The 72089-nt window shown below is 35.0% G+C and overlaps 2 protein-coding genes across 2 annotated transcripts; one reads left to right on the top strand and one right to left on the bottom strand.

Moving 5' to 3' along the window:
* Positions 1-26955: 26955 nt before the first annotated feature.
* On the bottom strand, positions 26956-31070 carry LOC141392363 (uncharacterized). The gene is made up of 3 exons (XM_073965312.1): positions 29556-31070; positions 28300-28728; positions 26956-27045 (listed from the first exon to the last, which is right to left on the bottom strand). Exons 1-3 carry the CDS (start codon positions 31068-31070, stop codon positions 26956-26958), a joined length of 2034 nt encoding a protein of 677 aa, XP_073821413.1.
* A 6159-nt stretch (positions 31071-37229) lies between these two features.
* Positions 37230-65875, top strand: LOC141393036 (uncharacterized). Its single transcript, XM_073965980.1, has 7 exons — positions 37230-37582; positions 63439-63606; positions 63680-64055; positions 64300-64541; positions 64599-64763; positions 64825-65304; positions 65367-65875. The coding sequence occupies exons 1-7, from the start codon at positions 37327-37329 to the stop codon at positions 65801-65803; spliced, it is 2124 nt and encodes a 707-aa protein (XP_073822081.1). The 5' UTR covers positions 37230-37326; the 3' UTR covers positions 65804-65875.
* The last annotated feature ends 6214 nt before the right edge of the window (positions 65876-72089 follow it).

The raw sequence follows: 72089 nt of genomic DNA, 5'->3' as shown, positions 1-72089 counted from the left end.
ATGACGAACAAATTTTCTTGTTTCTACCTCCTATTCTTATTTTACCTATTTTATTCATTACAACCCAATGAACGCGGTCAAAACGAAAACAGGTTTATAACGATCTAAAATGTTGATCCGCCAGAAGATCTTTATAAACATTGAGATGTTTAAAATATTTAAATCTTTATAAATATTATATGTTTAAAAGGACCAAATAAATCGTGTAAACATTCTTCAAAACATAAAGTCAATTTTCGAGGTACATAAAGGTATACATACATACATATGTACATATTCACTTAGAAAATCTCCCAAAAATAGTAATAATACTACGATATATTGGTCCATTAAGTATTTGAGTTGACTATCTATTTCTCGGAGCGGATCGATCTTTCTAGTACCTTTTCCTAAAAGGAACTAGTTCTTTTGTATAGTTCTATAGGTCCAACTAGTTCCGAGACCGATGTATTTCAATGAATCTTTCTCTTTCGTCGTTCTTTTTATTTCCTTCGTTCCAAATAGTTCCGAGACCGATATAGTTCAATGCATCGTTCTTTTTATTTCCTTCGTTCTAAATAGTTGAGAGACCGTAATAGTTCAACGAATCTTTCTCTTTCATCGTTTCTTTTTTGTTTTCATCGTTTGGTGGATTAATTGACATAAAAATAAATAAATTGTAGCGATGTATCGTGCATATGATTTACGTTTATTTAACGATGTGGCTGCATCTGAATAATGAACAAAACGAACAAGAAAGATCGAAGTGAGTGTCGAATGAAAGGAACTGTATGAACTAATGAAACAGTATGAATTCTAGAGCTGGATATAGTTCCAAAAGTTCCTTGTACGTAATAGTTCCTTGGAACTAGTTCGTTCCAGAACTACACAATTTTATTAATTGTACCGATCTTAATAACGCGAAAAGATAAAACAATTAAATAAATAATCTTATTTTCCATCGATTAAAAATATACCTTACAGCCCAAGAACACAAAATCTTTTCATATAAGAGCAGGACGTTTGCATATAGAAAAGCAGGAGGTCTTCTTATAGAAGAGAAGGAGGACTTCTTATACAAGAGCAGGAGGTCTGCTCATAGTAGAGCAGGGCGTCTTCTCGTAGAAGAGAAGGACGTTTGCATATAGAAGGGCAGGAGGTCTTCTTATATAAGAGCAGGAGGTCTGCTCATAGAAGAGAAGGACGTCTTCTCATAGAAGAGCAGGAGACCTTCTTATAAAAAAACCAGATGGTCTTCTCATGGAAGAGCAGGACCCTTCTTATAGAAAAGCATAAGATTTTCTCATTGAAGACCAAGATGTCTACTTATAGAAGACATGAAGGTTTTTCATAGAATATCTGGAGGTCTACTATTAGAAGATTTGGGGGTCTTCACATGGAAGGTCTTCTTATAGAATATCTGGAGGTCTTCTTTTAGAACATTTAAAGCCTCTTATAGGAGACCTAGGGTCTTCTTATAGAAAACCTAGGGTCTTCTTATAGAAAAGCTAGGGTCTTCTTATAGAAAACCTAGGGTCTTCTTATGGAAGATTTGAGGCCTTCTTATAGAAAAACTGGAGGACTTCTTATAGAAGACCTGAATGTCATAATATAGCAGATCTGAAGGACTTCTTATAGAACACCTGAATGTCATCCTATAGAAGGGCTGGAGGTCAGTTTGTAGAAGACGTGGGGCCATCTTATATAATATCTGGAGGAGTTATTTTAGAAAATCTGCAAGAATCGTTATACATCATCTGGAGGTTTTCCTATGGTGGCTATGGACGTTTCCTTATAGAAGACCCGGAAGCCTTCGTATAGAAGACCTGGAGGTCTACTTATACAAGATCTGGAGGTCTTCTTATAGAAGATCCAGGGGTTTTACAATAGAAGATCTGGGAGTCAAACAAAGTGAAACATTTCCGTTGGGAAAAATCTATGCCATATGGCATAGTATGAAATATAAAAAATCTGGCAGCTCCATTGAACTATATTTCGGATCTTTTTTTCGTTTTAATTATTAAGGCAATGATTATCTACTAAATTAAATACAAAAAGTTAACAAAAAAAATATTTTTGTTAATAAAATATATAAAATTATAAGATGGTATTTTCGTGCAAATTTTAAATCGAACGAGGAGCGCTTGCTCTTTGAGACATAACAATGTATAGGGTCCACCAATCAAAAATTTTTGTCGAATCATTTTTAGATAACACTTCAGGGAAACATACAAAATTATTAAAAAAAGAGTGCCCAAAAGTATTTTGCCTTAAAACGGGCTTAAAAAACTGCCATATGGCATAGAATCACCGAAAGGGTTAATGTAATAAAATAGAAACAAGTAAGAAAGTATCAGTCGGCTTTGCCGACAGAGATATACCCTCAGCCTGTGTATATTGAAACAAATTTTCCCAAAATACGTTTAAAAATTTTGGGCGTTTGAAACGACAAAAATGTTGATTAGGATTAAATATCAAAAGTTTTGCGGAGGAGATACTAAAAGGAATGGATCGACATTGACCGTTATGGAAGTGGATCTCCAGCCACAACATATGGTGCCATAGCGGGTTTTTACACTCTTCGGGCTGTTTGCTCAAGAAGTATGGACTTGCCCCTAAAAAACTTTTATCATCGTAATTGAGGCAGCGAATACAAGTTGCTTCAATAAAAATCAAAGTGAATCGATATCAGGTCTTAAAGTGAACTTATCCGAAATTTTGTGTGGGAGTTACCGGATGGAGTGGACAAATATAGTCCAAATTCGAACCTGATCTATACCTATTAGATATATTAGGATGTGTAAAGTATGGACCAATTCGGCCACTCCCTTTAAGAGTTACCGTATGAACAAAATTTCCGAACATTTTTGAACTTTTGTGGGGGAGGTACCTGAAGGAGTGGACCGATATGGCTTATCTTCAAACTTAAACTATGTTTGGACAAAATATTACTAAGGCCAAATTTTGGACCGAATCGGCAGATCCGTTCTAGAGTTATCTTACGCTCCAACCAACACACGTGGTGTCATAGGGGTTTTTTGCAACTTTCAGGCTATTTTCTCAGGAAGTATGGACTTGCCCCTAATGAAACTTGTACCGCCGTATAGGGGGCCGTGAATACAAGTTGCTAAAACAAAAATCAAAGCAATTCGAGAGATGGCCCTAAATGAACTTTTCCGAAATTTTGTGTGGGAGGTACCAGAAGGAGTGGACTGATTGAGTCCATATTGAAACCTTATTTAAGTCTGGTACAAGTTTCACATAACATATGTTTGGGTCCTGCAAACAAATATATGTTTGGGTGCAAACAAATTATATGTTTGGGTGATACAAACCCAAAAGCCACACAAAAAAAAAAACAAACACATGCACTAGTGGGCGCTTTCTTCTCACTTGCTCTCAACAACCGCTCACTGGCTATTTCTAACATGTAAACACATTTATGAATGGGGGTGTTTTTATTGAAAAAAGCAAAGCAACATAACACACTTAAATAAAAGAAAAACTGAATGAAATAAATTATAAAAGTCGCACTTTAAAAAAAAAATTATATAGAAACATCGTTGAACGCTTCTTCTTAGTTGTAAAATAAAACACATTTTCTTCAAAGTTGAAATCATCAGCGGGAAATCGGCATCTGGAATCAAATGATTATATCTTTATATATAAAAGGAAATGATGTTAGTTACTACGCTTATAACTGAAGAACCGCTGAACTGATTTTGACAATTCGCAACAATTCGGAATGGTATTATGGCAGAAAAGGATAAAACCTTAAAAAATCGCGAAAATCTGCAAAAATTTTGCAAAAATATTTTTGAAAAAATTCAAATTTCCGAAACATTTCTATCGAGTTTCGCGTTTGGCGTATACCGTGACACTATTTTGGACAGTTGTACGCCTCTGTTTTGTGAAGTTGTGTAGAAATATTGTATTCAAAATCATATCGATCTTTATATATTTTCAAGCGTCTTTTTAGGAAATTAACAGCGAACAAATGGTTAAAAGGGGAGTGTTTAGTTTAGAGTTTGTAAAGATTAGTAGTGGTTTCGGTCAGATTCCGATTGAAGAGATGGAGATGATAACGCCGAAAGTGGTTTCCACAGCTTTTAGGAAAAAAGTACAAAATCCACACAATTTGAGTTATTTGAAAAATCGAGAGCTCGGAGGTAATTTCATTGGAAGTGAGGTTGCGGCAGATATGTATACTAGAGTGGTTTTTGAACTCAAAGGAAGTTTTTTTGTCAAATTTTTTTTGCTGCATCACCCCCCAAAGTGTTTAGTTTTGTAAGATTTTAAGATTTCCAAAGTTTGAGCACAATTGGAATATGTTAACACGTGCCACTGCACAGTGGTGGCACTTACATGGGAAGGTGTGACACAAATACTTCTAGATGATATCGACACCTCCAAATAATAGTATGCTAAGTTGAAAAAGTGAGTTTTACAGGAGAAGCTCTCAAAGTGTGGAAATTTTTTTGAACCTCGGTACTATGCTAAGTCAATATTTGTTTATAACTTCTGTTCGGATTGACCGATCATTGCCAAAATTTGACAGAATTTAAGTTAAAGGACGTTCGACACTTCCAAATAATAGTTTGATAATTCTGAACAGTGAGTTTTGCAGGGCAAGCTCTAAAAGTTTGGACATTTCTTTGACCTTCAGTACTATGCTAAGTAAATATTTGTTTATAACTTCTGTTCGGATTGTCCGATTATTACCAAAATTTGACAGAATTTAAGTTAAAGGACGTTAAATATAAAAATGTAAAGAACTTGAAAACATGCTAAGTCGACTTAGCATACTATTGTTTGGAGGCGTCGATATATCGAACTGAAATGTTTATCAATTGGTCCTTGGGAGCTAAAAACACTCTAACAAAAATATTGGAGTCCTAAGTCCAAAATTTCGCGTGGTTCCCATGTAACGAATCGCTGTAAGCCGGTACTAGGAGTTGTTATTGCATACTAAACCTCCACGCTAGAAACTGTCAATATTGGTCCATGATTTGCTATACCCCCATACATTATTTCTATCTCGATTTAATATATTTTACAGATATTTAACATATTCTAAACGGATTAGGATTTAATAGTGAACTCAGAGTTTAGAACAGGATTTTATAAATAAATGTGACATTGGCCCACTTTTAGCCACAGCCTCCATAGGGTTACCATATATTTTTCTGTAGAATTGCCTGTAATAACGTATTTTTGGTTCTCAGTGCGCGGAAAATTTCCACGTTTTGACGTGTTGCAACATTAGGGTGTCCCAAACAAGAAAAAATAGTTATCAAAGTGTATACCCCCAAAACCTTTTATTTTTCAATCGCGAGTTTTCAGTGCGGCTACAAGTTACCATGATAAAAGAAATCACTAATAGCACAAAAACATTATATTGAACATAAATGTAAGAAAGGATAATAAAAATAATTTTGAAAATTCAAAAATATGAATTCAGCAACTAAACAAGTAAGAAAAGTCTATAGTCGGACGGAGCCGACCATGGGATACCCTATACCACTATCCCTGGACAATCGCTCTCCACGGAACTTCTTTTCAATGATTGTGAAAATTTAATTATCAAATATCAGAGATGTAATGTATAGTACTTATGACCGAAACCAAGAAGTTATCTAGCATGACAAAGACATTTTTGTAGCAGGAAAGGAAAATTTAGTTCACACAAACTAAAATGTAATGAAACCCACTTATGTAATACAACTACTTCCGTTGTTTAACCGATTCGTTATTGAAATTTTTACCAATTTCACACAAAAGTTTCAGTCCATTTAACCCGTTAAGTATTATCTGATCTTCACGTTGGTTTGTACGCTTCTTCTTCATCATAAACTCAAACTTTGTTTAAAATTTTGCGGGTTATTATTTTGACCTACAGAGCCGCTACAAAATTGGTTAAAATTTTGTTTTTGGTCCATTTCATTCCCTGAACATTTTACGATCATCAGCAAAAACTAATCATTTCTATTCTGGCCCGAACCCAACCTCCTTAAAAAATTCGTTACAATCGGTCCATAATTGCGGCCTTAAGCTTGTTTACAATTTTTAATGGACGAACACACATCGCTAAATCGCTTTATCTCGTCGAGATATGAATTTCGGCATACCAAATAAGGGGTCTAGGACGAAAATTGCGTGCTGTTACATAAACTCTTGTAGAGACAATAAGTAGCATGGGATAAAAATGTGGTTCTCTACACAGAACCCATTATATATTAGGCAGTAGGCCCGTTATCTAGCAAACACTTTTTTGCAATTTACATCAGAGGAAAGGTCAGTAGTTTTTTCCATATGTAGGCTACTTTACGAAATATATATGTCCTCAAGGAATTAAAATATGGACCAAAAATAAAATTTTTATATTTTTTATACAAAAGTAATGGTCCATTTCACCCGCTAAAGAATATCAAATCATCATTCAAAATTGTAGGCATCTTTTTCGACCTATACTCTTACCCGGTGCAAAATTTCGTGACTATTGATGTATAATTGCGACTTCTAGCGAGTTTGTTATTACACTACAAACAAATAACGGAATATATTAGGCTGTAACTCTGTTATCTGATAATTCACACCAACATAATTGGCATCAATTGAAAGGTCAAGCGTTCCACTTTCAAGTATATCTCACTTGTCCGGAATGTCACTTCCAGGAATTAAGATATAAGCTATATATTAAAAATTTTCACAATTTTCACACAAAAGTTTTGGTCCATTTAACCCTCTAAACATTATCCGATCGCCATCTCTAATTGCAAGCTTCTTCTTTGTGATATACTCTTACCTTATTTAAAATTACGCGTTGATCGGACTATTATTAAGACCTACAGAGCCGCTAGAAAATTGGATAAATATTATGTTTTTGGTCCATTTCAACCGCTAAATATTTAACGATTATCACCAATAAGAATAGGGATCTATTCTGATCTGAACCCGACCTCCATACAAAATTTCGTGACGATCGGTCCATAATTGCGGCCTGGAGCGTGTTTACAATTTATAATGGACAGACGGACGGACGGACGGACACACATCTCAAAATCGCTTTATCTCGTCGAGATATGAAGATTAGTATACCACATTGGGGGTCTCCGACGAATATTTCGCGGTGTTACATGAATTTTTACCAAAACAAACTTATAATACCCTTTTCCACATTGTGGTATAGGGTATAAAAAGGGAGTTAAACTTTTGGTCATAACTGCCAAAACCGCAAATTCCTGCAAAAGGTCTAGACAGTTTTGAAATCTAGAGGCGCTAGGCGAAGTTTTGGAAAGTGACTAAAACTTTAAGGACATCCATACATCTATATTAAATAATTCAATTTTTACCAATATTAAACCAAAATATTTGGCAACCCTTGCAATTTACAGGAAATTTCATAACTAGAAAAATGAAGCTTAGGCAATTTACTAAAAGATTCAACTTAAGTTTAGGCGTTAAAAATAGTCATTTGTTTCATAAATTCGCTTAGAATATAACTATTTTTTCTCATTTTTAAATAAATTTTTTCTTCAAAATTAGTCATAATTGTGAGACTTTTTCTCATTAAGAACCGCGAAAAATTGAAAAAATAAGTTGAGTTTCAAAAAATTTGGAACGTTTTGAAGCGATTTGCATCTTTAAATTTTTAACTGGGGCCTCAAAGTTTCGATAATAATTTGTATGGGACCAAAGGTGATTTTTCACGAAATTGCTCTAAGGGCCACATTTATTGTCCAATCGAAGAGAAAATTGTACCAGTTCATTTCTGTGGCTAAACAAGTAATCCTACAAAAAATTGTGAAATATCAAAATCTTACCCGATTTACATAAATATTTGTAGGATTTATTTTCTAGCCACAGCAATGAAGTGGTAAAATTTTCTCAGTAAATAAGAACAGTAAATAAGAACATCTTCGAAAGATCAACTTCCTATTTATGTCGTATAAAATTTGAGCAGTACCAGATATATATTGATACTGTCTACGTCCTGTTATGATACCAACAAATTATGTCCCCACTGAAAAGGAGTATGAGTGCAATCAGATTAGTTTCCATAAAGCTGGTAGGCAATTACAAACGGCTAAATACGTACATATGTATGTGTATCGAAAAAGTATGATATTCAAAATTTGAAAGAAAAAAGCAAGAAATCAGAGGTACTGGAAAGCATTATGTGACAATGCTGCGAGTCAGAAGTTTTTATCTTTGGCACCAAATCCGTAATGTAACATGAACTCGAAATTAAATACAGGGTGACCAAGTAGTCGCATGAGAATAGTCACGTGTTAGTGTGACAAGACTTCAAGCTTCCGGAACACACAAAGAACGACAGCTGATAGAATAGCTCTGCTGTATTGTGCAGTCAAGTGAATAAACAATTACCAGAGCCATAGCATCTAATTCCGAACTTTCAATGCAAGTAAAATTCAGAATATCGATTTAAACAGAGAAAAGCAGACGAAGGTGGTTACTTGATAACGATCGGATACCTCTGCTCAAAATAGATTATGAGCACTATTAAAACAACAAATCCCGCCGCCAAAAAAAAAAAATTATTTCACGTCCATTACTTATTGCTACTTACATGATATGTTTTTTACATATGCGTTGTCACTGTTACACATATACACAAAGTGACAACACATATGTAAAAAGCAGATCGTGTAAAGTAGCCATTAGTAAAGAAGCACTAAAATTGTCTATATCATAATAAATTATCAAATGGTAAGTATTCATCAAATAATTTAAATTGAAGGAAGTATTACAAATTATCATTGACTCAATCCGAAATTTAAGATAAACAACATCAATTTAGTTCTTCGCCTTCTTTCGATTATAGAAAATCTTTGAATTATAAATTTTAAATGGCACAATATAAGACCATGCTTATTGAATTTAACTAATTCGCTTATGCGCCATTGGAATTCAAATATTCGGCATTAAATTAAAATCCCTACCATCGTATTCCTTGCTTCGTACTCAATTGCTTGAGTAAAATATCACGTTCAGTGGTGAAAACAAGGACTTCAGAAAACCATCGATTGAATATGAACGAATAGGGGCGTTATGATATTACATTGCTTCAACTGTGTTAACGAATATTTTTATGTTCATCGCAAAATGTGTTATTTGCTTAAAAAATTACATATCTTAGTCCCGATTTACAGTTGCATAATTTAGCCACCAAGTTCAGTACCAACAGGCTGCGAGACGAAGTTCGCCGGGTCCCCTAGTAATGTAATAAATAGGCACATCCATATTTCAAATATACATACATATGTATGTATGTATGTATATATGTATGTACATACGTATATGAAAAATGTATTGATGGAATTACCAATATTAAATGCGATTACTTCCTTGCCCAATAAAATATTTCCATTAACCTTTTTGACTCAATTCTAAAATGTATTGGACATTTAATTTACTAAAAAGCACAATTTCTTTAAGAAAATACAAAACACTAATTTATTCACTCACTTTACCGTCTTAACCCAGCGTTGTTCTCTAGAACACTGATGAAAAAGACCAACATAATTAATACCATTTTTTTCTTTTCCTCTTCGCTTGCTACGTTGGTTAACAAAAACAAAGCACGAAACACACGTGTTTTACGCATTACACCATGCACACAGCTCTTTATTAGCTTTGTTCCCGCACTTTTTAATAGTAAAATTCGTAAAAGAGAGAAAGAGTGCAGAATTGTTGTCACATAAAAGTTTTTTCAAACAGTTCGGGAACGCAAAAATGGAAAATACGTCAAAAAAGCTGAAACAAATGTCAAAGTCGGCGTAACAGCCAATCAGACGCCGGTATTCATGTTACTATTTTTTACATTTTTTTAAAAGTTTTTAAAGAGAGCGTCATTCAGCGCCATTTTTGTTTAAAGAGAAGTGAACATTTTACAACTTTTTTGTGTACGGGAACGGGTTTTCGTGTAAAATGTGTAAAAGTCGTAAAAATTGTAAAAACTTTTTAGTTCTGGAACACAGCTATTATAAACCAGCATTCCGCAGCTGCGAGAGCCCTGTTGTTACTCTCTTTGACGAAAATCCTCTCCATATGTTCTAACATAAAAAATATGTTGGTACCCAAACATATTAAATTGAGATATGTTACAAAATATTGCAAACATATATTTTTTGCAATCAGTCCCAAACAAATATTTGTTGGATCCAAACTTATTTCTAACATATATTTTTCTGCGTGTATATATGTTGTCCGCCGATTTGAGGTATTCAAAGCACCAAACACGCTTTATCTATTTAGTTTTGATGAAATTTGGAATATGTGACGTAATTTGGTCTAAAATAAGTTTGCAAATTACACTGTGACACAAAATGCAACTCATACCTACATGACAAAAAATCTAACGAAATTTGATCGCGCCATAACTCAGAAGTTTGACCTACGGCATAACTGTCTTTCCGCGTTCGTAATATTATCTTCATCGACTTTCATCGCCAAAAAGAATTGTTCGCCCCCCAGCCTTTGATCTCCATATTTGCGCGTACTGATATTTTTCCTTAAAAACGGTTTAAGAAAACGGTTTTTTTTGGAAAAAATAAAAAACGTCATCGCACGATATCTCAGAAACTTGACCTGTGGCGAAAATTTCCTTTTGGGTTCTTAGTATATTCATCAAGGGCTTTCATCTCCAAAAGAAATTTTCCACCCCCCAAAAATGCTGCTGCACAGTGTTATTTATTTCTGCCCGATTTCATCTATTTGATGAACTGTACACTCCATGTCCGTCCAATATTGATTAGAAAAAATTTTGCCAATTTTTGTTTAACGGTTCAGATTTAGATACAGCTCCCATATATATTTTCCATTGATTTCATATATTTGACGCAACAAACACAAAATTGCACAGATGAAATTTGGAAAATGCGACGAAATTTGATCTAGAATAAATGCCTAATTATATTGAAATCGTGATGGGTATCATTTCATTTCTTTACTGATATTTAATTAGTAAATGTTCCTTAATTGTTTCTAAAGTATTTACTACAGCAAAAAATAAGAGAACATGCTTCTGAGTAGAGAATTTGTCGCATCTAAGCAAATTCGAAAGAATGTAATGTTAGACAGGTTTATAGAAAACTCTGCTGTCACTTATCTCCTCCACTTTATTCCTTGTTGTAGCAGCATCAAACCTATGTTGAAGCATAGGTTTGATGCTGGGTTGGCAACCGCTGGCCGAAACGCTATGGTTTCGGGTCAATCTGATACGTAAGAACCCGCTGCCCTGGAATTGCCATATTTCATATTGTTCGTGGGACCCTCCGTTTCGTCTAGAAAGTTATAGGTTTGGAAGGAGTACTATTCCAAGCTTTTGGAAACCCGTAAATATGGTATTGGTTGTGTTGAGGAAATCACACAAAAAGTATGGACAAAAAGTCTTCTTCCCTTTGTATTTAAATAACAAACAAAAGAAGAATTAACAAATAAAAAGAACATCTCCGTAGAGTCAGAGGCAACTTCTGGCTACGAAAATCGTTGACCACGCCTTTTTTCTTGATATCCTAGAATAAAATGAAGTCATTGGATCCCCAGTCAAGGTTGTGCGCCGGATGATCCATTAATTCCACGTTTTGTCCGGTCAAACAGGCGCTGGTTTGAATCGATGTGTGAGAGCCCACATTGTCATGATGCGGAATGATTTGTTTTCTCTTGTTCGTTTTTCGAATTTCTCAGGAGACTTCAGGCAAACAAATTATAGTGTACCACTCAGAATTAACCGTCCTATATTTCTCAAGCCGTTTAGTCGCCACACGGTCAGCTTTTCTGAAGAAACAGGCAACCTGGCAACCTTTTGCTTTGAAGTGCTTCTTACATGTTTGATTCGGCTTTCGAAGACCCAAACGGCCGATTCCTGCTTTGTTTTAGCCTCCAAAGCATAGATGCTAGATTCGTCGTCTGTAACGATCTTATAAACATCGTTTGAAGCACCGCGATCGATTTTATGCACAATTTCTTTGAATCAATTCACAGGAGTCTTTTTTGAGCGATTGTCCAATTTTGCTGGATCTAACGAGAAAAATCCATTTTTGCGGCCATGTGTTTATGCAATATCAAATGTTAGTTGGTGGATGAAATACCCAAGGATGCCTCTATCTCACGATACTTAACATCTCGCATTATCCGTTCATGCACGGCATATTTTTTCTGGCACAACGACCGATTATGGTCGACCTCCACGAACTTTATTTTTTTTTTTGCGAGTGCCGACCACGGTTGAATTCATTAAACCAGTTTTTCATAGTCCTTTATCGACATACAAAGATTTAATGTGATCGATACACTCTTGCGGAGATTATCCAAGTCGAAAGTTGTGAAAAAATTAATGGACGAAAATGTTGACAAGTAAATTGCATTTTTGGCAAAGTGATTTTTCCATGTCACTGTATACAACACACAACATGGTCGTACGACAGACTGTCCTGATTGAATCTAGGCTAAAAATTATAAAACTTTCCAAAAAATGTTCAAATGGCGCCTGACAATACGCAGTGTTGTCTAGGCCAGGTGCAGCCCTCGCAAACAATGGAAGTTGGAAACTACAACCTTGAGGTAGTGAACGCTTCAATCAACTTCCAAAACGTCATCTTCATCTCTGTGATAGAAAGAAGAATGTAAATTACTAAAATATAAATTGACCAAAACTAGATAAGCTTTTGACAGACAAGGTCGCTGATTTGTATTGACTTTTTCATAATAACCATTGTAGGATCAGTAGTAAAACATTTAGGTTCCCTCCTTCTCGTAGCCACGTGGTTTTTAAATAAATGCCACAGATAGTTCTCACAATTTCTACAAAAAATATACATAACATATAATTTATTTTCAAAGAATATATTATTATTTATTATTTTCACCTGGTTTTTATTCAACTAGCAGTTGCTGCAGTTTGTAAAATTTCGTTTCTCACATTCATTCTTCAATCAATCAATTATTCATTCAAACATACAGAGAAGTACAGACATACATATACATAAGTGGTGGTGGTTGGTTATACTTGATTATATCGTATCGTGTACTATGTTAATTATGGCTGACTTTTACGAAACGAATTTCCCACTGGCCCATGATGTTTTGTTGGGTTCGAACCCAAGTCCTGCCCAATAATGGAGTCATGTGCAACGATGGTCACGTGTCAGGGTAAAGCCTTTAAAAGCATTCTTCGTCTTTTATGATTGTGACTTATCTACACAAGGAGTAGTGTGCACTTTATTGGATCCAAACGGTAGCGGATGAATATCATAGGAACAGTAAGCGACAGCACAGGATTTGCCAATAAGATGTTGTCAATATTGACTGATTATCTATGAGCCAGTAGGCACACACACATACACACCCCCATAAACACCTAAATGTAAGAACTAGTGATAAATGCTGCTGCGTACACTATATTGCAAGGGAAGAAACGAATGATGACTATGCGACGACTCTACAAAGCAACCGACAATGGCATTAACAAAACAAAGTAATCCTCATCAGCGTCATAAGCATCATTATTGGCGTTATCCTTGTTGTTGCCCGCCCTAATGAAAGCGGAAGAATAAACATTGCAACCGCTGTGATTTTGAGAAATTGTATTGATGTCGGCAGGATGGTGCTATAAATTTTTCAATTCGATTCTTGCAGCAACGTTAGCAGACAGTTGGATGAATTGTGTACTATGAGTGAGCAGGGCTGATTTTGGCCATGAGTTAATACCGATGCTGTTTTCGTTATATTTCAATGTTTAGGAAATTGCAATTTCTCAACGAAATTAACTGTCAGGAAATCGGAAGGCATATAGTGATATATTAGTTAGATATGTGTATTATAGGGAAAGACATTAACATTTGTCGCTCAACAGATTGTCGACTGCAAACAAATATATGTTTAAACCTATGCCACATGCAAAAGAATAGAACAGCGTCGTGCACTGATGTAGCCTGGAGGCGGTATATGTTAAGATCAAATCCGTTTCAGACATGATGGGGTCGCGTTAAGCTAATAAAGGAGTTCAAAACTGGCCTATACCGGTCCTCCACAAAATTTTAAAAATATCCCACACAATTCTAATTTATATGCAACTTAAGACTCGTAGTGGAATTCTATATCTTTTTTCGGAGATACCCACAAAACTAGTTTAATATTATACAAAATTATGGAATTTGAATAACTGTAAAATTGAATTTTTTTTCAATTACAGAAATTTTAAGTAAATAAACATTTATATTTAAGGATAATTATCAGTAATTCTGTCATAACTAGTAGCAGAATCTCACTACAGATCTCGGATAGGCGCTAGAATTTGGACTGCAGTTACTACCTGTGGTCCCCATTACAGTGAAATAATTTGTATATCGGGGAAGTCCATATTTCCTGAATGCTTAAAAAAACCTAACTCAAATGGGTTCATGCAATATAAATCTAGAATCGTTTGCTACGCTTGTAGTCCCGGGCGCATTTTTAATCACATTTGTTTAGTTCTAAACTTCTTCAGTGATCAGAATACTGCTATTATCAGCAATGAAAATGCTGTTGCAATTTTTTAATTCATAGTTTGAAAAATATAGAAAAACTCACTTGTTAAAAATTTGCAACGAATGAAGATAACCACCTTTGTGGTTATGATATCATAACAATGTTATAATATGCATTTTTAAGTGATGCAATTTTAATGGGCAGTAAACTGCTATAGACTACAATTGTGAGTCCAAATCATTTGAATATTTTGGTTTCTTAAACAATTTTTATACAGTTTGTCTAGTCTTTAATGTTATGAATGCTGTTTAGTCCATACCCAGCAAACACAATGTCGGACGTCCGACGCGTCTGCTCAAAGTCGGAAGTTTTTTCCGAGTCGTCTGACCGACTTCGGTCCGAACTCTGTCCGACTAGTCTGACGAACTTTTTCCTGTCCTCTCTCTCCCTCTCTGAAGGAAATTTTTCTATTTTCTCTTGTGCTGCTTTGGCAAAATTAAGTGTAAATAAGCAGAGAGAAAAGAATTGTACATGTTTCGCTCGCACATTGTAAATGTGTAATTGTTGATGTGCCGACATTGATGCAGTACGAACATGGCCCAATTAAAGGTCCTCCGGCAAACTCAGATGATTTCGATTTGAGCTGTCAAAATTCATATTTGTCATTTGAATTCGCTGTGAGGTATTGAAATGTCTAACTGTATAGAAACAGGTAGATGTATCTAAAAAAAAGAAAACAAATAAACTTAATGTTGTACACGTAAAATGTCAACATTTGTTGTGTTTGTATGAGAATTTAATTTACAATAACTTATTTTAGCAGTTCAAGTTCGATCAGCTGGTATTTTCTGTTTCGTCAAACAAAAATAACTACGGTAACAACTTTTTCTCGGAAAATGTTTTGTATGTATCTACCTGAATTGACAGAGAAGAAATTCGCCTCAAAAAATTTTTCGCCTTAGTTTATGAATTTTGACATTTAAAAATCTTCGTTTTTCTTTGAATTCGCTTGATGTGGGACCTATTATTGGGCCATGAGTACGAAGAAAAATTGAATGCTCGGGTTTTAATTTCTGTATCGGAGAACAAATTTGGTTTATTTTTGTTATGCGTGTTGATGCATGATAGTGTTTAAATGTTATTCATAGTGACCGGTTGCATACATATTTTTTTATTTTTGTGAAGATAATGAAAGTAAAGATTTTCCTCGTCAAACTTCAACACTGTGTTTTATATTTGTATATGGCCAAAGTTAAGTTTCTCAACCCTTTTATGTATATGAACATTTTTTGCATGTGAAGACATGTATTTCCACAGATCGTGTTGACGAATTTGTTGTTCTCCACAGTTTGTTTTTCGCATTTAAGACAGCATAAGATGATATTAAAACCTTTAATATGTTTATAGTAGATAAACTTTTATACGATTTGGATATTTCTTAACTAAAACACTTTCGAATTTCATAAGATTTTATTTCCGAATTCGGACCGATAGCTGTCCGAAAGTCGGTAAATAAATCAGAAATTTTGGTTTGCTGGGTATTTACATTACACGCAGAGAAAAAATATTTTTCGCTTTTGTTGGAACAAAAATATATGTTTTGGTTCCAAAAATGTATTTGTTTTGTTCAAACATTGTAATCCAAATCCAAAAATACCATCTTTTGTTCCAAACATAGAAAACAAAAACAACTTTCGAATTTCCGCAATATTGTTAAAATCGTTAACAATACCGATTGTAGGAACTATCATAATCTAATTTTGTTTACAAAAAGTATTGTCAATACAGAAAACCAGCCCAGAAATTTTTGATTTGAGTGCATATACTTCTCATATACACTTTTCGCATAACTTGGATATAAATGTCGCGTATAATATTGCAATCATTGATGAACACAATACATGGTTTGCTGCATTGGCTGACAACAAAGACAAACAAAAAGCCACAAGAACCCACCACAACATAAGGAATAATTAAACACCATAACAAACATGAAAAGGAAAGAAGAATGAAACAAAACAGAAACAAATAAAAACAAGAGTCTCACAAGTACATACACACAAAAACAAAGGTAAAGGCAGCATATCCCAGCAAACCAAATGTCGGATGTCCGACATATCGGAACAATTTCGGATGCAAAATCGTTTAGATTTCGTATCGATTTCTATACGATTTTTCGTAGGGGATTTCGTTCAGATTTCGTTCCGATTTCGGAGAAAATCATTAGATATCTTTGAAATTATAATCTTCCAATAAAAAAACATAACAAAGAAAATTGATCAATAAAAAAGAGGCATCAGAGAAAAATTTTTTCCTTCAATAATCATACGAAATTATTCCAAAATCGTTCAGAAATCTTTACGAAAGTTCGGAAGGCACCTCCGATTTTCATACGACATTATTCCGAAATCGTTCAGAAATCTGTACGAAAATTCGGAGGAAAAAATTCGCATTCCGAATTTCCCAAGGATTTTCTTCCGATTTCGATGCGAATTCTGACCGAAATCGATCCGATTTCGCTCCGACATTTCGTTCCGAAATTATGTCAACCACTTCATACAACTTTCGTTAAGATATCGTTACGATTTCGGATCAGATATCGGACGTAACGTCCGAATTTTGTTCCGATTTCGTTACGATATCGGTACGATTGGTTTGCTGGGGTCATACAAACACACCACAACTCACCAAAATTGTTTTTTCAACACGGCATCGAATAGCGAGAGAAGAGAAACAAATTTTCGAAGAAAAGAGAGAAATATTGTTCAGTTGACACAAACTATTTTTGGATTTACAATACTACATGAGGAATCCAACAATATGTTAACAATACATATTTTGCTCTTGGAATATTGTTGGATCAAACATATTTTTTTCTCTGCGTGTAGGCGGCTTTCTTTGTCAGTTGTTGGTGAGAGATGGTGTTAAAAGGTAAAAAGTTACGATATACCTCCCTTCTCTCTCCACCACATTTACAATTACCGCAAGGAAAATTGCTAACTATAAATAAGTAGTGCGATTCTGTAACTACACCATTTTCACATGTAATTCGAATAATTTCAATTGTAATTCGAAACATTTCACTTGTAATTTGAGAATTCCAATTGAATTTCGAATTATTTTATTTGTAATTTGAGAATTCCAATTGAATTTCGAATTATTTCATTTGTAATTTGAGAAATCCATTTGATATTTGAATTTTTTCATTTGTAATTTGAATTTTTTCATTTGTAATTCGAATTATTCCATTTGTAATTTGAATTTTCTTCATTTGAAATTCCAAATGAAAAAAATTGATTTACAAATAGAAAATTTCAAATGGAAAAATTCGAATTACAAATAAAATAATTCGAATTACAAATGAAACAATTCAAATTACAAATGAAATAATTCGAATATCAAATGGAATTCTCAAATTACAAATGAAATAATTCGAAATTGAATTGGAATTCTCAAATTACAAGTGAAATGTTTCGAATTTCAAATGAAATAATCAAATTACAACTGAAATTCTTCGAATTACATGTGAAAATGGTGTAGTTAACGACGAATATTCGGTCAACAACAAACAAATGTGGAAACTTTTAAAATTAATATAAAAAAATTGTGAAATTGTCACATTTATAAAGGAAATAGTAAAAACAACTACGAAAATAGTACATAGGTTCTGGAATGGGCCATATATTTATTCTTATAAATAAACAAGTGAGCAAAGACAATAGTCGGGATGGGGCCGACCATGTGATACCCTACACCACTACCCCTGTGCATAATCTTTTCACTGGTAAACATTTCTTTTAGGGAATATAATCCGACTACCACCAAAAATAATATGCCTCTTTCTCTCTGGGATCCCCATAAGCAACCGAAATTTCGTGACCATCCGATCAAAATTACGACCTGTAGCTTGATTGCAAAAAATGGAAGAATTGGATGCATTACCGTCTATTGTGGTATCTCCCTTGTTTGACCACTTTCGCCAACCTGCTTTACACCAATGTAAAGGTAATATTTTCTTCTTCCATTACCGTTGGAATACCACTACTAGAAGCCGATATATTCACAAAGAATAAAACTTTGAATTTGTCTCCAAATGAGTTTTTCCCCATTCCGACCCCTAAATATTATCCGACTATCACCAAAATCAATAGGCTTCTTCCTCTGTGGGGCCCCCATCAACCCACATAATTTCGTCACTATCCGATCAAAATTCCAACTTATTATTACTGAATTTTGCAATATCTCGGTTTGCTCACTTACGCCACCATACTTTGCATCAATATAAACGAGATCTTTTCTTCTTCCATTGACGGGCATTCCTTTGGGAATACTCCAACCAGAAGCGGAGATATTCGCATAAGAAAAAAAAAAACGTTGACTTTCCACCACATAAGCTTTTCGCTTATTCCGACTCCTGAATATTATCCGACCATCACCAAACTAAATAGGCTTCTTCCACTGTGGGACCCGCATCCACTCCCAAAAAATTCGTGACGATCCGATCACAATTGCGCCCTGTAGCGTGATTACAAAAAAATCGCAAAATGGGATGCATTATCGACTACTGCCATATCTCTGCTATTTGACCACCTACGACAACCTACTTTACATCGTTGTAAAGGTAATATTTTCTACTTTCCTTGACTAGTTTTGCTTTTGATATACTTCTTAAAGAAACAGAGATATTGGCTTGGAAATAAAATGTTGACTTTTCTCCAAATAATTGTTTGCCCATTCCGACCCCTAAATATTATCCGACCATCACCAAAATCAACAGGCTTCTTCATTTGTGAGACCCCCATTAACCCTCAAATTCGTGACGATCCGATCAAAATTGCGACCTGTAGCGTGATTTCCAAAAAAATAGAAAAATGGAATGTATTACCGACTATTGCGATATCTCCGCCATTTGGTTACCTACGCCGACCTAGTTTGCATCATTGTAAAGACGGGATCTTCTACTTTCATAGTGAGGCTTTGCTTTTGGAAAGTTTACAACTAAAGATGTGATATTCGTCAATATAATTAAAATCGCAAAAATTAAAATTGGGGTTTTATTTGCTACTATTGTGATATCTTCGTTGTTTGATCACTTAAGAGCACCTACCACCGTGGTGCAATGGTATGCACGCCCGCCTTGCACGCAGAAGGTCGGTGGTTCGATTCCCCGGCCAGGCAACACCAAACATTTTTCAACGGTGGCAAAATACCCCTCAGTAATGTTGGCGACATTTCCTGAGTATTTCAGCCTTGAAAAACTTCTCTATAAGTGGTGTCTTAGGACACGTCGTTCGGACTCGGCGATAAACAGTAGGTCCCATATCATTGAGCTAAATATGAATCGGGGTGCACTCATTGATATGAGAGAAGTCTCCCTTGTCCCGTATGGGATGTTATACGGTACTATTTAGATATTACAAAAGAAATTTTTCAGTTAGGCTTTGATATTCACGAAAAAGACCTCGATGACTGTCAGTTTTGCTTGTCAATGTGTACTATACTTAAATATTATCCGACTATAACCAAAATCAATAGGCTTCTTCCCCTCCGGGACCCCCATTAACATGTAAAATTTCGTGACGATCCGATCAAAATTGCGACCTGTAGCGTGATTACAAAGTTTAGATGGACAGACGGACGGACGGACACGCATAGCCAGATCGACTCAGCTCGTCGAGACATTCATTCATGGTATATATAAGTACTAGCAAAATGCCCGCTACTTCGTATGCGGAAAGGGAATAATGTACAAATAAACAATATTTCATATGAAAAAGGTGGACTCTGAAAATTTTCATGTACTAATACCTATTTTAAGTGATATTTAATTTCTTTTAATTATTGTTCATATATAGTTCGAATTTCCAAAAAAAAAAAAAAAAAAAAACATTTTAAATTCCAGTCCATGTTTTATTAGAACGGTACGGGTATTTTGAAGATTTTATTCACATTTTCCAACCGAAGTATCTGTAATTTCGGCATTTGTGATATCAACATGTAGAAAACCTTTATTCAAAAAATGTTATTTAATGCGCTCGCTTTGTTTGACATGGCCCCTATATAACAGTTATTTTTTACACATTTTAATTTACCTCGTTTTTCTAGTCGCATAGATATACGTTTTCAAATGTACTTTCTAAAACGTCCAGAATAAAAATAGAAACAATTTTGTTCAAATGATACGTTTGACTGTTTGATTTCAGTGTAAAATATGGAAACAACCTTCGCGTTAACATGAAAGCATTAGCACACTATTCGATACATTGCATACATTTTAAATGCGGATTTTTAAAGACATTCTCAATACCAGTGCTTCAATATTTAGTAGTATTTAATACTTCTAGTACACTTATTGTACTAACACCTCTAACAGTGAAACTGACAACTTCTCCTTAGCCCAATACAATATAAAATTCCAGCATCACCCAACACCAAATTTGGTACAATTTTGTATTTTTTGTATTTCCAATACCAACTCAATAATTCAGTCCTTAGCGACCTCCATACCTAATTTCAGAATTTGTATGCATTTCAAAAACTCCTTATCTGAACACCAACAAACAAACAAATTTAGTACTTTTAATAGGGAAACGTTTTAAAAATAACATCGCGATATCCCAAATTATATCCCAATCGCGATACTTATTTACAATTTCATCTGAACAATTTTAACCAAATTTTGTGGCGTTTAATAATTTTCGTTCACTTATCTCAACCCTACACACCAACAGCGACTATAATACCAAATTTCAGAATTCCACCGTTATTCGTATGTCATTTAATTCTTTTCGTACGAAAGTTCGAATTTCAATAACTATCTCAATCCTCCACTCCAAATTGTACCATATTGTAACCATATCCAAATGGTACCAAATTTAGTATCATTCGAAAATTCGTACTTATGTGTACAAAAAGTATTTTGTACACATAAGAACGAATTTCCGAAATCTGTCTCAATCCTCCACGCAAAAGTAATCATAATTCCAAATTTCACGATACTTTTCGTACACATAAGTACGAATTTCCAAAACTACCTCAATCCTGTAATCCAACAGTAATTATTATTACAAATTCTAGGTTCCCACCTCTATCCGTTCCAAATTGTACCAATATTATTACCATTTAATACTTTTCGTACACAATTTTCGAAACCTATTTCCATAACTCAATCCTACCCTACAACTGTAATCGTAATTCCAAATTTCCGGTTTCCAGCTCTATCCGTTCACCCAAATCCAAGTACGAATTTCCAAAACTACCACAATCCTATACTCCAACAGTAATCACTACTCCAAATTTTAAGATTCCGCCTCTATCCATTTATCCAAATCTAAATTGTACCAAATTTAGTACCATTTAGTACTTTTCGTACACATAAGTACGAATTTCCAAAGCTACCTCAATAATCCACATTTCAGGTTTGCAGCTCTATCTGTTTACCCAACTTCAAGTTGTACCAAATTTAGTACCATTTAGTACTTTTCGTGGACATAAGTACGAATTTACAAAATTACACCCATATCTCATTCTTACACTTTAACAATAATCATAGTCCCAACTTTCTGGTTTCCAGCTCTATCCGTTCACCCAAATCTAAATTGTACTACATTTAGTACCGTTTAGAACTTTTCGTGCACAACCTTTATTTCTATACCAAATTCCAGGATTCTAGCTATATCAGTGGAAAATATACAACTAGTACTAAATTTAGTAACTTTTAGTACACTTATAGGTCGAATTTGCAAAAACCCTTTGGTACATCTTTCTAACTCTCCATCAGTGACCCACATTCCAAATTTCAAAATTCCCGCTCTATCCGTTCACTCAAATACAAATTGTACTAAATTTAGTACCATTTAGAACTTTTCGTACACATGAGTACTAATTTCCAAAACCATTTCCTTTTATAAACACCACTTTCCAACCTTGATTTCCATACCAAATTCCAAGTATCTAGCTAAATCCCTTCAAAATATACAATTTGTACAAAATTTAGTACTTTTCGTACTCTTAGAGGTCGAGTTTCCAAAAACCCTTTGGTATATCTTTCTAACTCTCAATCAGTTACACTCATTCCAAATTTCAGAATTCTAGCTCTTCCCGTTTGCCTAATACAAAGGGTACCATATTTAGTACCTTTTAGTACTTTTCGTACTCTTCTAGGTTAAATTTCCAAAAACCCGGCCTTATCTCACCCCTACACACCGACAGCAACCCACAGTCAAAATTTCAAGTTTCTAGCTTCAGCGGTTTCGTCTGGGCGATGATATACATGTCACTCACTCACTCACTCACTCACTTATCACTACCCTGCCAGCATTTGGAAGTGACTCACTCACTCCCTCGCCTAGGAAGTTACTCCGGAGACACGCCAAGGAAGATCGTTGTTGAATTACACAAAAAATTTCTATTGCTTTCTTGTGATTACCTTTTATCGCGTATGGCGACACTTCGGAGTGGCTTCTGAGCGACTTCTAAGGCGATTGTTTACATTTATTTCATGATCCAGCACATTGAACAAATATAGAATGAGTATTAAATGAGACGGTGGTGTAGTGGTAAGCATACTCGCTTTGCACTCTGAAGGTCCAGGTTCGTTTCCCAAGTCAGGCAGCATAACATCACATTTTTAAAATGACAAAATTAATGTAGGTGGAAATTCCAAAGAATAATTTCTCTAAAAGAGCGTACTTAAAAACAAATAAAAAATAAGTAAAGTGAAAAAAATAAAAACCGCCAATCCTCCTAATAAAAAACAATAGTAAAAGAAAAATAAAAAAAATATTTTTTTTTTAATTCCAAGAACTATCGCGGAAACGATCTTCCAGAAGTGTCCCTGGAGTGACTTCCAAGACGACACGCCGGCGTGGTTCATTTCTTCACAACGGAGGGTACTCCAGGGTGCCTTCCGCGACTATCGCCGCGACTGTTTCCATCGCCCTGGACGACACGCCTAAGTCACTTCCGCGATAGCTTTTGCTTGTAGGGTATGCTCTTTTATATATATAGATAGGTCTACGACCATTATTTCGATGCGTTACAAACTTTTTGGCCAAAACCAAGTTATAATACCCTCCCCACATAGTGGTGTAGGGTATAATGACGAATATCACAGCTTTGGTTGGGGACCTTCCAAAAGCAAAGTCTGACTATGAAAGTAGAACATCCCATCTTTGCAATCACGCACAGTAGGTGGCCAAATAACGGAGATATCGCAATAGTCGGTAACACATCCCATTTTTCTATTTTTTTGTAATCACGCTACAGGTCGCATATTTTGATCGGATCGTCACGAATGACGAATGCGGGTCCCACAGTGGAAGAAGCCTATTTAGTTTGGTGATGTTCGGATAATATTCAGGGGCGGAATTTGAAAAAAAAAAACTTATTTGGAGAAAAGGCCAACGTTTTATTTCAAAGCAAATATCTCTTTTCTGTAAGAGGTACAGTCAAAAATCAATTATCCGTAAGCCTCCATTACACGGGAAAAACTCAGAATTTTATGTTTTTTTTACACCCATTTACCATGAAAATCTGTATGACCATGGGCTTATAATTCATTCGCCAAATTTTAATGGACAAAAAAATGTACAAATGAATTATTTGAGAACAGTTTCAATCTTTGAAACATCACATAAATTCATAATTGTATATGTTTGATTAAAAATATATTATCCGGGAAAATCGATTATCCGTAATGCTTACGGTTCCGACCATTACGGATAATCGAGGTCCGACTGTATATCGAAAGCAAAACCTGACAAGGAAAGTAGAAAATATCACCTTTACAACGATGTGAAGTAGGTTGTCATAGGTGGTCAAACAACAAAGATATCGCAATAGTTGGTGATGCATCCCTTTTTCCATTTTATGGGCAGTCAAACTACAGGTCGGAATTTTGATCGGATCCTCACGAAATTTTGGGGGTTGATGGGGGTCTCACAGAGAAAGAAGCCTATTGATGGTTGGCGTACATCCCCCTTTTCCATTTTTTTTTTTGAGTTGTACTTACGATGCTCTTAAATGCGTTTCAACAAAATTGACCTGTATTAATGAAGACATTCAGAGCAAAGGCGCTAAGCTATCCCAGAATTTTACCAGTCAAAAGCTTATGCACAGGGGTAGTGGTGTAGGGTATCACATAGTCGTCCCCGACCCGACTATAGCCTTGGCTCACTTGTTTCTCCTATTCTGGTCCACAGATATCGAACCGGACAAAAATTAAGGATACAGCTAACTACAAAAATGTTCCTAAGATTTCAATAAACAACTTTCTAGAACATATAAAGATTCTTTGGCCATTAAGAAACTATGATACAGAGTTCGTATGATCTAGAAAGTTTATTGAGATCTAAGGAACATTTTTCTAGTTTGTTGTTTACTTCAATTGCGATCGGTGTGATATCTACAGACTAAAATCCGAGAAAAAATTATAATGGAAATTTGACCTTGAAGATTATATTGAATGGCGTGTTCACAATTATTATTCTTTAGGACGAGAGCTACATATTTGCATCCACGAGTAAACCCAAGTTCTTAGCAGTTTAGAAGATATGTATGTGCCTTGCAAAATTCCTTTTGACATCAAAGCCTCAGGTCTTTGAGTGCCCATAACCGCGAAAGTGATAGGGAAAAACGCCGAGACACGTGTCTTTTTACTTTTGGTCCTCTACCACGCTGTGGTTTCAGAATATGGTTAATAAACCATGACTCAAAAAATTACACACAGTGTTATTGTGACTAAAAAACGATTTCTATAAAATTTTTGAAAATCGAATCGGATTTTTTGTTTTGAATTCAAGTTCAAAGTGCCACGCGTTAACATATTCCGATCGTACTCAAACTTCGGCAATCTTAAAATCTAACAAAACTAATCACTTAACGGAGGTGCCGCATAAAAAAAAATCCGACATCGTTTTTTCCCTATGAGTTAACACCACCCTAACACACACATACTATAAATTGATTTTCGTCAAACAATCAGGATTTTCATTATCAGGCAATATTCCTTAATGTTCATATATATGTATATGTGCGAACATACACACTTCGAATATGTATGACCTTAGTCCTATCATTTTGTGGATCTCAATGTTGCGCACTAAATTCAAGTCAATGGCAAATGTTTGTTCAAAAATCACAACATCCGCCGTTTTTAGGGAATATATGTTTTTAAATTAGGAGTAATGATAAAATTATTTAGTTTTTGTTTTCGTTTAAAAATGCGATAATCATTAATTCATCGTTGCTAAAACATGACCCTCTACATTTAAATTAACGTTTAACATGAAACAGTTTCAAACTTACTATTATGTGACAACATTAAACACACAATAGAAATAGCCAGAAACTTTGAACATAATTATCGTGGAATGAGTAATTGATTTTAAGGAATTCAAAATAAATAATAGGAATATTTGGTGTATTCGTTGATATTTACAGTACAATTTAGAATTAGAATTTAGAGTATCTTAGATTATCCAATTTATATGGGCATAACTTATTCTTTTACAACGGATTTCTATTTTTTTCTTTAAAAGTTCAGAATAATATAAAATCACTTTAAAAACGGTTGTTAAAATTACAATAAACGCTTTCAAATGTCTCCAGTTTAGCACAGCGGACATCGCTGTGACAAGACTAGAACTGGAGAATGGTAAGCAGTTCATTATCGCCTCTTGCAACATGACCCACTCGAGAGAAGTACCAACTAGTGGGGTCTGAGGTATTATGAGGGTCATTCATCCTTACAACACCATCATCACTGGGGTCTCCAATGAAACATACGACAGAGTTGAGTCGCTTTTAGATTTCATAAATACTTACAATCTTACTATATGCAATAGACGTACTAACCCAGCTTTTGTATATCCAATATCGGAAAACTTTAGGGGATGGCAGGAGTTCACGACAAGTCGAAATAGATAGTTGGTCAGTATCCTTAAAGAAGGTACTCGGAGAAGTTCAATACGGGTTTGAAAGATAAACTTCTCAAAATTTCAAAAACAGATGACAGCAATAGAAAAAGCTGTATCAATTTTAGAAATATTTTTAGATACAACTTTTAAAGTAGAAGCGTTCGAAGAAGCTGTCAAACCTACGTAAACAGTAAATAAAAGCTTTCAACATCAGCTACCAAAGCGGCACCTGGTAGTCATAAAAGGATAAGCTGAAGGAGTGTAAAAAGCTATAGCGAAAGCAAAAAAGCCATCCTGCATAGAATTTTGTGAATCGTCTAATACAGCCAGACTTAGTAAATCTATTAGACACTCAAAGCCAACTTATACAAAGAGAAATAACGGCTCCTGGTCGGAAAAATTTTGCCGAATCTCTTGAAATCCTTCATAAGACTCATATCTTCAGTTGCACGGATGGACCCATCGAAAAGCAACCCAAACTACTATAAATAATTACAACATTGGTATTATGCCAATAATACCATATGGTACTATACCAAAAATGCTACAGTATATGTCTATCCCTCAACTAGGTAGCAACGTAGTATTCATCAGTAGCTGGATAACCACCATACTGCAGAGTAGAGTCATTAATGACACACTGGAAAATAGCATGCTGCTAAAGCACGTAAATCGAGTATTTCAACAGGGAGGAGTGATCTCACCAAATCCTAAGCAAATTTGACCTCGTGGGGATTAAAGTGATTGTTTATGCGGACGATGTGGTTACACTCGTCTCTCGGATCACTGGATATTTGGCCACCAGAAAGTGGCCTGAGATGAATCCAGGGAAAATTGAGATGGTGCTATTCACTACAAAACCATATATGGAATGCTCAATCTTTCACTACTATAAGTATATTGAGGGACCCAACCGCGTTATTTTTTCATTTGCTTCTTTTCCTCACGTACAGTGTACGTGAACAAAACAAATGATAAACGTCATCTGGTTGTTCACAAAAGTGGAAAAGAAAACAATACAGAAACAAATGAGCAAAGGCTATAGTTTGGAGGGGGCCGACTATGGTATACCCTACACTAGAGTTTTGTAGTTCCGGAACTAACTAGTTCCAAGGAACTATTCCGGACAAGGAACTTGTTCACCTTTATTTTAAGGGAAGTATTGAAAAACTATAGAAATAATTTATTTATAATTTGAATATTAATTTTATTTATTTTTAGGGATTTTTCCGGAAGGCGAGAGAAGAGGAAGAAAAACGCTTTTAGTTGGCGGGTAAGTTCAACACAACTAAAGTTTTTATTTCAATTCATTTTCTAATTTTCTTTTCATATTTTCTTACAGCTATCTTCATTATCACTTACATACTATTCATATACTAAAATTTACATCTATGGAAAATTCATTAGGTTAAGTTTAGATAAGTGAAAATAAATTAAGCAAAATGAAAAAACTAAGAAACAATATTAAAATAGCAAAATAACAATAATAAAATGATGAAAACAAAATTAAAAAAAAGAAAAAATGGCAAACAAAATTTAATTGAAATAAAAATTAAATAAAACGCTACTGCTCCAACATTCTCCCCCATTGGAAGACCGCAGGCTTTCAAAACATCGGTAATGGAGCAATCTTCGCAATCGGCCTTTTATAAATCCCGGTCTTAGTCTTTATTTCTGCCACCCTGACTCTTCCGTCTTTGCCTTCGGTAACGTTGACGACTCTGCCGGTGAGCCACTCCTGGGGAGGCAGATTGTCCTCGTGAACCAGAACTAGCCGTCCGACCTCCAGATTGGCCTGAGGATGATGCCACTTCGCCTTGCCTTGTAGACCCAGGATATAGTCCCTGGACCAAGCCCGCCAGAACCTCTGCTTGAGACCGGAGAGCATCTGCCAACGCTTGCAGTACCTCACCTTGCTGTCGCTGTCTTCTACGTCGTATTCTGGCGGCAGCGAACGCAGACCCGCTCCGACTAGTAGATGCCCGGGTGTCAGAGCTTCCACGTCGTTGGGGTCTGGAGACAGCGGTGCTATGGGGCGACTGTTTAGCACCGCCTCTACTTCTGCGAGCATCGTCACCATCTCTTCTTGTGTCAGCAACACTTTGCCGACAGCTCGCAGAAGCAGGAACTTCGCCTGTTTTACGGCAGGTTCCCACAGGCCCCCGAAATGAGGAGCCCTCGGAGGAATGAAGCTGAACTGCACGAGGCTGCGTATTCCTCCACGGCTTTGTGGCTTGCTAGGAACCTCTCTTGCAGTTCCCTCAACTCTCGGCTGGCTCCTACGAAATTCGTCGCATTGTCGCAGTACATCTTCTTTGGGAGCCCACGGCGTGCGGCAAACCTTTTAAATGAAAGAATAAAAGTATCAGTGGATAAATCAGATACTAATTCTAGGTGAACCGCTTTGGACGTAAAACAAACGAAGACGGCAATATACATTTTGGTTGGTGGTCGTCTGCGTATTTTCAATGTAATATCAACGGGACCACAAAAGTCTACGCCTACTATTAAGAAAGGACGTAAAGCTCTCACTCTATCAGTGGGTAGATTTCCCATTACTTGGGTCATCAGCTTTGGCTTATATCTATAGCAATGAATACAATTCCGAACTATTCTGTTACATTCTTCACGGGCATTTATTAGCCAAATTCGTTCACGGGACAAAGCTACTAGGGCCTTTGTACCAGCTTGACAATTTTTGAAATGTAAATCTCTCAAATATATTGAAACAAAATGATGCTTTTTTGGGAGTAAAAGGGGAAACTTCGTATTATGTGGTAACTTCGTATTAAGCAACCTTCCACCTACTCTTAAGAGAGAAAATGTTCTTTTACACTCAGAGAAATCGTGTATAAACGGCGTTAACTTCTGAAGATTCGATTTTAGGCAGATTGAATTCTTTATTTTAGAAATATCCTCTGAAAAATTGGACTTTTGAACTACTTCGACCAATTTCAGGAAAGACCAATTCAACTCTTGAGCTGTAAGACAGATAGAATTTGGAATCTTTCGCTTCTTAACTCTATCAACGAATCGAAAGATATATGAGACCACTCTAAGAAGCTTTTTATAAGATGAGTGATCATTTATTAATTTTAGAAGAATGCTCTCAGAACATTCCTTATCTGTCTTACTATCTGACGCCAATAAAACTTTGGATTTTCTTACTTCCAATGATTTTTCTTCCTCCGTCAACTCAAAATGTTTGTTAACAGGCCATTTAGACATATCGTCTAATAGAAACTTGGGTCCTTCGAACCATATTGAAGATTTAAGTTCTTCAACACTGCATCCTCTCGACACTATGTCGGCTGGGTTCTGTTTAGTGGGCACATGGCGCCAAACATCGCTTTCTGACCATTCTTGAATTTCTGCGACTCTATTCGAGACGAACGTGGCCAGAGTTGAAGGATGGGTTTTTAACCAATAGAGTATAATTTCGGAATCGGACCAGAAGTATACATTTTCAACTTCAAAATTTATCATTGGTTTAATTCGTAACCACATATTTGCCATTAAATGTGCTGCTGATAGCTCCAATCTCGGAAGAGACATTGTTTTGAGCGGTGCTACTTTGGATTTAGCTGTTAAAAGCCGACAAGAAACTCCACTGGAGTCCAAAGCACGAACATAAAAGCAGCAGCCATAGGCTCGCATCGAGGCATCTGAGAACCCATGAATTTGGATCCTCGAGGAAGTGGTCGTGTTTACGAATCTTGGGATTTGAATCGTATCTAACTGCGAAAGGTTAAATTTGAAATCTTCCCATGCTGAATTCAAACGCATAGGAATCGATTCATCCCAGTCTAATTTATTAATGCAAAGTTCTTGCAAGAGCATTTTGGCTTTGGTGATTATAGGGCACAAGAGACCGAGGGGATCAAATAACCTTGACGAAATTGACAAAATGTGTCTTTTTGTAGCCTTCATATCTTGAAAGCCTCCCTCAATATAAAATTTGAAAACATCATTTCTTGGAGCCCAATGAATTCCTAATGCTCTTGCAGTTTCAGAATCTGAGTGCAATAATTTTTCACTGCAACTTGTTTCATTAAAGTCAGGATGATTTGAGAACCATTTGGTCAGTTTGAATCCTGCGGAACTGAGAATAGTAGTCACTTGGTCACAAATTGTGATCAGACTACTCAAATCAGCAGCACCAGTCAATAAATCATCAACATAAAAATCGTTGCGAACAACTTCAGCCCCAATTGGCAAAGTCTCTTTGGACAAATCGCTTAAATGGCTAAGACAACGTATTGCCAGAAATGGCGCAGAAGATGTGCCATAAGTGACCGTCTTCAATTTGAAAATTTGTACCGGATCAATATCGTTTTGTCTCCAACGGATTAAGTGAAAATCCCTATCTTTCTCGTCATGTAAAACTTGACGGTACATTTTCTCAATGTCTGCAGTAATTACATATTTATGTAGACGGAAACGAAGCAGAGTGGAGTACAACTCTTCTTGAATAGTTGGACCAACCATCAAGAGATCGTTGAGCGAAACATGTGAAGATGTCTTGCTCGAAGCATCAAAAACGACACGAAGTTTAGTAGTTGTACTTTGCGGTCGGAAAACACATTGATGAGGAATGAAATAATGTGGTTTACGAGGAACTATATTATTTGTAATTTCCATATGACCTAAGTCAAGATACTCTTTCATGAAGGAATTATACATTTCCTTAGAAGTGTCGTCACGAGAAAGTCTCCTTTCTAAAGAGAGAAACCGCCTTTTTGCAGTTTCGAATGACGAACCCAACCGTTTCACATCTTCCTTGAAAGATAAAGACACTTGAAAGCGTCCTGACGGTAAACGTCGCACATATTTTTGGAAATGTTCCTCACATTTATTTTGCTCATCAGACCATATCTTTTTACAATTTTTTGGAATTTCTTCCAACTCCCAAAACTTTTGAACTATTGCATCAATCGTTTCTTCATTCCCTATTGAACTATTTATATGGCATACACTTGAAGTGGACCCCTTTGACTCGTCGTATTTTCCAGCTACGATCCAGCCAAGCGAAGTTTTCTGTAAAACTGGAAGAGTACGATTTGGTTTGATTTGGCCAACACCAAAAAGTTCGAAGAAAACTTCAGCGCCAATTAATAAATCAACCCTTCGAAGTTAATTAAAATTAGGATCAGCCAGTTTAATATTTTTAGGAATGTTCCAATCAGAAATAGATATTTTCTGAATATTCGTTATTGAACTCAATACCCAGAACATAGACGAAAATTGGGTAGAATTGAGTCTCGACATTATAGACAGTTGGACACTATTCTTTGAGAAATATGATAACTCAGAAATACCAGTTAAATTTAATCTGCCACCTTCTCGTTTTACCTTAAGCCTCTGTACCAGGTCTTCAGTAATCAAATTAGGTTGAGAACCGGAATCTAGAAGAGCTCTAGCCAAAATGTGTTTCCCAGAACTACTTCTTACCTGAACTAGTGCTGTGGCCAAAATTACGCCTTCACTCGACGCCGAATGGTTGACCGAAGCACTGGAAGTAGAGGGCTGCTCTTGATACAGATTTGAATTTGGATTATCAGAAGCATATCGATGCAGTAAGAAATGGTGTGCACCACTGCATACTCTACACTTCACTCCTGAATTGCATTTGGCCACCGTATGACCCTTCTTCAAACAATTAATGCAAGCAGGGACGGCTTTAATGAATTCAAATCTTTGGAGAACTGGTACAGCAGTAAAAGAAGAACAATTTGTTATGTTATGCTGCAAAGATCTACAGAAGACACACTTTTCTGGAGATTGTTTCTGTTTAGAAACAGAAAGTGAAGTCTTGAAATTCCTTTTAGGCTGATTATCAAATTTGGGTTTGTCTAATTTGGGTGTTGCACCAGAAGACTCCTCAGCAGAAATATGCTGGTATCTTTTATTTAATACAGCCTTGCAATCAGACCATAAAGGGAGCTTTTCGAAGTCAAACTGTTCTTCCCATTTGGAATTAGTGATTGGATCGACCTTTGACATAACTAAGTGGATTTAAATTGCATTTGCAATCTTTTTGTCATCACCAATTGACAACAATGAATCATATATGGCAGAAACTGTATCAATCATGCTTTTCAAAGCAGAAGCCGAAGGTTTAGTGATCTCAGGAAAATCGAAAAGCTTAGCAATATTGTCAAAAAATATTAAACAATCATTATCATAAACCTTCTTTAAGCTGGCTAATGCTTTGGGGTAATTTTCTTCAGAAATCTGAAAAGCTTTGACAGTACCAAGAGCTTCGTCGGACAAGCATGAAATCAAATGGTTGAATTTTTCTATGTCTGTCAATGTCGGATCTGTTTGGACTAAATTTTCGAAAAGACTTATGAAATTCTTATATTCGGAATATTTTCCGCTGAATTGTGGCAATTTCATGTTTGGCAATCTAGATTGATGCGATTGAGCACAAAAAGAAGTCTCAGGCATACTACTCCTCCTATTTTTAGATAAAACTCCTAAAAATAGGGACTTTGCCGATACACATAAGTCTTCCAATTCACCACGATCATCATTATCGGGATCTAGAATATCTAGTTCGGATTGCAAATGCATTGACTCATCAATATATTTGTTTAAAATGTCTAATCGACATTCTAATTCAAATGAATTGAAGGATATTTTCTTTTCTCGGAAAGAAGTCTTAATTCTTTCAATATTTTTTATTTTTTTCCTGTTGTTGCTTCAAATTGGCTATTTCCGTATCAGGATTACTTTGGTGTTTCTTACCACCAGCCATTTTGATATTAATCAATAAGTTTAAAGGAGTTTCAAACAACAGAAAAACTCTACACACTTTAATATTTGTTAGTGGTAGGAAATGTCAAGTTTTTTATCAAATAAACTCTCGCTTTTTTTTAATAAAAATATAATTGTCAGCTTTAAAATAGTATATTAATACTATCTCAATTAATTAATTTTAGTTCGACAATTGAAAACACAAAAATTTCAGTAAATTAGAAATTTTGTCAAATCGCGTAGTCTAATGCACCCTTAAGTATTTTGTGTATATCGATAACACAATTGATCAAATTGAATAAACGAATATGGGTACTCAATTACTCACAAAGTATGTGGCACTAATGAAGTTCAATATCAAAACAACGAAATATAGAATTTCAGTGAAATTGCAACAAATTAAATTGTAAATTAAATAATTTGTCAAAAATAAACCAAAAAATAATGAAAAATGTTAATGATTAATTAAATTCACTCGAGTAATATTAATATCAATAGTTATCGCGGATTAGTGTGGTGCAACAACAAAAAACAAGTGGAATGGCTGACAAGCAAAGCGGAATAAGAAAAGAAAATTAAGTTAAGTTAATTAAGTTTGTGTTATTTTGCCGCGAATAAATATTACCAAAGTGGTTCACAAAATGTATATATTGAATAAATAAGCCTAAAGTGATAATGTGTGAAGTGTAACAAAATTACAGAAAAATTTGAGTAAAGTACAAATTCTCTAAACCTGAACAATTTACAGGTTAGGATTCACACAAATTATTACAACGCTTTTACCTGTGAATCAGAATCACTCTCCTGATTATGTTTGCTCTTGCATAGGCGGCAATCACAGAACCGGGGCATTGATAATGTCTGGAACACAGCAACAATAGAGGAGTTGACCACAGGAATATTTTTGAAATATTTAACAAAAAAAGTTTTTATTGTTCTTCTTCTTCCTTTTGCAGAAAATTAGCAAATTCTGTTTGTAATATCTTAACAAACACCACCGACACTTAATAATCCCGGGTTTCGGCACCAAAATGTGCACCTTTATTTTAAGGGAAGTATTGAAAAACTATAGAAATAATTTATTTATAATTTGAATATTAATTTTATTTATTTTTAGGGATTTTTCCGGACGGCGAGAGAAGAGGAAGGAAAACGCTTTTAGTTGGCGGGTAAGTTCAACACAACTAAAGTTTTTATTTCAATTCATTTTCTAATTTTCTTTTCATATTTTCTTACAGCTAACTTTATTATCACTTACATACTATTCATATACTAAAATTTACATCTATGGAAAATTCATTAGGTTATGTTTAGATAAATGAAAATAAATTAAACAAAATGAAAAAACTAAGAAACAATATTAAAATAGCAAAATAACAATAATCAAATGATGAAAACAAAATTAAAAAAAAAAAGAAAAAAAGGCAAACAAAATTTAATTGAAATAAAAATTAAATAAAACGTTACTGCTCCAACAGAACTACATATATAGTTCATATAGTTCCCGACGTGCATATAATTCCTTTCATTTGTATAGATGATTTTCTTCCTTTAATTCAACACTCACTTCGATCTTTTTCGTTCGGTGCGGTAACATTGTAAAATAAACGTAAATCACTTCCCCTGCAATTTATTTATTTGTATGTATATTAATCCACCATAAAATGTAAACAAAAAGAAAGAGAAAGTTTCGTTAAAATACTTCACTCTTGGAACTATTTGGAACGAAGGAAATAAAATTAAGACGGAAGAGAAAGATTCATTGAACTATATCGGTCTCGGAACTATTTGGAACGAAGGAAACATAAAGAACGATGAAAGAGAAAGATTCATTGAACTAAATCGCTCCCGGAACTATGGAACTATATTAAGGAACTAGTTCCTTTTGGGAAAAGGAACTAGAAAGATCGATCCGCTCCAGGAACTTGATTGCCCAACTCTACCCTACACCACTACCCCTGTGCATAAGCTTTTCAATGGTAAACATTTATTTAGGGAATATTTTGGAATGCAACGAGGCTACGTGCTCTAGGAATGTGGAGAGATGAAGCATACGGACATGCCTCCGTGTTTCACAAACTACCGAGAGAAATAGCAATTAATGCTAATTGCTGCACTCCTGCAATGACCTTTGATCAGCATATTGAAGATAAATTTACAAACAGGAAATAACGGAACAACGGATCACTCGTGACGGGTCACCACTTCGAGGTATACACAGACGGCTCTACGATGAATTGTGAAGTTGGCTCGGGTGTCTTCTCGGAAGCAGCAAATATGGCTACTTCCACAAAGCTACCTGAATAATGCAGTGTTTTTAAGGCGGATAAAAGAAACTTGTAATATACTTCTACACTAATACACATCAAGATCAGTGGTAATTTTTGTCGACAATCATGCGGTTAGTAAGGGCGTCAGACAAGAGTAGTTCTTACTTGTTAACGAAAGAGAAAGAGTAGAATCCACCTCTAACTAATTGCCAAAGACATCAGTCGCAACACCAATGTAGTAGTAAAAGGAGATATCTTCAAATACTATCTATTACAACCTGAGTTCAGATGCGACAATACTGACTATATGGCCCCAGTAGAATGTCAAACCGACGGAGCCGGGAAAGACTACTTGCGCTGCTATGACTGGTTAGTGGATATTGATGACCAATAGGACGGTCCAAAAATGACAAGATTGTTTTTTTTTCATATGATCCAAAATGCTTATATATGAAAATTTATGGCGATCAGTTAACGTTAAAGCGTGCCACCACAGCGATATATGTTTCCATAGTAATTTTTATGGGATTAAAGGTCAATTTTCACGAAAATGCTCTAAAGGCCGCATTTATGGTCCAATCGATGAAAACAAAGATCGATTTGGACGTTAACCGATATATAATGTTTTTGGATCAAGTGGAATTGGAATTGGTGGAATGCGTTAAAAACCAAAGAATATTTTTAATTTTTTGGGCGACCCTAGTGACCATGCGAGAACCTTTCTGAGAAATTTCATATGTTCCAGCAAGTTGTTTACTGATATTTTTGAATTTTACTGATATCTTGAATTTGGAACGGTTTATGGGACTGAGCCAGAGAAAAAATATAAAAATAGCATACGCTATTTGACCTTTAAGAAACATATTTACACAGTTCGTACGTTCTAGAAAGTTGATTATCGTAATCTAAGGAATATTTTTTTAGATGGTTGTTTTCTTCAATTCTGATCGATTTGATATCTATTGACCAAAACCCGAGAAAAAGTATAAAGAAAATTTGACCTGGAAGATGGGGTTGAATGGAAGGTGGTGGAATTCATGTGTTCACAATTTTTATTCTTAAAGACAAGGGTTACAACTTAGCTTCCACGATTATACCAAAATTCTTAGCGGTTAAGAATATATGAGCCTGACAAAATGATCCCTTTTGTCATCAAGGCCTCAAACCTTTGGGGACACATAACCGCGAAAGTGCAAGAGACGGGAGAAAACACCGGGACAATTGTATTCATATTTTTGGTGCGGTGTCAAAATATTTTTAATTTTTGTCGTGTCGCCCAGTGTAATTGAACAAAAACCGATGTACGTATATTGAATGCAACAGGAATTTCTTACTTCTGTACGTTTAATTATGTGGCGTCGTGTATATGGTACTGTGTTTTTCATGTCTTAACCACATTAAACTAAACAGATTATTTCAACTATGCACTGACTAATATTCTTGTGCAATTACCTACTAAAATATTATTTTTTGATAAGAATTTACAATTGATTTCATGTTTTCAAAACTGCCATTCAAATACCCGCAACATGTAATCCGATAAAATCGGACTCAAAGAGTAACGGACCTTAGACGCAGTGAAATTAATTTCATTATTCAGATTGCTCTTATGTGAGTACTACTTCTGAGTATGACTGACTATCATAAAAAGATTTGTACACATGTACATACAAAAAAATCAATGCCCGCCTGCTAGTATGCATACCAGTGGAACACAAATTCTTGGGTGATAAGAGGATATGCCTACGAACTCAACACTCTCTCATTGTGGTAAAAACATTTTGAATAATATCTACTGTGGGCAAGTAAGTCAGTAGTTAATAACAGCCATTGGTCGCGTAAACATCTATTCGCCAGAAATCTGAATAAATAGTGATCCCTTAATGCGAACTCGACATTATTGACGGATAATGTTGTATTCATTTGGAATGTACCGGTATATCTTTATAATAATTGCCTCTGGAATCTTGTGCCTTCCCAGTGGTAGTGAGGGTGCGCAAAAAAGTCGTTTACCTTGTGAACGCCCGGGAGAATTGCCGAACGGATCATTTCGAATAAAACGAAATTTTATGAGAGTATTTTGCAATAGCGGATATACATTGCAAGGTCTCAAAACTATCGGTTGCGTGCATGGAAAATGGGATGGTGAAAAACCCGTGTGTGCAAGTATGTTGTTTTAGAATACTTCCTTATGTCTAGTAAAATTACATTGCCTAAGCGGAAGTCGCAACAATTTCCATTCCATTACTCATTCTCTAACAAAGCCAATAAAGCGGTTCTTTTTAATCGAATGCAAGTGATATAATAAGTGATAACATACATACATTGTTCACTGAAGAAAATGCAATCCACACAGTGTATTCAGATAAGTAGCATGGACATGTAAATACATATGTAATTTCCTGGAATTTGGAATAAAAAAGGAAAGAAAAAAATACAACAACAATTGAAGCAAAACAATTGTGAACCCACAGAATTTTGCTGTTTTTGTTTATCATCTCATTAATGCGACCTTGTCAAAAATGAACCGTTACAAACTTAAAGAAGTTGAGTGTTTAAATCAAAAGTGTTTTCGAATTGTGCTGCTTAAATAACAGTGGGATAAGCATTTAAATTTGCGAAGGTTTGCTTCATGTCTAAATAAGAATCAATAATTAAAATATTTGTAGTCAAATATTACTCACCATGCAGGAATAATTTCGAAATAAAACAAATAAGAAAAGATTATAGCTGGACGGGGCTGATCATGTGCTACCCCACACCATTACTTTTGAGCATTAACTTTCGGCAAAAGACGTAAAAAGATTGTCAAATGTCGTAGATCCTCATATAGGTTAAGGCACCAGCTATCTACTAAATAATTTTAGTTCAAAGCTGTTCGTACCCCGGCAAGGGGCACGTTCGTGCCAATGATTTATCATAAGGATTTCATTGTGCAAACAAGTTTTTTTCGTCGGAATGAAAAATTTGATCATAAAGATCATGATTCTATCCTAAATCTCTAGCCTTGGTCAATATTTAACGACTTAAAATAACAAGGGTTCAAAAATAAAGAAAAACAAGTAAGAAAAGTCTATAGTCGGACGGAGCCGACCATGGGATACCCTATACCACTATCCCTGGACAATCGCTCTCCACGGAACTTATTTTCAATGATTGTGAAAATTTAATTATCAAATATCAGAGATGTAATGTATAATACTTATGACCAAAACCAAAAAGTTATCTAGCATGACAAAGACATTTTTGTAGCAGGAAAGGAAAATTTAGTTTAAAATGTAATGAAACCCACTTATGTAGTACTACTACTTCCGTTGTTTAACCGCTACGTTATTGAAATTTTTACCAATTTCACACAAAAGTTTCAGTCCATGTAACCCCCTAAGTATTCTCTGATCTTCACGTTGGTTTGTACGCTTCTTCTTCGTCATAAACACAAACTTTGTTCAAAATTTTGCGGGTTATTATTTTGACCTGCAGAGCCGCTACAAAATTGGTTAAAATTTTGTTTTTGGTCCATTTCATCCCCTGAACATTTCACGATCATCACCAAAAACTAATCATTTCCATTCTGGCCCGAACCCAACCTCCTTAAAAAATTCGTTACAATCGGTCCATAATTGCGGCCTTAAGTTTCTTTACAATTTTTAATGGACGGACACACATTGCTAAATCGCTTTATCTCGTCGAGATATGAATTTTGGCATACCAAATATGGGGTCTAGGACGAATATTTCGTGTTGTTACATAAAGTTTTGGAGAGACAATATGTAGCATGGGATAAAAATGTGGTTCTCTACACAGAACCCATTATATATTAGGCAGTAGGCCCGTTATCTAGCAAACACTTTATTGCAATTTACATCAGAGAATAGGTCGGTGCAAAATTTCGTGACTATTGATGAATAATTGCGACTTCAAGCGAGTTTATTATTACACTACAAACAAATAACGGAATATATTAGGCTGTAACTCTGTTATCTGATCATGCACACCAATATAATTGGCATCAATTGATAGGTCAAGCGTTCCACTTTCAAGTATATCTCACTTGTCCGGAATGTCACTTCCAGGAATTAAGATATAAGCTGATTATTTAAAATTTTCACAATCTTCACACAAAAGTTTTGGTCCATTTAACCCTCTGAATATTATCCTATCGCCATCTCAAATTGCAAGCTTCTCCTTTGTGATATACTCTTACCTTATTTAAAATTACGCGTTGATCGGACTATTATTGAGACCTACAGAGCCGCTAGAAAATTGGATAAATATTATGTTTTTGGTCCATTTCACCCGCTAAATATTTCACGATCATCACCAAAAAGAATAGGGATCTATTCTGATCTGAACCCGACCTCCATACAAAATTTCGTGATGATCGGTCCATAATTGCGGCCTGGAGCGAGTTTACAATTTATAATGGACAGACGGACGGACTGACGGACGGACTGACGGACGGACTGACGGACGGACACACATCTCAAAATCGCTTTATCTCGTCGAGATATGAAGATTGGTATACCACATTGGGTGTCTCCGACGAATATTTCGCGGTGTTACATGAATTTTTACCAAAACAAACTTATAATACCCTTTTCCACATTGTGGTATAGGGTATAAATAGTTTAACAAAATTCAAATTCACATTTTCGTATTTCTCAGGTTATTGAGTTATTGTCACCAATATAAATTCTTCTTCTATAATTGTGATAGGTTGTCGTGGAATATTATCTGATCATCGGAAACAATGTAGTCTTCTTACACCTCAATGAACTTTAAAGACACTATACTACAAACAATAACATTAATGGCAGTTTTATATACATACATATTTAGGCTGTAGCTATGTTATTTGACCACATACATCAACAAAATTTGCATAAATGGAAAGGTGAAGAGTTCGTGTTCAACACGTAATCTGACCTTCAGGAATACAGATATATGCCTTAATTGAAATTTTTTAACGACAATGATGGCATGAGTGGAACTTTCAATTGATCATCTGCGATATAAAAGTTTTATTTTCCTGGTCAAAACTCTGTAACATTTTAACGGATAGAGATATTTTTTGTTCGACAGATAACACAACCAGCTTTTCGATGCATCAAAAACGATACAATACGGTAGTTGCAGAGGAATTCAAGGTCAATGTTAAAACGTTCAGTTTTTTCATATTTTGCGACAAAATATGAGTGTTTTTGAGTTTTTCATATGTTCCCATCGGCTTTGCCGACGGAGATATACCATCAGCCTATTTGAATTGAAACGCGTTTTGTTTCAAAAAATAGTATGTAGGTATTTGGCGGTTTTCAGAACTTGCAGACAAAAATATGGATTTTAATTAAAGTTCAAAAGTTTTGTTGTTGGAGTTACCTAAAGGAATTGGCCGACAGAGTCCATCGTTTTTTAGGTCCTTTCTCCCGATTAGGACCATTATATCAGGAAATATGGATTTGTCCACGAAAAACGTAATATCGCTCTAAACAGGGAAGGTACTCCTTCTGTAAAAATTTCCTAATGATCCTTGGACAAGCCCCTTACCGCACTTAAACAAAAATGTTGAACATTTGTGTGGGTGGTACCCTACGTAGTGGAGCGATAGGGCCCACTTTTTAACATAATCTAAGTTCGGACAAAATATTTTTCGAGATTCAAAGTTTGGACCAAATCGGTTCATCCGTTTAGATATATCGCTATAGACTTGCCCCTCAAAAACCTTGTACCATTGTAATTGGGGACTGCAACCTGTTGCAAGAACAATCAAAACGATTTGAAAAGAGGTCATAAACAGCATTTTTCCGCAATTTTGTGAGGGAGGTACCCGAACGAGTTGACATACGAGTATATAGTTCATATTCTAACCTATGCCTTGTATAAATATTACGATGTGTAAAGTATGGACCAAGTCTGTTACTGCCTTCGAAAGTTATCGTAAGCACCATTTTAGCGAAAAGCTTGTTGAACAAAATTCTACTTTGTTTAGAAATATCTAAAATCACAATATATGCTTTGAAATTTATATATGTGTCAAATTATGAAAATTGTAAAAATATTTTTTCATTCTAATAAAACTTTTGAACTGTGAACATTACAATAGGTTATGGGCCTACAGTTTTCACATTACATACAAGGATAAAAGGAAGACTTTCGCAACTAAAAGGATTACGATGGGCGACAACAATAAGTTCTTTGGAATTGAAAAGCTTAACCAAGATAATTATTATAATTGGAACTTTAAACTTAAAACGTATTTGATAAAGGAAGATCTTTGGTCTGTCATAGAGTCTCCCACACCAGAAGAATCTGAGATTTGGAAGAAACGCGATAAAGAGGCATTTGCCATTATAAGTTTATGTGTAGAAGATAATCAGTTGATACACATTCGGAACGAAAAAAGCTCAAGAGGGGCATGGAATAGTTTGAAGGCTCAGCATGAACGGGTAACATTAAGTTCAAAGGTTACGCTAATGAGAAAGATATGTAATATGCATATGAGCGAAGGGGAAAACATGCAATCACATATAAATACCATGATGGAGTTATTCGATAAATTGCAAGCTATTGGATCTCAAAGCATAACGGAAGACTGGAAAGTATCAATGCTACTGAGCAGCCTCCCATCCAGCTATGATGGCTTAATTACAGCACTAGAGGTAAGACCTGACAAAGATCTTTCAATTGACATGGTGAAAAGCAAATTAATGGAAGAATACCACAAGAGATGTGAGCGTGATATTCCACATGAAATGTCAGTCCTAAAAAGCTTCAAAAATCCGAAGAAATTTGATTTAAAAACATGTTATTTTTGCAAGAAACCTGGCCATATTAAATCTGAATGTGTGAAGTATCAAGAGTGGTGCAGGAAAAACAGAAAATATGCCAATGTAAGTGAATGTATGCAAGAAAATCAAGAGACCGAATACGTTTTGATGACAGCAAATAAAGAAGACGATGACACTGTGTGGATTATAGACTCTGGAGCAAGTTGTCACATTTCAAGAAACCAAAAATTATTCAATCAACTGGATTTCAACGACCAATCTCAGACAATAAGTGTAGCAAATGGAAGTCGGTCTCAATCCAAAGGAAAAGGTGTATGCAAAATAAGAACGGACTCAGCCATCCTAAGTATTAGTGATGTTTATTTTGTGCCTGACTTTAATTCTAACTTGCTTTCAGTAAGAAAGATTACTGAGAAAGGGTACAAAGTCAGTTTTTTTGAGAAAGAATGTGTAATACTGAAAGATTCTAAAATCATTTGCAAAGCAGTTCTTAAGAATGGTTTATATGTTCTAAATTCTGATTCTGAAAAAGCTCTGTCCGTTGATGATTGTAATAAAGGTTGTATACACTATTGGCATCGTGTTCTTGGTCATCACAATGAAGCGGATATTCGAAAATTAAAGAGAGAAGATTTAGCAGATGATTTACAAATTGGTATTTGCAATAAACATGATGCACCTTGCGAGGTGTGTTTACAAGGCAAAATGGTCAGAACATCATTCCCGAAGGAAAGCCTAAGCCGATCGAAAAGCTGTTTTGATCTAATTCATTCTGATGTTTGTGGCGCAATATATCCTGCGACTTATAGTGGTTATAAGTACTTTATAACTCTAATAGATGACTATAGTAGATATTGCACTGTATATCTTTTGAAGACAAAAGATGAAGTCTATTACAAAATAGTAGAGTTTTGGAATACAGTACGAAATCAGACCGGCAATTTCCCAAAGGCTATTAGGTCAGATAGAAGAGGAGAATATATAAATCAAAAATTGAAGACGTTCTTAAATACATGTGGTACAGTAATTCAATATACAGTTCCATATAGCCCCCAACAAAATGGGGTTGCAGAACGAAAGAATCGCACTTTAATGGAGATGGTAAAATGCATGTTGGTTGATTCAAAACTCAATAAAGCCATTTGGGGAGAGGCATTAATGACGGCAAATTACATTCAGAATCGATTGCCTTCACGAAGTGTTGCAACAACACCATATGAATTGAAGTTCAAAAGGAAACCAAGTTTGAAAAATTTGCATACATTTGGTTGTTACTGTTATGTGCATGTACCAAAAGAAAAAAGGAGAAAATTGGATGCTAAATCAAGCCGAAAGATATTTGTCGGATATTACCCCAATTCTAAGGGTTTCAGAATTCTTGATCCGAGTAGTAACAAAATTGAAATTTCACGGGATGTTACATTTTTAAATAAGGAACTGATCAGTGATGGCGTATCTTCAAATCAATCTCATAGTTTAGTACTTTTGCCATATAGTCTCAAAGAGGAATGTAAAAATCAAGAAAAAAGTAGTGTTGTCAATAACTTAGAAAGTGTGGATCTTTTGGAAGATGAAGATAATGACCCTGAGGAGACAATTGAAAATGATAACACAGAACTTGAAGAATTGAGTGAAAATATCGAACATATATCAGATTCCAATGAAAATTTTGAAGATGCCATACAAAGTCCAATTCCAGAAAGAAGAATATCGAGTCGCGCTAATAAAGGAGTCTTACCTCAAAGATATCAAATAAATTCGGCCATTATCACGAAAGAACCAAGTAATTTTAATGAGGCCATTTCAATTAAGGAGGAGAAAGCTCAATGGATATCAGCCATGAAAGAAGAACTGGCTTCAATATATGAAAATGGTACGTGGATTCTCGTCGACCTTCCTCCAGGTAGAAATGCTATTGGATGTAAATGGGTTTTTAAAAAAAAGACAAATGAAAAGGGCGAAGTTGAACGATTTTAGGCTCGGTTAGTAGCTCAAGGATATAATCAAAAATTTGGCATAGACTACGATGAAGTATTTGTTCCCGTTGTTAGACATACAACATCAAGAATTTTATTTTCAATAGCAGGAAAGAATCAAATGCATTTATATCACTTTGACGTGAAGACCGCTTTTTTGAATGGTGATTTACATGAAACGATTTATATGAAACAACCGCCTGGATTCCAATCAAGAGATGAACCAAATAAAGTATGCTTGCTTAAGAAAAGTCTGTATGGTCTGAAACAAGCGGCTCGTTCGTGGAACCAATGCTTTCATACGGCATTAATAGAATACGGTTTTCAACAAAGTGCTATAGATCCATGTTTATATACAAATATTTGCGGAGAAAATATTCAATACCTTTTGGTTTATGTCGATGACATAATAGTAGCAAGTAAAAATATTGAATTTATCGAAGAAGTATTCAAGAAGCTAAGTAGTAAATTTCTTATAACAAATTTGGGAGCGATCAAACATTATCTAGGAATGCAAGTAGTTCGTAACAAAGATGGAAGTTACATGTTAAATCAAGAAAGCTATATAATAAAGATAGTGAATAATTTCGGACTTAGAGATACAAAGTACTCAGATATTCCTCTAAATCCAGCTTACAACAGAACATCAGAGGCAGAAAAACTTCTGGACAATAAAATGTATCAACGAGCAATTGGATGTCTCTTATATATTGCGACCAATACAAGACCTGACATTGCAGCAAGTGTGGCAATTCTTTCTCAAAAGGTGAATGGACCAACTACCGAAGATTGGAACGAAGTGAAACGTATTATAAAGTATTTGAAGGGGACAGCAAAACTATTTTTAAAACTTAGCAGTGTTTTGGAAAATGATCAATTACACGGATACGTCGATGCTGATTGGGCAGAGAATAAGATTGATCGAAAATCTCATAGTGGCTATGTTTTTTATCTGAATGGAGGAATAATTAGTTGGTCTTGTCGAAAACAATCAAGTGTGTCTTTATCGACTGCAGAGGCAGAGTATATTGCTTTGGTTGAAGGATGTAAAGAGGCTAAGTGGATTCATGGCCTTTTAACAGAAATGTGTTTTAGTGTCATTACTCCTATCACTATATACGAAGACAATCAAAGCTGTATCAAGATGGTTTTTAATGAGAAATTCAATGCAAGATCAAAACATATAGATATTAAATACAATTTTGTGAAAGATTATTGTAATCAAAATTTTGTAAATCTGAAATATTGCCCAACTGAAGAAATGGTAGCCGATTTGTTAACAAAGCCTTTACCAAGAAATCGGCTGCAATACTTAAGATCTTTGATTGGACTTCTAAACAAAGAGGAGGAGTGTTGAACAAATTTCTACTTTGTTTAGAAATATCTAAAATCACAATATATGCTTTGAAATTTATATATGTGTCAAATTATGAAAATTGTAAAAATATTTTTTCATTCTAATAAAGCTTTTGAACTGTGAACATTACAATAAAGCTTTGAACTTTTTCTCAAGAAGTATAGACTTGCTCCTGAAAAAAACTTGTACCGTCGTAATGGGGGCGAGAGGAGGTCTTAAACCGCGCTTTTCCGGAATTTTGTATGGTAAGGAACCGAAGGAGTGGATCGAAATAGTCCATATTCGAACTTAATCTATGCCTGGTGAAAAAATAACGATGTGCAAAGTATTGATCAAATCGGTTAGTCCCTTCGAGAGTTATCCTGCGCATAATATTTGCCACTTTTGTGGGGGTTTATGTCTGAAAAATCCCACAAAAAACCTATAAAGGAATTTCTCATAATTTTCAAAAATATAAAGTTTTTTTTTTGTTTTGTTCATTCAATATTTATTTTGAAAATTATGAGAAATTCCTTTATAGGTTTTTGTGGGGTTTTTCAGATATAAACCACTATAACTTAGCCATTTGTTAACCGATTTAAAACAATAATACCTTATTCAAAAGACATTATTCACCCCTTTAAAAGGAAGAAGGATCAAAAGAAATCCGTTGTGAAAAAAATAAGATATACCCTTTTTAATTTGAAAATGTAAGAAACCCAGATTTTCACTACTTTTACCGTTACAAAAAAATTAAACGAAGTGACCCAAACGAAATAAAGGCATTGTCGTTGTCCATGGATCCCAACACGATATAATTTTGCATCAGAACACTTGAATATTTTTCGGGTCAAATTTTGTAGCACAATGTCATTTATCGACATTTTCCGAAAAGTTTGCACATTCTTAAGGCCAGAACTGCCTGAAAGAGCGTTCCAATGCTTTTGCGATGTATTAGAGAGTTTTCAATTACTATCTTGGCTACAATGTTTGTCTTTGTGTTGGATCGAAAATCTCAATGGTTTGGCTGTTATATGCCAAAATATCAAAAAAAACGTCAATAAAAAACTTAAAGTCAAAATCGGGAGGCTCGATTTTCACGGTAGATATAGGGTCCAGTAGACTTTTTTGCTCAGTTCAACCCCAGGAATCAGAAACGCGAAGGGCCCATTAGGGTTTTTAAATCGCCCCGGCCTACTGTGTATATTGAAACAACTTTTTTGCCAAAAAACGTATGTATTTAGGGGGTTTAAACATTTTTGGGCGACTGAACCGACAAATATGTTGATTAGGATTAGGATTTTGCGTAGGAGATACTAAAAGGAATGGATCGACATTGACCATTATGGAAGTGGATCTCCAGCCACTACATATGGTGCCTATGGGGTTTCTAACCCTTCGGCCTGTTGGCTCAAGAAGTATGGACTTGCCCCTGAAAAAAACTTTTACCATCGTAATTGAAGCAGCGAATGCAAGATGCTTCTACAAAAATCAAAGTGATTCGATATCAGGTCTTAAAGTTAACTTATCCGAAATTTTGTGTGGGAGGTACCGGATGGAGTGGACAAATATAGTCCATATTTGAACCTGATCTATATCTGTTAGATATATTAGGATGTATAAAGTATGGACCAATTCGGCCACTCCCTTCAAGAGTTACCGTACGAACAATTTCTCCGAACATTTTTGAACTTTTTTGGGGGAGGTACCTGAAGGAGTGGACCGATATGGCTTGTCTTCAAACTTAAACTATGTTTGGACAAAATATTACTAAGGCCAAATGTTGGACCGAATCGGCAGATCCCTTCTAGAGTTATCTTGCGCTACAACCACATCACACGGTGTCATAGGGGTTTTTGCAACTTTCATGCTATTTTCTCAAGAAGTATGGACTTGCCCCTAATAAAACTTGTACCGTCGTATTGGGAGCAGTGAATACAACTTGCTAAAACAAAAATCAAAGCGAATCGAGAGATGGCCCTAAACTGAACTTTTCCGAAATTTTGTGTGGGAGGTAGGAGTGGACCTATATAGCCCATCTTCGAACTTAAACTAAGTTTGGGCAAAATATTACGAAAGCCAAAATTTGATCCGAATCGGTTCATCCGTTCGAGAGTTATCGTGCGCTCCAGCCAGCCAGACAGACAGACATACAGACGGACGGACATTGCTCAATCGACTCCAAATTGTCTGAAACACATTTCGTCCAAATATACTTGGGGTCTAAAACCATTATTTCGATGATGCACATTTTGCCCGTATGAAAGTGTATATACCCTCGTTAGCATAAATGCTGAGGGTATGAAAATATATAGAAACGTAGTTGAACGCTTCTCTTAGTTGTGAAATAAAACAAATTTTACTCAAAGTTGACATCATCAGTGGGGAATCGGCATCTGGAATCAAATGATTATGTAATAAATAAATATGGATATACCATATTTCAAATATACATATTTATGTAATTACCAATATTAAATGCGATTTCTTCCTTGTCCAATAAAATAATTCCATTCAACTTTTCGATTCAATTATAAAATGTATTGGGTATTTAATTTACTAAAAACACAATTTCTTTAAGAAAACACATAACACTGATTTATTCACTCACTTTACCGTCTTGACGCTACGCTGGCAACTAAAACACTGAAGAAAGAAAAAACAAAATAATTCATACCATTTCTTCTTATCCTCATCGCCTGCTACGTTGGTTAACAACAACAAAACAAGAAACACACGAGTTTGAAGCATACACGCCATCAAAGCACCAAAGCCCCCTTCTTCGCTTCTACGTCTTCTATTATACAATACACACAACTCTTTATTATAAAACAGCATTCCGCAGCCGCGAGAGCACTGTTATTACTCTCGTTGACAAATATCCTCTCTCCACCCATGAAAAATATGTTCTAACATAAAAAATATGTTTTACCCAAACATATCAAGTTGAGATATGTTACAAAATGTTGCAAACATATATTTGTTTGCAACCGGTCCCAAACATATATTTGTTTGGATCCAAACATATTTCTAACATAAATTTTTCTGCGTGTGTATACCACTTGCAAATACAAATACGATGGGCACTTGTTTTACTCTTTACTCACAAGTAATGGTATTGATGCTTAGTGAGTGTTTTTGCGGTGGTGGATAAATTCTTAAGTGCAAGTAACCACTTGTATTATAAAGCATAAGACTTAAAATCACTTGTGTGTACTTAAGTGGCTTACGGATGCATGTGTCTTATTGATTATCTCTGGTATTCACACCCACCTTGCACGCTCAAGGCCGTGGGTTCGATTCCCCGATTTCAACGGTGCACAGTGCGAATATGGGAACTTTAGTGGAATTTTACTCAAATATTAAAGTACATAGAACTAATGAGCTTCTTGTTAAATTCCATGGATAAGTATCCCATGACTAATGCCTCATATTCAGTTTGCGATTTACCCCGCGAAACAACTAGAAATGCAGTTTAAAGTTGCACTTATGTTTTACAATATTTATATGTTTAAAAAATTGCTTCTAGCTTGGCATAAGTAATAGAGTCATACAAGCAAATGTTAAGTTAGTTGATTATAGATTTTTGTCGCTGTTATCATTCTTGACAATTTTTTAATTATTTGGCGTTTATAGAGATGTAATATCTACTTTAGTTTGGTTGCAATTCGTTCCCCAAAAATGTGATTTTTTTAAAAGTCTACTAAATTTTTCTTTTTAAAATCTTTGGAGGTTTTTAAAGGTGTTTCAGTGAGTTGCAGAATAAATCGCACTTTTCTGAGAGGTAGGATATTTGCCTTTGGGCAAACCAAAAAATAGCTGCAGATTTGAGAAATATGCGACTTTTTTTAGAAAGCCTTTTGAATATTCATATTTCGACATGGACTCCATCTGCACCCCTTTAAGAATTTCTAGTTCGTAAATTACTTTTAATTTGTAATTTTATAACAACAATTTTGCATATGTAAACTCTTTTGTTTTGGAAGGAAACTATCAGCCCTATTCCTTTACGTGCAAGAATATTCAAGTTTTACCATTTTTTTACTCGAAAAGCGTTTCCTTACTTCAATGAACATACAGTTGATATGAGAGTAATTCACAACTTTGACTACTTTTACCACTTAAAAAAGTAAAGGAGCAGATCAATTGTTTATGCGTTGTTAATTTTATTTTCATTCATTTACCAAAAGCAAATTTCATAAAAGTGTTTTGTTCTTGTTTCTTGACACCACGTTATTTTATTTTCCATGCATTAGCATTGCCAAAAGTCGTTTTTGTACCATACTACCGTATATATTTTAAAGGTCCCGTTACGTTTTATCTGTGTGGCAAAACCAAATCATTAGTTGCTCTGTTGCTGTGCAAAATAGTTGTAAAATTTATTTCATATGATTAATGAAAACAACATATCAACAAAGAATGGCGTATTAATGGCAACAATTTAGTATAGGCAAAAAAAAAAAACAAGATCCAAATAGCTGGGATCTATCGAAATGATGAACTCTGATAATTCTGTTGTACTACTATCTATTTTAATTGATATGTTATTTCATTTAAGTACTAAAGGGTGTTTTTTTAAGCCCGATAGAACTTGAAATTTTAAAAAATAACACAAAAAATTAAATTGTAATCAATTTTTTTTTTATTCGAAAGATCAATACGTTACATTAACATTTGAAAATGATTTCGGGCATATGGGCACCGCGGCTGTTCTTGACGAAGTGCATTCTCGACGTCCAATTTTTGGCCACTTTTTCGAGCACTGCTGGCCGTATGTCACGAATAACACGAACAATGCTGGCCTCCAAGGCATCAATTGTTGCTGGTTTATCAGCATAAACCAGTGACTTCACGTAGCCCCACAGGAAATAATCGAGAGGTGTCAAATCGCACGACCTTGGAGGCCATTTGACAGGTCCACTTCTCGAAATCAACTTATCGCCAAATTTTGATTTCAATAAGTCGATGGTTGCGTTCGCCGTATGGCATGTAGCGCCATCCTGTTGAAACCACATCTCCTCCGGATCAATGTCATCCATATTTTCAAACAAAAAATCATTGTTCATGGTGCGGTAACGATCTCCATCGACCATAACACGAGCTCCGGCCTCATTTTTGAAGAAATAAGGTCCGATGATGCCACCAGCGTGAAAACCGCACCATACGGTGCATTTTTCTGGATGTAATGGAGTCTGTAGGGTCTCTTGTGGATTGGTCTCACTCCATATGCGGCAATTTTGCTTATTAACAAACCCGTTAAGCCAAAAATGCGCTTCATCGCTGAACACAATTTTGCGATAAAACAACGGGTCATTTGCCAAATGCTCTAGAGCGAATCGACGACTGATTTTCAAAGTAAATTTGGATAATTTCGTAGCGTTGTTCAAGCGTGAGTCTATTCATGATGATTTGTCAGAGTATACTGAAACAAATAAAAAAAATGGGACCGAAGTTAGTATTTTTTCGTACACTTGGGTATAAAATTATGCTTGGTTTACATTCGGCATCTTTCGTCATTTCGAAGGCGTTTCGTGATTTCGCACGAAATCAGGCAAAATTTACCATGATTTCGCATATAAAAATAAAATCATCTCATTTCGTGATTTCGGCGAAATCGACATAGAAACCACAGTACACCAATACCTTGATTTGCGTTAATGATTGGTTCCGACGCAAATTAAAACAACGCAAATCAAAACACATGTTTCCACATGTTTTGAATAATGTCTTCACAAAATTCAAATCCACAAATACTAGTTTTTAATAACGCAAACCGAAAAAATCGATTATTTTTTGCTTAACAAAAATCGAAACAACGTAAATCGAGGTATTAGTGTACCCATGGAATACAACCCTGTTTTTGCCTAAAAAAAGTACAAAAAGTTGAAACACATTTTACGTATCACAATAAACAAGGTAGATGGCGAATTGCTGCAACAACAAATTTTTAATATCAACATTTTGTAAACAAAGTGGAAAAAATAAAATTACTTTGTTACAATGTTAATTCTTCATTGTGTCCCTGTATTTTTTTGTCGTAAAATTAGCAAACGAGCGAAATGTCAAATAACACTTTCCTATATATATTTCTTAAAACAGTGCGGGAACGGAAAAATGACAGAAATTGCAAAAAACTCTAGCAGAAATGCCAAAATCAACGTATCAGGCAATCATATGCCACCAAACAAGCTGCAAGTTTCTACTCGGCTACATTTGTATAGAAGAAAATATTTAGTCCGGGAACGCATTTCTAGCAAAAAAAAACGGGAAAAAATAGTGTAAGTACTAAGTAAGTACAAGGTCTAGAACACAACTTTACCAATCAAAAGTTCTAATTATGATGCTTCAACGATAAAATAATATTTTATTTGTACATTTGTTAGTATTATACAATAATTATTACATATGTTGTTATACCCAATTTTACGATGATTTTCGAAATAAAGCAATAAATTTCTATAGTTTTAACGGTAAATTAGATTTGAAAAAAATTGTCTTGAAAATTCATGCTTGATCAGCTACACAAATGGATTTGCCTTGATTATTGGATATGTTTAAAATCAACAAGACATAAGTATAAACCACGGGGTGTATTTCAGGATTTCGTGAAATTCAGTGGACTTCGGAGCATAAGTATAAACCAGCTTTTATCCCTTTACATCAAACCTATATACCAACCATGATGCTCATTGCCAGCTCTATATGTTTCCCTACCATATCTTAAGCTCTAATTTTAGAATTCGAATTTTGCCCCTACATATTACTACATAATACCTAATTTAGAACGATTTTGTACATTTAGTATATTTCGACGCCTCCAAACAATAGTATGCTAAGTCGACTTAGCATGTTTTTACATTTTTATATTTAACGTCCTTTAACTTAAATTCTGTCAAATTTTGGTAATGATCGGACAATCCGAACAGAAGTTATAAACAAATATTTACTTAGCATAGTACTGAACGTCAAAGAAATTTCCAAACTTTTAGAGCTTGTCCTGCAAAACTCGCTTTTCAGAATTAGCAAACTATTGTCTGGAGGTGTCGAACGTCCTTTAACTTAAATTCTGTCTAATTTCGGTAATGATCGGTCAATCCGAACAGAAGTTATAAACAAATATTGACTTAGCATAGTACTGAAGTTCAAAAAAATTTCCAAACTTTGAGAGCTTCTCCTGCAAAACTCACTTTTTAGAATTAGCATACTATTATTTGGAGGTGTCGATTTATGGAAATTATTATCAAACAACCTCCATATACCGACCCTGCGCACCAACACCGAAACTGACACCAAATAAAAATTGAGTACCATTTAGTACTTTTCGTATATATGTGGTACGTATTTCCACAACCAAATTCGAATCTTAACCCTACATGAAAACACCTAAATTAATACCTTATTTCCGAAACTAGGTTTAATGCCGATAAGACATCGATATTTAATACCCTTTCAAAACTCGAAATAGAACGATACAGTCATTCAAAAGGGCTAGTGCATGTAGTACATTCCATTTTTGGTGGTGGAGCAAATTTTGTGGGGGGGGGGTTAAATTTTTTGTATGGGGAATTTTTTGACGTGGTAAGGGGTGTCAATTTTGGGTGGGGACAATTTTTTGGAAGAGGGGCAATTTTGGTGGGTAGGGGATACTTGTCCCCCACTTTCCCGCCTTCAACTTGCTTCCCTCTCAATTTCAATTTGTCGCCCTCAACTTCCCCTCCCTCAACATGTCTCCCCTCAACTTCACCACCTCAACTTCACCGCTAGGGTGTCCAAAACCGAAACCGGTTAGCCGGTTTTGAGTTATTAAACCGAGTTTTCGACAAAAACGTCTTGTTCGGTTAACCGAAAAAACCGGTTATTTGTGTCGGTTAACCGGTTTTAAAAAAATAGTAATATTTTTAATATTAAATTAAAATTGAATTCTTGAAAGTAAACTAAACTTAACTAACACAAGGTGGGGCAAAGTTGTAAATGTCAGATACCTAAAAATTTGAAAAATAGTTTGTGTAAAATTTATACGAAATATCACAAAGTAGTTTGAATAACGTTACTCATACGTTTTTGAATTAATACAGTAAACTAAAAACTCGACAAATTTAAGGTTGTAACAGGTAACGATAACAAAATGCATGTTTGATTCCGGCACGATACTTTGAGGTTCTCAACGCCTCCCCCTCTTTACTTAATAAAATGTACACTTAATTCTTTTGGTACACTATTTTATATATGTAAGGGGTTTTACTATTCTTAGAGCACAATTTTAATTTTAATTTTGCTGTCTCACTTCGAGGATAAATATCAAATAACAGAGATATTATGAGATAATTATATAACAACGAAGTCGTTAATCTTAATTTACCCTTTTCCGCACATTTTTAATCAAATATTTATCAATTATGAGCAATTTTGCACCTATTTCACAAAACCGGTCGAACCCGATTAACCGGTTCTGAAAAATTTTGAAACCCGAAAAACCGGTTTTTGAAATAATTGAAAATTTGGTTAACCGAAAACCGTTTTGTTTGGAAAAATCGATTTTTTTGGACACCCTATTCAATGCCCTCTACTTGTCCCCCATCAACTTCACCGCCCACAACTTTTCCCCCATCAACATGTCCCTAGGACAATTCGAATTCAAATTCGTTAGAATTACTACCAAACTCCTGTCGTCGTAGAAAATGTTTGTTTGCTTGAAAACAAAAACAAGTAAAAAGGTATCAGTCGGCCTTTGCAACAGAGATATACCCTCAGGCTTTGTGAATTGTATTTATGAGGTTTTCAAAATATTGGACATTTTTGTACGTTCAAACTTGGACTTGGATGTAAAGCTGAAAAAATTTGCGGGGGAGGTACCTAAACGAATACACCGACATTGTTCATTTTGGAATTGGGTCTTATTTTTGGGAGTCATTCCTCTCTATAGATATCGAGCCGACCTGTCATTTCAGTTAGTCACCATATTTAGAGCATTTGGACAATTATATCAGGAAACATAATATTACTCTAAACAGGGCCACTAGGAGTACAATTGGTAAAAATTTCCAAAGGATTCTCGAACAAACCCTTAACTGCACAAAAATGTTGAGCATTTGTGTGGGTGGTACCCCAATGAGTGGACCTATAGGACCCACTTTTGAACATAAACTAAGTTTGGGCAAAATATTTTGAGATCCAAAGTTTGGATCAAATTGGTTGCTCCGTTTAAGAGATATCGCGCGTACCATTATAGCGAATATTTTCGAACTTTTGTGGGGAGGTACCGGAAGGAGTGGATCTATTCGCACCACCTTCGAATTTCATCTAATATTCGAAGAAATAATACGATATACAATATGTGAACCAACGCAGAATTCGGTTTGAGATTTGTCGTGCGCACCAGCTACTACACTTTCTGGCCGTAGGGTTTTTTACAACTTTCGGGTCATGATCTCAAGAAGTATGGACTTGCCACTCAGAAAATTTGTACCGTCGTAATAAGGGCTTTGAGCGCAACATGTTGCAAGAAAACTCAAAGTGATTCGAGAGCAGATCTTAAAGTGAACAAATCCGAAATTTTGTGTGGGAGGTACCCGAACGAGTTGGCATATATAGTCCATATTCTAACCGGATCTATGTCTCGTAGAAACATTACGATGTGCAAAGTATGGACCAAATCGGTTACTACCTTCGAGAGTAATCGTGCGCACTATTTTAGCGAAAAGTTTTGAACTTTTGTGGGGAGTAGTACGAAGGAGTGGACCGATGTGGCCCATCTTACAACTTGTTTTAATTTTGCGCAAAATATTACGACTTTCACATTTTTACCGAATCGGTTAATCCGTTCGAGAGTTATCGTACGCTCCATCCGCTACACATGGTGCCAGGTTTTTACATCCTTCGGGCCATTTTCTCAGAAAGTATGGACCTGCCCCTGAAAAAACTTATACCGTCGTAATGGGGCGAACATTTTTTAACTTCTGTGGGGAGGTACCAGACGAGTGGACCGATGTGGCCCATCTTCGAATTTAAACTAAGTTTGGACAAAATATTACGAAAGCCAAATTGGTTAATCCGTTCGAGAGTTATCGTGTGCTCCAGCCAGCCAGACGGGCGGACATTTGTTAAATCGACCCCAAACTGTCTGAAACGTATTTCGTCCAAACATAGTATGGTATGGGGTCTAAACCCATTATTTTGTTGAGGCACATTTTGCGCGCATGAAAGGGTATGTATCCTCGTTAGCATAAATGCTGAGGGTATAAAGAATAAAACTTTTTGTCAGAAAAAAAACAGAAGTTTGATAGTAGATCTAACGAATAAGACGATTAGTGAAACATAGCATTTTTCTACGTATTTCCAAAACCAACTTCATATTTCATTCCTATATACCAAATTTCAGAATCACCCTTCTATTTCTACACCAAATATCAAATTTAGTACCACTTAGTACTTTCCGTACACTCAAGTGTTAATGTTCAAAACCTCCTCCATATCTCAACCCTACACACAGTGATCCTACTTCTACTCCTACATCCAATACCAAAGTTAGTACCTTTCGTATTTGCAAATGACAATACAAAATTTAGGAATTCCACTTCTATTCTTACACCCAATTATTTTTTTTAACATTTAGTACCTTTCATACCCTTGTAGTACGCATTTTCCAAACAAACTCCATGTATTTATTCTTAATTGCTTCATTTGTACACTAAATATCAAATTTAGTACCATTTAAAACTTTATGTACACATAATTACTAAATTCTGAAATCTCATCTTTTCTATATATATAAATGAGCTTGGTGATAAGTGATTGACTGACTGACTGACTCATCATCAACGCCCAGCCAAAACGGCTAAAGCTAGGAGCTTGAAATTTTACCAGTGGGTCACTGTTGATGCAAATGTGCGAGATAAGGCGGGGTTTTAGAAAATTCGTCCTGGAACCACAAAAAATAACAACAACAAAAATCCTTATTTTTCATTACTATTACGTACTTATTTACTTAGTTGGCCCTCTGCAAGACATGTGTCAAATTAACAATGCTATAACTTCTTGATATCGTAAGAGATCACACATAATTTCAAATTTTGTAGTTTACTTCTAGGCGCACTTATTTTTATCGTAAACCACTAAATAATAGAAAGACAATTACGCAAAAAATACAAACCGATCCTGACTTTGTTTTCACATAACAGGTGTCGCACAAAAGATTTTCATTCGTTAAAATCCAGTTAGAAAAAATGATTACAAACGATGAATTTGTAAAAATTTTGATTTTCAATTTAAAATTAAAACAAAAATTCTTTCAATAAATAATGTTGGGTTTGTTGAACAAATGAGTTGCTGTTGAAGACAACATTAGGGGAATAAATTCAGAAATCGGCCAGAAATAACAACTACTAAAAACTGTATGGACCTGACTTTTTGGTAATAACTTAATATTTGCAAATCAATGAAAGTGCAATAAAATTGTGCATATTACCACGATTTATTTGCAATTAAGAATTTTACCGTATATGGAGATGTACAGTCATAACTATTCAATTTCAAAATCTGTAATTTGAAGAAATCGCTAAATAATTAATGAAATCAATAATAGGCCCAAAGATTGGTTCTGTAATTGAAAACGATTTTGGAGTATGTGTGTTACGTGAAAAAGGCAGAAAAGTATTACATAACAAGTATTCATCACGAAGGGTTAGGAAAAAGTTCTCTCCTCGCAAAATATAAAGGAACGAATCACATTTGCTACTAAGAAGATTTCAAGCCCGTTAAAGTACTTTGATGACGTTATATTTTCAGATGAGATGAAAATTATGTTGCACTATTACGACGGAACCCAAAAAATATGGCGCAACCCTCTCACAGCTCTGGAAAATGAAAATTCAATACATACTGTAAAGTTCGGAGAACTGTAAGTTATGGTATGGGCATAGACAAATGAAGTGTATAGACAAAGGATTACTCATGTTGAGTGCTGTCAACAGACTCAAACCAAAATACTCAACATTTTTCGAAGTAGATTTTTGAGAAAAATTGCAAGATTTTCTATTACATCTGAGTATGTAGATTTCGTCAAAAACTAACCAATACAGTTTTTGTTAGAACAAAATGTTTTTAAAATTGTGTTTTTAATTGAGTTGTTCTGAAAACGAAATCGATGTTAACAAATGAATCGTATAGACAAAGGATTACTCATTCGATTTGTTCCTAGGTTTTACCATTTTTGAGATATAGAAGTTCAGGTCACAGTTTTAGGTTTTTTGTTAGGTTTTCGCGAGTTTGCTTGAAAACGGCAAGTATTGTCAAAATGGGACTAAAAAAATGTGAAAAGCTGTGAAAATTTCGTAATTTTTTCCTGGGTTGTACCATTTTTGCGACACATAAGTAAAAGTAGAGAAATTGCAGTCATGACATTGTTTCATATGGAGACGATACAGTCAGTGAATTTTCCTAATCTGAACATCTATATCTCAAAAATGGTAAAACCTACGATAATATCATAAAACACAATTTTGTAGACAATTTTCACTACTACAACATTTTATTCCATTTTGATAGGGCGCGAAAACCTAAAAAACCCAAAAAAATGTGAACTTTGACCGTGATTTATTTAAGAAGCGCTCAGGCGATTTTTTTATTCCCAGGTGTAAGCTCCTTTCATTTAATGTTGGTTCAAGAGCACCGCATCATGTTATATGCTGTTAACCGACCCAAACAAAAATACTCAACGTTTTTCGAAGGCGATTTAGAAAAATGCAATATTTTCATTTATACATTTATCTGAGGATGTAGATTTCTTGAGGAGCTTGAAATTTTACCAGTGGGTCACTGTTGATGTAAATGTGCGAGATAAGGCCGGGTTTTAGAAAATTCGTCCTGGAACCACAAAAATAACAACAACAAAAATCCTTATATTTTGCTATTATATACCGTAAAAATATTATATACCGTAAATTATCACAAATAATTTCAAATTTTGTAGTTTACTTCTAGGCGCAGGTTTTATCGTATCATTTTATCGTAAACCACTTAATTATAAAACCACATTAGAAGTTTTTCTTCCGTTTCAACAGATGTCGCAATTGTATAGTACTAACGTAATGTAAGCAGTGAAAACCAACCGATCCAGATTTACGTGTCTGGAGTAATTTTGTTTTCACTTAACAGATGTCGCACAACAGATTTTCTTTTTTAAACAAAAAAAATATTACCAACGAATTTGGAAAATTTTGATTTTTAATTTAAGATTAAAACAAAATTTAGTTAAATAATGTTAAGTTTTTTACTGTTTAAAATATCATTAAGGCAATAAAATCAGTCAGATTCACGATTTGTTTGCATTTAAGAATTTTTATGGCGTTCTTGGTATATAGAAATGTAGAGTCTATAACTTTTCGTCACTAAGGGCCTGCTCATGTATGTCGATAAGAAAATGAATGCGCAAGAAAAACTACCAAATTTGAGTGTGTTTTTCAAATTTGTGTTTTGTTTTGAAGCAAAAGCAAAGGCAATAATATTTACAAAACTAAAGTTTGGGTGTGTTTCATGCGCACACATTTTCGTTTCGAAATACATAAACAGGGGGTAAATAATTTAGGAAATCAATAATATACCACAAACCAGAATCAAATTTTGGTTTTGTAATTGAAAACGATTTTGGAATATGTGCGTTACGTGAAAAAGCCAGAAAAGCATTATCACGAATGGATAGGAAACACCACTGCTCTCCCCGTAAAATATAGGGAAACGAATTTTCTACAGAGAAGATTTCAAGCCCTTTAAAGTACTTTGATGACGTTATATTTTCTAATGAGACGAACATTATGTTGTATTATTACGAGGGGACCCAAAAAGTATGGCGCAACCATCTTACAACCCTGGAAAATAAAAATGTAATACATACTGAAAACTTCGGAGAACTGTAAGTTATGGTACTGGCGTAGACAAACGAAATGTATAGACAAAAGATTACTTATGCTGTGCGCTGTCAACAGACTCAAACCAAAATACTGAATATTTTTCGAAGGCGATTATTGAGAAAAATTGCAAGATTTTATTTTACATTTTTATCCGAGGATGTAGATGCCGTCAAAAACTAACTTTATAGAATTGTATTTATTGTAGTTTTAATTGAGTTGTTCGATGTTAAGAAGATTGTTTAGAGCATTACTTTGTCTATATGTACATTTAATTTGTCTATGACAAAGGGTTGTATATGAAGCAATGGCATTAGGTAAAATAAGTTTTCTGAGGTTTATTTGAAGATCTTCTACAACTTATTTAACGACAACGTCAAAATTGTGGAAAAACACCCTCCACTAATATACGAAACTTAATAAAGATCAATGGGAAAAATACCAATAAATTATGACATTTCGAAATGTATTTTTTCATATCGTGTAAAGTATCCTTACCTATGCATATAACTTACATTTAAAATTATTGTTCAGTGAGAAACAAATTTGTGTTTTGAATGATGGTTAATGAATTACTATAATATATTTGATTTCTAAGACGATCCGAAATCAAATTCGTTCGAATTACTACCAAACGCCTTCCGGTGTAGAAAATGGTTGTTCGACTGAAACAAAACGTATCTCAGGTAGCAGTTTGAACACATTTGTATTCGTATCGTCTTAACGAAACTGTTCATACATCTCAGGTGGCAATAGCAATATTAAGCATCACAAGTAGTGCAATTGCAAAACGATTGAAGACCAGACTATAAACCGGATTATGGCGGTCTTAAACTCGAGTTGTTTCCGTGCTGTATGAAGGGTTTGATTTTTATTTGTTTTGCAAGATGACCCACGGTGATATATAAAGTTGGGGAAGTTGGTGTTTTAATAAAAAATGTGAGTTTTTCTTTTGTGTTGTGGTGAATCTATGTTAACGTTATGTAATGGTGAAATTTCCACAAATTTTGCACGTTTTTACGTTCATTAGTAGGATTCTGTAACTCATTTTTTCTGTTATCGATAATTGTCGGTAAAATTAAAATGCTTATAATTCCGATAATTAACGAATTTTTTCGGTAAGTTAACGAAGAATAAAAAGTAGTCGCTAGGCTCTAGCGACACAAACAGTGATGTCAACTTTTCTTAATGTTTTTAGTCATAATTTTGCTATTTAATTTTACCGATTTTTGCCGGTAACAGCAAAAATTACTTACAGAATCCCACTACAGGTTTGTGTAGCCTCAAATTACTCGACTTCGAAAATAATTAATACAGTTTTCTAAAAAATTAATTTATATTTTGTATATGATTAAATTCTCAATAATACTACACAAAGATAAACAAAAATACATCATAAGACCTCTGCCCCCTATTAACTATTTGACAATATGTCTGTCCGTGTACTCGATAATTTGTAATAATTAGTACAAATGTTAATTAGTACAAATTTTTTCGAAACATTTGTAGTTTGGTATGAAGGACATATGTTACTAATTTTTACAGTAAAACACAAAAATTCCACTTATATTAGTTGGTAGTGCGAGGCTCAATATTTACCACATAGACACGCGGTTTCCTGTAGGGTTAATGTAGCGGAAGCGTCCATTTTTACGTTATAGACTCATTCAATAAATTTTGCTGCAAATTAAGTATAGTACACATTGGCAATCAAAACTGAGAGTCATCGAGGTCTATTTCGTGAATATCAAAGCCTAACTGAAATTTTTTTTGTAATATCTAAATAACACCGTATATATTGTTTTAAAAGGTTTTTCGCTAAATAAAAGTTGTTATTTTCCGGAAAATTGTCCTAAAAGTACGTTGGCTGTCATTTTTGTTTGATAGTGTGTACTCCCCTTTAAGCGGGGTACACACGATCAGTTTTGACTGTCAGTCTTGCTCAAGTAATCGGTTGCTTGCCAGTGTTTATTTTTGTCAGTCATCATTCAACCACAAAATATTTTGTGGTTGCTCGATAGTTTGACGTTTATCGATATTTCCGAAAAATCGACAGTCAAAACTGATCGTGTGTACCCCGCTTCAGAATATAGGGTTTTCGGAATATGTACAAAATATTTTCAATACACGTTGGTATAGCCCTCATTTAACCATACCGGCCGTTAGGATACATTTTCCTAAGTATTTTGTTGTAATTTGGCATTTGTTGTTCTTTGTAGATAGAAAGCCTCTGTGCGAAATATTAGCAACATAGGTTTAGGTTTTGAAGTATTTTAAAGTTTAAAGACAAAACTTTCAATCGACTTTGATCCATCATCATACCATCAATTTTATACAGAATGTCTTACATTAAGTTCAGGTTGTCACTGCATTTCTATTTTTACCGTTTCATTTGCGAGAGGATTCTTAGTATCACAGAAATCATCATTTGCAATGATTAGTAGATTAATTTTTTCAATTTCACTGTCGCTTTAAATTTCCACTTTTTTTGCATTTCTGATTTTAAGAGTAAAATATAACTGTGTTGTAAAATATTAAGAATGATAGATTTGTGCATACCGTTTGTTCCTTACAAAAAATTGTGAAACAAAAGTGCAACTTTTAAATGCATTTTTAAGGCGTTGCAGACAGAGAAGCACGCTCAATTTTTACTAAAGGGTAGAGTTTTTTATAATTAGTGTTTTCGCGGTACGAATATTACTAAATGTTAATTAACATTAAAGTGCTGGTATTAACTAACAAAGAAATCATTTTTTTTGTGCCTTCAAAAAATACAATTCCATAAGATGCGAAGGGAAGGAGGAAGGGGGAGACATATTTGCTTACATTGTAGACATTAGCTTCGTTCCAGTACTTTTTAATAGTAAAACTCGTAAAAGAGAGAACTACAAAAAATTTGTTCTCACACACAAGTTTTTTGAAATAGTTCGGGAACGGAAAATGGAAAATACGTCAAAAAAAGTGGAACAAATGTCAAAGTCGGCGTATCAGCAAATCAGACGCCGGCAACCATGTTACTATTTTTTTACTCGCCCAAATTTGTCGTGTAAAAAGTTTTTAAAGAGAGCGTCATTCAGCGCCATTTTTGTTTAAAGAGAAGTGAACATTTTACAACTTTTTTGTGTACGGGAACGCTTTTTCGAGTAAAATGTGTAAAAGTCGTAAAAATTGTAAAAACTTTTTAGTTCTGGAACACAGCTATTAATTTTTGGAGATAAGTCGATTTACGTCAAACTATATCGCGAACGATTCGATTTATGTAGTTCTTTTTGAAAACTACATACTTGATTTTTAGAAAAATATAAATAGTAACACTCTTAACTGTCGTAAGTAGCATTACTGGCTTTTATTTTGGTAAAAAAAGTTGTAAATGGGAAATGGAGACATTATATTCTGAATTTTGGTCAACTTATTTATTATCCTGCTTTATACCATGGGGATTTTCCGCTAACGAAGTAGCGGACATATGCTAGTACTCTATATATTAACAGTGAACTTAATACGAAAATTCTGAATCCCAGATCCAATCCAATAACAAAATGTACCAAATTTTGTACCATTTAGCACTTTTCGTACAAAGAAGTATTAATTTACAGAACTCCCTCCATATCTTAATCCTACATACCATCAATAAATAACCTTATCACCTAACTCCAAATTGTACCAAAATCAGTACCATATGGTACTTCTCATACACATTTCCAAAACCACCTCCTTATATCAACCATACTTTTCAAGCTTGATTCTCATTCCAATTTTCAAGCTTTTAGCTCTATCCATTCACATAAATGGTACCAAATTTAACACATTTTAGTACTTTTTGTACATTTTAGTACATCATTCACTCATAGATCCTCATTCCAAATTTAAAACCGGTTCGACCAATACAAATATTACCATATTTACCCTCCTATTACCAAAATCCCAGCCTTATCTGACACATTCGGACCGAGAGTGACCCTCACATAAAATTTCAGATTTGCATTTATATTTTAATGTTATATTTAACAAAATTTTTCCACAGAAAAAGGATGCTCAAGACATGAACTTGAAGTACCTGAGAATGGACGTTTACAGTTTGAATCCGAACTAAAGGCTATTCTCTACTGTATGGACAGTTATATTGTAGCAGGAAATCGTCACACATATTGTAATGGAACACATTGGGACCGTCCGCTTGGTACATGCCGAAGTAAGTAGATATACATTCATATCTATGTATTTTATTCTGTTACATTATTAACAGGTTGTTTATATTCTTACAGAACGAACCGGTCAAGTGTCTCACGAATGTGATTTTGAAACAGACGATGTTTGTGGTTGGACATATGAGCCCATGGAGAATTATGAATGGAAACGTGTTGCTGCTGCCAATGCTTTTACATCTTTTAAAACGGGTCCTCGTACCGATCACACTACCATGACGCGTAACGGCGGTCATTATATGTTAATGGAAACTTTGATTCGTCAGGATATGCCAGTAACGTTGACGTCACCAATTTACGACAGGGAACTTTCCCTGAAGACGGCATGTTGTTTCCAGTTTCACTATTATATGTATGGAGCAGGTGTAGGTGACTTACTGGTTGTTGTAAAGCCATTGTCTATGAGTTTGGATGACATTTTGCTTAGTCATGATGAGTATGTTGTTTTCAAAAAATATATAAAACACGTAAATGAAATATCGTCCACAATTTATATTGGAAATAGTTCAAATACGACTCGGGTATTTAACATAAACCACCAATGCCAAAAAAACCTAAAAAGGGACTATATATCTAAGCAATATATGGACGATATTTCATTTGACAAAGGGAAGAGCTCAAATTATATTTTCTTTGATTTAGCCTCATGTATTCTATCTCTTTTTTAAATCTATTTGAAGGCAGTCTACTTTTATTAAATTTGAGAGAAATGGAAATCAAAGCAACACCTGGAATGAGGCACACTTCTCTATTGAGGAGCTGGATGAAGATTTCCAAATCGTTTTTGTAGCCAAATCCGGCCGAAATCACCTGAGCGACATAGCAGTGGACGATGTGCGTCTGATGACGGGTGACGATTGTAAAGCCCTGGACAAGAGCAACGACGAAACACTGTCAAATGAAGAATATGAGACAACCACTTGTATGTAACCTATCATATATTTGATATAATTTTTCTCCATAACTCATTGAGTTACAGATGAGTCCATATATGATATGCAGTCATGTGCTAATCGCTGTTTTAAAAGCGATGGAATGGGAATATTTCGTCTAGCGGGTGTTCTTAATGGGCTGTGCAGTTGTACAGCTGACTGTGAGGGATTTGATACTTGTTGTCCCGATTTCAAGGCCATATGTCTTACAGGTCGGTACTAATGAACATATATTGAAATACCTTTTTAATATTACTTGCAAATTATGTTTAGAATTGTTTGAAGAGACTACTGAGGAAACATCTCAGAATGGAAAGGGTACACAAGTTATTACAAGTACAACAACACCTGCAACAACTCAATCCACGACTATACGCCCAACTTCAACTACTACACAAATTGTGCCAACAACAAGAACTACTACCACTACAACTAGTACTACATTGAAACCTACAACGACTACTATAATTACGACAATTCCTACTACTACCACAACTACTACTACCAGAACAACCCCTACATCTACAACCGCAAAACCGACAACAACAACTACAAAAACAACACCATCCACAACTACAAGAAAAACTACAACATCTACCACAACAACAACAACTACTACCAGAAAGCCTACTCGGGCAACGACTAGGGCTACTAAAGCTACCACCCAAACAAGTTCTACATCTACAACAACCGTTCGCCCCACAACATCAACAACTTCTACTCAGCGTATGGAAACTTCTGAAAAGCCCATTGGTAAACTAAAAGAGTCTAATATAGCTAGGATCAGACACTGCTAAACTATTTTCTAATTTCAGTTAAAACATCAACGAAAAAATCTTTTATTGCACCAAAATCAAAAACCTATTTGATTGACAATACATCGCAGGAAAAAAATTCACATCATGGTCCTACAATATTATTGTGGATTTTTGTTGCAACAATAATTATAATCATAGTAGGTTTAGCGTATCGGAGATTCGGCGATAGTGCCGTTGCCTGGTATATGATTCGTTTCAGTAACAGAAGCTGTGGAGATGATGGTGCAGCTGTAGCTACAACATATAATGGTACCGCTCAAACAGCCGAAAACAAAAGTGGGAAAAATAAGAGAACTAAACCCAAAAAGAAATCCAATGTACATTCGAGTGATTTCACTCGTCCCCTTGTCGATGATGATGATGATTATGACGATATCGATGAAAATTGGACTACTAACGGAAGTATAGTTTTAAAAGAAAATACCGAGCTTTAATACACATGTATTTATATAATTAAGTGAAATCATAAATATGTTTAATAAATTTTAAACTTGCAAAATCCAAAACCGCACTGATCAGGGATGGAAAATTCTTTTTTCAGTACCATTTCATTATAAAAAGTACCGAAGTACCCCCGCGGTTAATTCAATATAATTTCACATACTAACACATGCAACTAAAAATGCAAAATTCACTAGTGTTGGGCAATCTCGTTCATTAAGCGGATCGATCTTTTTCATTCCGTTCACCAAAAAGATCCGGATCTTTCACTTCGTTCGTTGGCTCTTTTTCGTTCAACAATACATTTGACTGTGTTATTTTCTTTTGAAGTCGTTCGTTCTCTGCTGCATATGACTCCGTCGTTCTTTTCACCGAATCGTTCTTTTGAAAATGTTCGTTCACGAATGACACATTGTGTGCTAATGGGGGTGGTTTTGTTTCTGGATTTGATATGAAAGAACCAGATGAACGAATGATGCAAAAGAAAGATATGACCGAGATGTGCTGTTACTGAGCGAGAGTAGCTCTCTGAATCATTGTTTGTTTTGTGTGGACATTTGTGCTGCTTGACTGCAAAACCAATGCATTTGTTTTTTTTTGCTTGCTTGTGTGCTTGTGTGTATGCAAAGCTAATGGTGGTGGTTTTGTTTTATAAGCAGCAATGACTCGGTCATCGGGGATCTAAATGAACGATATAAAAGAATGAGCTGGATACGGATCCGTTAGTTCTTTTCACGGAATCGTTCCTTTGAACCGGTTCGTTCATGAACGACACAACTCTAAAATTCACACTTTGCTTCCAAGATAAAAAAATTGTATATATGGTAAAAAACAAAATTTTTTCCAATCGATGAATCCGAGTTTCACCCATTCAGAATTCGCGAACTGTTAACATATTCTATATAGTAAGACTGAAATTCTTAAAAATTAAGTGTTTTAGGAGGGATCCCATAATGTCGAAAAAATGGGTAAAAGGTCGTTGAAGCCAACAAGTTTTTTACGTTCCCTTCCGATTTCTGGCTTAACCTCAGATTTCATAGACCTACATATGCTCAAAGAGGGAGTCACAGAATACTCCAAGGGCATATGATAATAGTGTAATATTTTTCGATATATCCACTGCATCCACCTAAAATTGATGCAGACATTTGGAAGCCGGAATTTCGGGGTTTTTCGAATTTTTTTAATAATCCGGACGCGCAACAATATAATATTCAAAACACATAATAGAATTATAGAACTCGTGATTTTACGCCGTTTAATGTATATTTCATGAGTGTGCTCCTTACAGTAATAGTAAGTAATTTGACTAAGTAATTGAAGTCTAAAGGCCGAAATTTGATGCGAAAATTTTCTAAAAAAAAATTATTTTTTGCGTTTAAAATTTACAAGTGTCATTCAATTTCTTTTGAACCCCGCGTGAATTTAGTTTTTTTACGCGACGGATCTTATGAGCCCTTCCGCGATCAAATACATCCACTAAAACCGCGGATATAGATACGTTGGAAATAGGAAAATCAACAAAAAAAAATATTTTGACCAAACAGTGTAACACACCTCCATTTAAAAAAAAAATATATATATATATATAAATGAAGTCCTTTATACGCGATTATATTATTTGCGAAAACGCGTGGTTCTTTTATTCAAAATAGAATGTGGAGGCACATCCGCCGTTCTTGAAGAATCTATTTGAAATAGGTGTATGTACGTTGGCGTATTTTTGATGGGCGCTAATGAAACCGGATGCGCATCAAAATCGTATGCACATTGCGCGACTTTTACCGACTTTAACGGTTTTGGCATTCTGAGATGCAACTGATGGCACATAAAGGCCGCTGAGTGAAACATCGAAATATGCATAGGTATTGAAAGAGATTGATTCGCTGTATCGAAAATCGGATGCGCATCAACCGACTTTAACTAATTCGTGAATAACAGGCTCATTAATTTTCGTATTTTTTTTAATGATTGTAGTTTCAATATTACTCTTAATTTCCTATCCCTATGAGTTATCACCGTAAGCAGTTAAGCTTTCGCGATGGCAAACCATATACAGTGAGTGTCGAAAATATTCGGGTTTCAATTTCACCAATAATAACAACTCAGTATTTCAGAAGCTCATGCCCAATATCCAAAAAAAAAAAAAACAAATACCTAAAAAAGTGTTGGTCCTGTGGCAATTAAAAAGTGTATGTAACATGGGTCCATGGCAACCCTATAAACGAGAATAACAAAGAAAACGTTGTTAACCCTGTTTTCTATGCGTCAAAAATATTCGGTTTTTGTAACTTTTGTTAAATATTTTGCCAAAAAACCGGACATTATCGCACTTTTTCTGCAATATTAGTTTACATTTTAATAATTGCAAACAGAATCTTTGTTCCTGTGTTCAAAAATATTATATTTTATAGCAAATTATTAAAATTTAGGGCTAAGGAAAAACGCTATCCCAGAAATGGGAAAACTGGTCATATTTCATTATAAAAACAGCAGAAATAAAAGAAAATTTTGCTTATTTTTGAGTATTTAGTGGAATATAGTTGAAATAATGTGCAAAGGTCACGAAAATATAGAAATAATTGATTTCGTGAAACACATAAGTTAGCCAAAACAAAGATCAGGAAGGGAAGGTAGAGGAATCTACTGAAAAATTACGGCTAAACCGCCCTTAATTTTCTTGAAATTGGTCACTGAGTCCTAAATAACTTTCAGAATATAGAAAATATGTACTTACATTCCAAAATAATCATAAGGATAAAGCCTTTCATGGCCTTGTAACACATCATTAGTCATTGATAAATACATGGCTCCTGGAAGCTACTTCGTACTTTTTGCGTTGGAGTACACAGAAAGTTCGGAAATTTGGTGGTATACTGTTTTTCCAAAACTAGCTCCACTTCACAAAGTTCCTGATGTATATCAAATTTTGAAGGTACATACATCAAGGCGAAACTTGAACTAGATTTTTGGTTACGTAAATAAGGCTTTATCCTTACGATTTTTTTGGAAAGTAAGTGCATGTTTTCTATCTTCTGAAAGTTATTTAGGACTCAGTGACAAATTTCAAGAAAATTATGGGCGGTTTAGCCGTAATTTTTCAAGATATTCCTCTATCTTCCCTCCCAGATCTTGGTTTTGGCTAGCTTATGTGTTTCACGAAATCGATTATTTCTATATTTTCGTGACTTTTGCACATTATTTCAACTATATTCGACTAAATATTCAAAAATAAGCAAAATTTCCTTTTATTTCTGTTGTTTTTGTAATGAAATATGAACAGTTTTCCCATTTCTGGGATAGCGTTTTTCCTTAGCCCTAAATTTTAATAATTTGCTATAAAATATAATATTTTTGAACACAGGAACAAAGATTCTGTTTGCAATTATTAAAATGTAAACTAATATTGCAGAAAAAGTGCGATAATGTCCGGTTTTTTGGCAAAATATTTAACAAAAGTTACAAAAACCGAATATTTTTGACGCATAGAAAACAGGGTTAACAACGTTTTCTTTGTTATTCTCGTTTATAGGGTTGCCATGGACCCATGTTACATACACAATTTAATTGCCACAGGACCAACATTTTTTTAGGTATTTGTTTTTTTTTTTGGATATTGGGCATGGCCTTCTAAAATACTGAGGTGTTATTATTGGTGAAATTGAAAACCGAATATTTTCGACACTCACTGTACATATACATTAATTAACCCAGCCAGCATTTGGAAGATTGTTTTTTCCAAAATCACATTGAGGGGTCATTTTAGAATCCTTTTGGTGATCAAAAAATGATTAAGTCGCTTGTATGATCAGAAAGGGACTCCCTGTAACGATTGAAAAGAGTTCAAATTAAAATACACCAACAAATGTGTAGTAATCACAAATAAATCATTTAGGCGTTTAAAATGTGACTAGTTTTTCGTTATTTATTGTCACATTTTGATCATCAGAAGATTGAAAAATGCTTAATCGAAAAAGTAAAAAAGTATCAGTCGACTTTGCGACAGAGATATACCCTCAGCCTGTGCAAATTGAAATACTTTTTTCACAAAAAACTTATGTATTTAGGGGGTTTCAAAATTTTGGCCGTATGAACCGACAAAAATGTTGATTAGGATTAAAGTTCAAAAATTTTGCGGAAAAGGTACTTAAAGGAATGGACCGACATAGACCATGGGGGTGCCATAGAGGGTTTTAACACCCTTCGGGCTGTTTTCTCAAGAAGTATGGACTTGCCCCTGAAACAACTTTTACCATCGTAATTGAGGCAGCGAATGTAAGTTGCTTCAACAAAAATCAAAGTGATTCAATAGCAGGTCTTAAAGCGATCTTATCCAAAATGTTGTGTGGGAGGTACGGGATGGAGTGGACAAATATAGTCCATATTCGAACCTGATCTATATCTGGTAGATATTATGAGAATGTGTCAAGTATGGACCAAATCGGTCACTTCCATCAAGATTTATCGTGCGCACAATTTTTCCGAATATTTTTGAACTTTTGTGGGGTAGGTACCTGAAGGAGTGGACCGATATGGCTTATCTACGAACTTAAAGTAAGTTTGGAAACAATATTACGAAGGCCAAATTTTGGCCGGAATCGGCATTTCCGTTCGAGAATTATCTTGCGCTTCCACCCATAAACATGGTGTCATAGGGTTTGTTTTTCAACTTTCAGGCTATTTGTACAGGAAGTATGGACTTGCCCCTGAGGTATCTTGTACCTTCGTATAGGGGACAGTGAATACAAGATGTTACAACAAAAACCAAGGCGATTCGAGAACAGGTCCTAAACTGAACTTTTCCGAAATTTTGTGTGGGAGGTACTCGAAGGAGTTTACCGATTGAGTCCATATTGGAACCTCATTTAAGTCTGGTAGAAATTTCATATTGTGCAAAGTATGGACCAAATCGGTTACTCCCTTCACGATTTATCGTACGCACAAATTTTCCAAACATTTTCGAACTTTTGTAGGGGTGGTACCAGAAGGAGTGGACCGATATAATCCATCTTTGAACTTGAACTAAGTTTGGACAAAATATTACGAAAGCCAGACTTTGGGCCGAATCGGCAGATACCCACACGGTGGGTAAATACCGGGTAAATACCCATTTGTGGGTATTTATTTGGGTATTTACTATATTGAATCGCCAATACAACATCTTAGACCCTATTTCTGGGTTTAGGTTATGAAATCGTTTCAAAATGGATAGTTTTACAATACTTTAAACCAGTGGGTAAATACTTGGGTAAATACCCGAGTATTTACCCAAGTGTTGGGTAAAAACTCTTTAACTGTCGAACCACTTGACGTAGGTTGACGAAATTTGGCTCAAAACTTTCTTATATCAATAGAATTAAATGTATTGATATAGCCCCCATATAGTCGTACCTCCCGATTTGAGGTATTTTTCACCTATTAGCCACAGTTTACAACTAAATTGGCTGTAATTTGGCAGAATGAGTCCTCAATGAGTATAAAATATCTTCGCAAACATTTTTCAACGTAGGTCCACGTTTTCTTGTAGCCCCCATATAAGGGTACACCGATTTCGAGTATTTACCCAAATATTGGGTAAAAACTCTTTATCTGCCGAACCACTTGACGTATGCTGACGAAATTTGGCTCAAATCTTACTTATATCAAGAGGACATCTTGTATTGAAAATGGGTTCTCTGGGCCCTCGTTTTGATATAGCCCCCATATAGCCATAACTCCCGATATCAGAAACCCATATTCGGGTTACAAGAAAACGTAGTCCTACGTTGACTATTTTTTGCAAGGATATTTTATACATAAGTGGAACTCACTGTACCAAATTACAGTCAGTATGATTGTAAAATGAGGCTAATAGTTAAAAAATACCTTAAATCGGGATGTACGGCTATATGGGGGCTATACCAAAACATGGACCCAGGGACTCCATTTTCAACACCTTTAATACTATTGATATAAGCAAGTTTTGAGCCAAATTTGGTTGTAAAATGTGGCTTATAGATGAAATATACCTTAAATCGGGAGGTACGGCTATATGGGGGCTATACCAAAACATGGACCCAGGGACTCCATTTTTCAATACCTTTAATATTAATGTAATACTATTGATATAAGAAAGTTTTGAGCCAAATTTCGTCAACCTACGTCAAGTGGTTCGACAGTATTTACCCACTGGTTTAGAGTATTGTAAAACTATCCATTTTGAAACGATTTCATAACCTAAACCCAGAAATAGGGTCTAAGATGTTGTATTGGCGATTCAATATAGTAAATACCCAAATA

Source organism: Musca autumnalis, unplaced genomic scaffold (genome assembly GCF_047663935.1).
Source record: "Musca autumnalis isolate F117 unplaced genomic scaffold, ASM4766393v1 scaffold_2, whole genome shotgun sequence".
NCBI lineage: Eukaryota > Metazoa > Arthropoda > Insecta > Diptera > Muscidae > Musca > Musca autumnalis.
The sequence above is the reverse complement of the archived record's forward strand: the minus strand, read 5'-3'. Positions and strand labels throughout refer to the sequence as shown.

Coding starts and splice junctions, on each gene's coding strand:
- LOC141392363 (XM_073965312.1), bottom strand. CDS start 31,070: ATGTATAATTCCTTCATGAAAGAGTATCTTGACTTAGGTCATATGGAA. Junction 28,729..29,555: donor AGGAAGAAAAATCATTGGAA/GTAAGAAAATCC, acceptor TTCATTTAAAAG/GTTTGCCGCACGCCGTGGGC. Junction 27,046..28,299: donor TAGAAGACAGCGACAGCAAG/GTGAGGTACTGC, acceptor TACGTGCTTTAG/CAGCATGCTATTTTCCAGTG.
- LOC141393036 (XM_073965980.1), top strand. CDS start 37,327: ATGTTGTATTCATTTGGAATGTACCGGTATATCTTTATAATAATTGCC. Junction 64,056..64,299: donor ATTTTGCTTAGTCATGATGA/GTATGTTGTTTT, acceptor ATCTATTTGAAG/GCAGTCTACTTTTATTAAAT. Junction 65,305..65,366: donor AACTTCTGAAAAGCCCATTG/GTAAACTAAAAG, acceptor TTCTAATTTCAG/TTAAAACATCAACGAAAAAA.